General features: G+C 38.0%; 2 protein-coding genes and 1 pseudogene across 7 annotated transcripts in view; 2 read left to right on the top strand and 1 right to left on the bottom strand.

The window, feature by feature from the left end:
* The window catches only part of Or8g51 (olfactory receptor family 8 subfamily G member 51), a 936-nt gene extending 106 nt beyond the window's left edge, over nt 1–830 (bottom strand). Inside the window, exon 1 of the mRNA NM_001000596.1 lies at nt 1–830. This exon is cut by the window's left edge and continues 106 nt beyond it. Coding sequence (NP_001000596.1) covers nt 1–830 — 830 coding nt within the window.
* Nucleotides 831–12,863: 12,033 nt separating this feature from the next.
* Vwa5a (von Willebrand factor A domain containing 5A) lies at nt 12,864–46,316 on the top strand. 6 transcript variants are annotated; one of them, XM_087561615.1, is made up of 20 exons: nt 12,870–12,962; nt 13,863–13,943; nt 16,523–16,580; nt 16,696–16,898; nt 17,172–17,394; nt 17,513–17,688; nt 17,963–18,077; nt 23,193–23,362; nt 24,025–24,113; nt 24,282–24,426; nt 25,019–25,098; nt 28,392–28,506; nt 29,224–29,388; nt 29,670–29,770; nt 30,069–30,328; nt 31,814–31,882; nt 31,958–32,074; nt 32,534–32,664; nt 34,658–34,784; nt 35,252–36,771. In XM_087561615.1, the coding sequence occupies exons 3-20, from the start codon at nt 16,538–16,540 to the stop codon at nt 35,329–35,331; spliced, it is 2,409 nt and encodes an 802-aa protein (XP_087417741.1). In that variant the 5' UTR covers nt 12,870–12,962; nt 13,863–13,943; nt 16,523–16,537; the 3' UTR covers nt 35,332–36,771. The 6 variants fall into 6 exon arrangements, 5 of the variants coding, with proteins under 5 accessions (NP_001380877.1, XP_087417741.1, XP_087417742.1 ...); XM_087561616.1 differs by having other exon boundaries at nt 31,976–32,074; NR_172059.1 differs by lacking the exon at nt 13,863–13,943 and adding an exon at nt 43,933–46,316 and having other exon boundaries at nt 12,884–12,962; nt 31,976–32,074; nt 34,658–35,797; nt 36,663–36,792.
* Or8b53c-ps1 (olfactory receptor family 8 subfamily B member 53C, pseudogene 1) lies at nt 54,204–55,135 on the top strand (annotated as a pseudogene).

A 72,089-nucleotide genomic window follows, 5' to 3' on the forward strand; every position in this document is an offset into this window, starting at 1 on the left:
AACACAGAGGACACTTTGCCTTTGTCTTTGGAGCTGACGGAGAAGGGCTGTAGGTACATGAATGCCAGGGAACCAAAGAAGACAGAAACAGCACAGAAGTGGGAGCTGCATGTGCTGAAGGCTTTGAATCTGCCCTCAGTGGATTTGATACGGAGGATGCTAGCAATGATGAAGACATAAGAACCCAGGATGGTCAGGGTTGGAATAAAGATATTGAAAGCACTGAGACACAGGAGTACTACCTCATTGACGTAAGTGCTGGAGCAAGCAAGCTCCATCAATGGGAAAAGGTCACAGAAGTAATGGTTTATTATATTAGCCTTACAGAAAACCACTCTTAGCATGCAGAGAGTATGAACTGCTGCACCAATGTAGCCCATGGCATAGACCCCACCTACCATCCAGGAACACACTTGGTATGACATAGTGACATTGTAGAGCAAGGGATTGCAAATGGCAACATAGCGGTCATACGCCATTGCAGCCAACATATGACACTCAGAGATAACAAAAGCAAGGAAGAAATAGAGCTGAGTCATACATTCCTGATAGGAGATGATATTCTTCTTTGCCACAAAGTTCACCAGCATCTTGGGGGTAATAACAGTGGAGTAACAGAGGTCAATGAAAGACAGACTGCTGAGGAAGAAGTACATGGGGGTGTGCAGGTGAGAGCTGAGCAGGATCAGGATGATCATGCCCAGGTTCCCCAGTACCGTAAAGAGATAGATCCCAAGGAAGAGGAGAAACAGGGGCAGCTGCAGCTCTGGTTTGTCTGTTAAGCCAGCGAGGATGAACTCAGTCACTGTGGAGCGATTGCTATCTGCCATTGGCATCTGGATGTTTCCTGTAGAAAGTAAGAAAAAATGTTTATCTCTCTGCTCTTGATGTGGAACATTGAATTCAAGTTTTTCTGTTTTTTTTTTCCTGTTTCAACAGCCCTTCATATATGCTAACAGTTCAAGACTTTAACATGTGTCATATCTAACATGTCTAGGTCTATTTGTATTCCCTGAACATTCAACAAACAGATATAATAAATATAGTGGAGTTTTATAACACCCCATGCCTATCTTGTAAATATTGGTTTATATGAAAATAGCAGCATCATCCAGGACCTCCCAAACAATATCTGTGGAAAACTTTCACCATGAATTAATAAATGAAGCAATTTTGACATATTTATTCAATGTTTTAGTGTAGATTCTAGATCAAGAATGTAAATAAGACATTAAAAATAAAGTTCCTTTAATTGTAAAGAAAAAATGACTCTATTTCAGGATCTTAATAATATAATATTCTGTGTAGGACTAGAAAATATCATCCTGAGTGAGGTAACCCAATCATAAAAACACACATGATATGCACTCACTGATAAGTGGATATAAACCCAAAAGCTCAGTTTAACCAATGATACAATACACAGACCACATGAAGCTCAAGAAGGACGACCAAAGTGCAGATGCTTCAGTTTTTTTTTTAGAAGGGGAAACAAAAATATTCATAGAAGGAGATATGGAGACAAAGTTTGGAGCAGAGACTGAAGGAAGGGCCATCAAGAGACTGCCCCACCTGGAAACCCAGCCCCTATACATACAGTCACCAAACCCAGAAAATATTGCTGATGCCAAGAAGTGCATGCTCACAGGAGCCTGATATAGCTATTTCCTGAGAGGCTCTGCCAGAGCATGACAAGTGCAGAGGCGAACGCTGACAGCCAGTCATTGAACAAAGAACGAAGTCCTCATTGGAGGAGTTAGAGAAAGGATTGAAGGAGCTGGAGGGGTTTGCAACCCCATAAGAACAGCAATACCAACCAACCAGAGCTCCCAAGGACCAAACCACCACTCAAAGCATCCACATGAACAGACCCATGGCTCCAACTGCATATGTAGCAGAGGATGGCCTTGTTGGTCACCAATGAGAGGAGCAGCCCTTGGTCCTGCCAAGGCTCTACCCATCAATGTAAGGGAATGTCATGGCAGGGAGGCGGGAAGAGGTGGGTGAATTCATAGCAGAACACCCTCAAGGAAGAAGGGGCAAGGGGAGTGGGATAGAGGGTTTATGGACAGGAAACTTGGAAAGGTGATGATAACATTTGAAATACAAATAAAAAATATTCAGTGAAAATAAATAAATAAAATTTCAATAAAATAGAAATTTTCAATTAAAATATGAAGGAATTTGAAGAAACATTTAAATGCTCTGTAATTTTAGAACAGAAGGTTAAAGTCAAACTCAAAAACTATTAAATTCACTAAAATATAAAATTACAATTTGTTTATATGGACATCAAATAGGGGAAATATTAGACATGGCAGTTAGAATTGTAAATTTCTATGGAAAGGAATTGAAGACATGCAGAAAAAGAAAGGCATCCATCATCATGAGTCAATGAAAATCATTGTGGTAATGGACATACTTTCCTGACCAATCTCAAACTCAGTTATATCGCTATCACCTTCCTGATTTTCTTTTAAATTTGCTTGTGCATGAATTATTATACCCCATCAATTTTTATTCAATGAAAATTATGTGATCCAAGCAAATGAGAACTAACCTGAAAGGGCAGAATGAAGACCTTGTCCACGCTCCTGTCTTGAGTCTCGCTGTGATGCTCCAATAGATTGCATAGTATAGGGCTGTTATATGTATAAATGTGAAAATCAATGTAACACATTTGACATCCCAGAATCAAGCTTACATCTAAAAAGTTTGTGTACAATGGCTTTATAATAAGGCAGTGCAGAATTACTTTAAAATTACATGATATGAGGTAATCGTTGTTAATATATAACTCTCCAGTCATTCATTCAAGCTAATTCAAAATGGTCCATTGGTAGTAAACATAGAAGGTAAAGGTATATTAACATTGAAGGAAGGATGACTAAAATTTTACCAGTTTGAAATTGCTACTCTTTTCTTGATAAGGTGCTAAAATCAGGGGCTGTCATACAAAATTAGTAAAGTGAATATTACATAAAGTCTGAAAACATTGCATACAGCATGGAAAAAAGATTAAGACATGGGAAAAGTTTTTAGGTAGTGCACATTAACCCTAGTGTAGTTTGACAATAAAAAGGTCAAATGATTCAATTTGTAATGTCCAAAAGCTGGGAATAGCTAATCTTCTATTAGAGATGTACACTTAACCAATAAGCACTGGAAACACTATTCTTAATCATTCATTATTAAGAAAATTCAAATAAAATCTACAGTGAAATAATGTTTTACATTGATCAGGATGATTGCAATTAAAGCTGAAAGTATTATAAGGATCTAAACAAATTAGAATCTTCATATGTTTTTGGTGGTATTTTAAAACATTACTGACTGGAAAACAATTTGAAACATTTCAAAATATAAATTTTGGTGTTATATATCCCAGAAATTGCAATCTAGTGAAATACCCACAAGAATTTAAAACACACATTCTTATAAAAATCTGTACACTAATGATTAAGTATAAGTACTCATGATATCATAAATTTGGAAAAAAAACAGATGTTCATCACTGATGAATGTACAGGTAAGGTATACTTTTTCCATAAAATGGAATACTGTTCTGCAATAAAGAGACTTAAAATTCCTGAATAGATCATGTCTTTGAAGAGTTTGAAACATTGTAAGTGAAAGGAACCAAGAATGCAAGGCAATACATTGTCAGGGACCATGTTTTAAAGTATCAAGAGTAGGCCAGTAATACAGACAGAAAGAAGTTTGATGTCTTCAAGGAACTGTAGGATAGAAAGGGAAGTACCAATGTCACTGCTCATAGAGTTTTATTGAGGATGGAGATGAAAACATTCTACAATAGAACATGATGAGGAATGTGTAATTTAATAGATAAATTAAAACACTGAATTACATTAGAGAATGCAAACTTTATAATATGCCACACTATAGGATATGTTTTTAAAAAGCTAACACCTCATTAGAGCAGTCGAATAGCCTGACCACAAGAAAGATTTCAGCACATTCTTGTACCTTTCTACCTGCCTGGAATCCCTTCCCGTCTATGTCAACCTTGTGTGTATCTTGTAATTTATACCAAATATTCAGGTTTCTCAACAACGGGTCTTTTCTCTGTTCTACAGTCCACTGTTGTGTTCAGTCATTAATTCATACTATCACTTGTATTTGTTCCTCTAATGCAAAATTTAAAAAAATTAAAATAACTATTCTCAATGCAGTAGGAGTTAGACAGAAGGTAGACATATAATCTAGAGCCTTTCTTCTGTATCTTTTACTTGAGAAGAGTTATAAAACACAGTCATCAGTTATGCATCAGGCCAAAGGAGGCTACTGTACTTTCACCTTTCCAGCAGCTACAGACTTGAACCAAATTCACTTTTGGTCACTAACCATTGAATATTTAGTATTTTATCATTCGAGTACAAAACAAATCAAGACTCATACTAACACATGTGCTTTCATAGTTTCCACTGTTTTTTCTGGCCAACTGACTAATTTTCTTTGTTCTCAACCGCTGATCAGGATGTGCTAGAAAATAAAGGTTCTTAGAACACAAGCTCCACCAAAACTTATTACGACACTTTAGACATGGCACTAGCCATGGGGGGTGTCTGACCTATCCCAACTGATTAATTGCCCTGAAGTCTAACATGATCTCATAAACTCAGTGCTTTCCTTTTTGTGACTGATTCAATTAAATTTGTATATTGTATTCCAAATTTGTCTGTGTTGATTTCTCCTATAAAATTTCCTTTGGAGAATGAAACAAAATTTTGTTCCTTTAAAAAAAATATTAGTAATGTCACATGAACATAACCATGAAATCACTAAACTTAAAGTGTTTATTGGCTTTTAATAGATTCATCAATAAATTGTTTAAATAGTTCTGTATTACTTTAACAAAATCTTTGCTTAAACTTTATAATCATCTCATGAGTATTTCACAGTTACATTTGCATATGCAAGCAGAGAAACATATCTCATAGTTGTGTGAACAGAGAGAGCAATTAAAATTAGTCTTTGACTTAGAAGCTTGTCTTGAAAAAGTCTATCAATAAGTTAGCTAATAATCATATGTAAATATTACAATAGTTATAAAATAATAACCTATACTTTCTGGAAGATAACTGTACAAAGAAGATATTCTTTGTATATGAATGTGACACTAATAAACATTCAATGGTGACATACTGAAATGATGTTTGAGGTGTTGAGTATAGAGAAAGGCATAGATAAAGCTGCCAGTCATTGGACTATTTCAGTCTTGAAGGGAAAAGGAAGATAGATTGCTTGATTGAATAGCATTCAAATTTAAATATTAAATAAATTGTTCTCATGTTCAATATTATGTATCTATATCAATCATCAAAACATCCCAAGGATATCAATGTTTAATTAAAACAAATAAGATGTCTAAAAGGTGGAAGAGATAGGTAAGGAGTTCCTCTATGACTGGTGCTAAATTGAAGGTGTGACATAAATAGAGTATTACAAAGTAAACTTAGTCAGGAAAATTGAGTATTTATATTAAAGCTATTTATACTCTACCTAAAGATACTGGTCAGTATCTGCCTGACCTGTAATACAGATGGAAAATTAATGCATTATGTTGCCTCAGGGAAAATAGGAAAGTCAATTAGACACAATTTGTGTTAGCGTCACAATCATCTATTAAGCATACATGAAACATATTAGGTTTAAACATAATTATTTTCTTGACTTCTGATACATCTCTTCAAAATATGAATGATCTTTTCAGCTACTTTCCTAAATTGTCTAGAGACTGGATCTCAGACTGTCTCATTCCAACATGGAGTGGCACTAGGTGAAACTGAATCCAGTTGCTCACCTTTTCTTTACTGGGGAACTTCTCTCCCAGTTCTCTGTGAGCTTTAGGGCCAGTGACCTTCTCATGAAGTAGTTCTGTAGTAGGTAATGATAGTTCAAATAAAACCTCCCCAATCTCTTTTACTCAGAGGACCAAGATACAGATCTCAAGTTCCAAGTAGATCACATATTGAGAATCAAGTGCCAGGATTCATGTTTGAATTTCTCAAATCAGTAGAATAAAGTTAAGGCAGTTTTGATGATAAAAAAAGATGTGTCACAAATAAATATATATTCATGTATATGGCATATATATGTATTTATATATTCTCTCAAGACTTTATTATTGGTATAAACTGCATAGAGTGATGGGGAAGCTAAGAGCAATTAAAATTTTATCTTCCATTTCTCATGTGACACTCTTATCCCCCTGGTATATGGTTCTTGCTGTTTTGAAATAGTCGTTATCTTTAGGATAAGTCTAGAAATTAAGCCCTGGTGGACATGTTTGTATGAAGCATTTATGTCACTGACTTTCAAGCTAAAAATAATTAAGAAAATATTTAAAGCCATGTCAATGCATTTCAGCTTATTTAAGGCATTGTGAAATAATGATTTGTAATTGTTAGTAAATGTGGTTGCTTTCATGTCTGTTTACTGTTTTCAATATTTTAAAGGATCTCAATTAATGGTCTGGGGTACATATTGACTTAAGTAAATTTATAAATAAGTGGTGATTCAGAAAAAGTACAAAATGAACTTTTATAAATATTTCATAATAGGTAATAAATTACTCCTGCAGTTGCTTTCCATATAGGTATATAATGGAAATTCTGAATACAGTAAAACGAGAGACTAGAAATGCACCAAGAAAATAAAGCAAAATGGAAGACTGTAAATAGTTTTTTTGAATTGTAGAGTTAAAGATGAGCAATGTGATTTATGAAGTAAATGACAAGGGAGAAACTTAGAACATAAAATATCTGTATTAACCACATTTAGCTTATTATAAACATACATATAAATTATTGATACATGATTGAAAACATGTCTCTATAGAAGGTGAACATGCATACATGCCTCCTGCTCAACATGATTGTATCATGGTAACATGACAATAACCATAAAATTCTGAAACTAAATGTTTGAGTGTGTAACAAGGGAATAGATAAGATCAAACAAGGTTTGCAGTAGCCAAGCTCTAACACTGCACATTAATGAAATAAATATATTAGTATTGTAGTAATGTGGGATGGGGCCACCTACCCTTCTCAAAAATTTAACCCAGAATCATTCCTGTCTAAAGGTGTAATACAGGGACAAAGAGTGGAGCAGAAACTGAAGGAAAGGCCATCCAGAGACTGTCACATCTGGGGATCTATCACATATGCAGCCACGAAACCCAGTCGCTATTGCTCATGCGGAGAAGTGCTTACTGACAGCAAACTGATATGAATGTCTCCTGAGAGTCTCGCCAGAACCTTAACAATACAGATGAGAATGGTTGCAACTAACCATCAGACTGAGCAGGAATATCCCAATGGAGGAGTTAGAGAAAGGACTGAAGGAGCAGAAGGGGTTTGCAATCCCATAGGAAGAACAACAGTATCAACCAACCAGAGCTCCCAGGGACTAAGCCACTAACCAAAGAGCACACATGGAGGGATCTATGGCTCCAGTGTATGGCATTGTTTGGCATTAATAAGAGGAGAAGCCCTTGGTTCTGTTGAAGGATTGATTCCCCAGTGTAGGGAAATGCTAGGGCAGTGAGGTGGGAGGGGGAGCATCCTCATAGAAGTAGGGGAAAGAGGAATGGGAAGAGGGAACCTAGAAGGAGGATAACATTTGAAATGTAAATAAACAAAATATCCAATTAAAATAAGAATAAGATGTGAAAAAAAAGAAAAAAGAGAAAAAGAAAAAATTGTAATACCTATGAATCCAGTGGTTTATGTTAATCAGTGTGGGTAGAAGACAGATATAACACAGAAAGACCTCAGGTCATTTACCTAAATGGTTTTTCTTCCGATAAATGGTAGCAATTAGAATAATGAACTTATCCACCCTCTACATAGTCTGTTGTATCTCTTATTATTTTCCTTTTTGTCGGCTTTCTTATTTATTTGTGATAAGGAAATTCTTTCCCTATAGCACACCATATTCTTAACCATAGGTACGAAGTAATACAACTGACACCAAGACTATATTCATATTCTCATTTATAGCTATATATTCATGGAAGCACTGCATATTTCCTACTCCCTGAGCTTGGAGTCACTCTTTTTTGTTCCTCTATAAGATTTACTATTACAGACATGTCATATGAGAGCACAATGAAGTTATTGTCCTTTAAAGGCAGATTTATTTGATTGAGCATAATATGTCTATCGAGCCTCTCATGTCTATTGAGATCTATCCATGTCATTGCAAATGGCAAGATGTATTACTATGGAACCATGGGACTTCCCTAACAAGACTATGGAGGTTAGTTCAACACTTTAAAAATGGGAAAATAGCATTGGGAAGCACTTTCACAGTATCTTTTAAAGTAAATTATACTTAATGCTTTAATTAGTATTTGTTGACAAAATTTTGTGAAAAGAGTTGCAATAAAATTTTCAATTAACATGCTTTGGGTTATTTTAAATTGTTGGTTGGGGTGATTACTTTGTGAAGACTATTTTTCAAATTGATAAAATCTACCCATTAAATTTTAAAAATAAAATCCATAATAACAGAATGAATTAGGATACATATTTTTCATTAATAAGGACCAAGTCGTGGAATTAGGCATGTGATCCAATACAAGGCTCAGTTTTAAGGCACATTTAACCATGAAAAGCGGCATTATTACTACAGTCCATATGATGACGTAGTGTTGGACCTGACTATAACCATGTGTTGTGGGACATATATAACAACTAAACATTTGCATTCCTTCCTAAAATGCTGGAGTGGGCGGAGTCAAGATGACTTTTCTACCAGGAGCTTCTGGAATAAAGACAGGACTACATAAAGAAGCTCAGAATTGTTAACATTCTAAAGACTTCTCCATCCACCATGATGGAAGCCTTTTCTAGTTATGAAAATATTGTGCATACTATTTTACATTACATACTAATTTGATCACACTTAATGTCATTTGTGTGCATATATGAAATGCTAAATTAAAATATTATATTCTAGATACAATTACAAAATATTTCCTGAAAGGACATACTTTGTTATGCTTTTTAATCATTCCAAAGTTTTGATTACATGTGTTAAAGGGCATTTGATAAGTCATACATATTTCACGTAACATAAAATATTGAATGTTAATAGGTACACAAATATGGATATTGTCAGATGGTAAAAGGAATACAATGAGCAGTTTTTAGTTTGTAGAAATTAGTAGTCTACATTTTAAAGAGGGAGAGTCTGTCTTTCATTACAAGTTCTGATGTTATAGTTAGATGATCCCCTTATGTATTCCAGGGCAAGCTACTGGCAATGCCAACACTGCTTCATGTTATTGGTAATAGCACTGTTGCTATTACAGATGTGGTGCAGCCAGGCTTAGGATTAGGTGCTAATGCTCTGTAGTAAGGAGTATGCAGTCTCATGTTATACTTGTGGACATATGTAACACAACACAGAACACAAGTCATTATTTGGAGAGCTCTGTGTTAGCCCCCTTAGTGCCATTCTTGAAGCCTTTGAATATACAGGAACAGAAAGAATTCAGTCATCACTGATTATATGGCAAGAGTTCTCTAATACATGTGGCCATAAAGCATCAGAGAAGCCTTTCTAGAAAACAAGAGAAAAAAATTCATGCAGTTGCTGTTACCTTCAAGAGGAAAAGTCATAGAATGGAGACAATAGAAGGACATCATTATCTATCTCATCTCACAATTTAAAGGAACAATGATGCTTCAGTAAAACCAAAGTTTTCTCTTTTCTGTTCACAAAGCACTATCTGACAGTCCAGTGGCTGAAAGTTACTACTTGAAAGTTTCTTCCCCACACACCAAAATATTACGTTCCCACTAGAACAGATAGCTAGCCTAGACTATGATAGTTAACTATGATAGTTACTTGTCATTTACTAACAGGAAAACAATATAGAAGAGTTAATTTTTCTATGTGAAAAGCAATCTAAAATGAATATATTTACAAAAAGAAATTTCAGTAATGAGTGACTAAATTACTGGTTTACTATATTATACCATACCATACATTTACTCCTTCTGTTTTGCCAGAGGGGTTAGCCTTCCTAGGGGAAGGCGGATATTTCCCTGAGGAGAGAAGGAGTCCGGGGATGGTCAGGGTAATTTCACACCTCTGACTATCAATAAGACCTCTTCTGTAGCTCTGACTTGCTAGGAACCAGGTGCTTCCTTAGTTATACAAGTTTCTCAGAGCAATGACAGACTAATGATGATCCAAGTGGTTCAGATTATAAGCTTGATTTTGCATTACATGTCCAGTTACAATATCAGACACAATTAGAATTTACAAATAGATCGATTCTAGTTATACACCCTAGAACTCCAATTTAAAGAATCTAAAATTATCTCCTATAAAGCAAGCACAATTATTATATGACAAATTGCTTTTACATTGAAAATGTTTGCTATTTGAAAGCACTCCCTTCAGACAGAAAATATCTCAACTGGTCTTTTATGAACAGCAAATACAAATACCTAACTTCCTTTACTACATGTTTCATTATCTATGCTATGAAGTACAAAAAGTTTATTTTAGTCAAATCTAAAAGTTTACTAAGTCAAGCTAAATTCTTGGATTCCAGGTGTATACCCTGTAGGTCCTCAATCTTTAGACTACATCTTCAAAGAGCTCTTAAGCCTACAATGAAAGGAGACCTTGACCTGTAGCCAAGTCTTCTGGCCAGTAAGAGGTTGTCAGTTGTTCCCCCACCAATTATACTGTGAATTTGCTCAGGGGCAGACCCCTTAAGAAAATGCCAAGAGTAATGACCTCATCTAGCTCAGTGCTTATCTGAGCTTAATGATCTCCAGGGCAAAAGGAAGGCTCCCAAAGAGTGGCCAGATAACGTTAATTGTAGGATTTTTCCTACAAAGACTCAGACATTATTTTCTCAGGAAAAGAGATAAAATGAATCATAGTGCAAAAAGTTCCAAAAAGTGCGACATACAAACTACCAAATCAAATGGTTCGAGATAGAAGGATAGGGATTGCATCAGTCTGGTCCATATTGCTGGGCTGTGTTAAGGAGCTCTGCTGGTAATCAGACTCATGCATTTCCCACTGTATATGACTGTGCCACTGTTTATAAAAAATGAAACTGTCAATGAGCAATGGTACCAATGCTAGCTTTGTTTGCTTTTGTTTCGCTGTCTCCCGGTTGCATCAAGCGCTGTGCTGAGATAATGGATGCAATGCACAGCATCTGAGGCTTTGCACTGTGAAGAAATTGCTCATGCATTTCTTGGAAAATGTCTATGATTAAGAAACACAGTGTATTCTTCTGTTCCATTTAAATTGATTCACGGCCAGGTACATTGCCAAAGAGTGAATATCATGTGTCTCCATAAAATACTTGATTGCTAACTATACTGAATGTGTGATAGGAAATGATTCAACTTTTCTTTCACTTTAAACATAGCACAAATGAGCTTGTAAATAAAATTCATTCATGCTTAAAATTGGTAAAAGTCCATTAATTTCATGTATACTTTTATTTTACATATTTATTTCGTAGATCTCCAGCATCCTGGATGTGCTCCTTCATGCATTAAGTTCCAAGCAAACACTTTCATCTGCTCTGCAGCCAACTTCAAGTCCTAGTCTTTAAATCCACTTGGCTCAGAGAAAGAGCTCTGCTTTAAATCCACTTGGCTCAGAGAAAGGACTTTGCCGCACAGATACTGCAGGCAGTGGAGAACAGTTAGAGTGGAGAGGAGAAACACTGTAGAGGATATGATTCCCAAACAGACTCATTCCCTTTTACAGTCAGTCAGGCATATAAAGATATCCATTAGTCATAGAAGGAAATCTGAGCTCACACTATGCTTTAATGCACACTTGTATATGCTTGTGGTAGCTTCATACCCATTTTGAACTATTATAACTTAAAACAGCCCAAGTAGTTACAGATTTAATCATCATTTTATAGACACAAGTTCATTTTAGCGGGATAAGTTTAGGAGGAAAAATATTTCTTAGCATCATGTGTTCTGTCTCTGGGTACAAAATATAGACTAAAGCCAATGATACGTTATAATACTCAATAATTTTCCTATTAGTTGGATGCAGAACAGAGAGAGGATGCTCTTAGTGAGCAAATTCATTACTGAGCTGTATGATGTTATTTCTCAAACAAAGAAAGGATCCAATTCAAGCCAGTTTAAAAATACATGTAAATGCAGGGTTATTGGGAAACTGTTCTTGAGCAGGCAAATTCCCTGGCTGTAAAGGAGATCAGGAAAGTCACCATGGGGAGGGAGATAGAAGGAAGGATGAAGAGAAAGAGAGAAAACTAGAAAGCATGCAGAAAAAAAGGAAAAGGGTGAGAGGAAGAAGAGAGAGAAGGAGAAGCAGAGAAAAGAGAGGGAGAGATCACAATGTCTGAATTATGTAGCAAAGCGTCTCTGGGGAAGGGGAAGCCCAGGCTGAAATGTTCAGGGTTAAGTGTCAGGTATGCCATGTAGGAACTGAGGGATATTGAGACAACCTGGAGGCCAGGTCTGCTTTGGTATGTTAAATATGTACTTCAAGTGTTTGTTCCAGGTTCGGAAACCCAATAGTTATATAATTTCTAGATAATACATTTTCAGCATTCAACCTTGAAAAACAAATCCTGTACCTTTGACTATCTTCAATTTCTCCAAGTGTCTGAGTAGACCATGCAGAGGGAAAAAAAAATTGAGCAATTGATTTAAATTTTAAACAAAACACTTTTCATCCTATCAAAGCAGAAGCAGAAATTCACTTTTTCGGTAAGAATTTTCAGTCCATCCCTTCGCTCATACAAGTGTAACTTTATAGCTGGTCCCTAAAAGGGGGCGGGTCTTCCTGGAAGTTCTGCTTAAGTTGCTTTCACTTTGGTTTCCGAAGCTGCTGAGACTTCAGGAGGCTGGTGATTGCTGAACTTTGCTCTCTCTGGGAAGAGTCCTGCCCGATCTCTCTAAAGGGTAAAAGCCTTTTTTTTTTCCTAGTTAACAGCATAACGTATTTATTATAAATGGCTTTTAGTGGGAAACCGTGGGGTCTGAGTTGCTGTGGGGCAGAAACTCACACTGGGGTGTGTTTCCAGAAGATTTTACTTGGTTGTTAGTACATAAATTACCTCAATTTCAGATTCATACGCTTGCTCCCTGCCTCCTTCTGGAAATCGATATCGGCTGGAAAACTTTAAAAAATTTTTTTTTTCTCCCTCGCTCCTCCCCCTCCTCCTTACTTCTCTCCACACTCCAGCCCTGTTTCTCTCTGACCTCCCTCTTCAACCTCTTCCTTCAGTTTACAAGAAGAGTTTTTTGTTTATTTGTTTGTTTTCCTTTTTCTTTTTCTTTTTCTTTTTCTTTTCTTCTGGTTTCAGGTTACTTTTTCCTATCGAAGTGCAGCTTTGATTATCCACCCGCCTTGATCCGTTGCAGCCCATAAAACCTTCCCTACAGCTCTTGGGGAAATTGAAGTTGTGCCTTCTGTACATATCTGGAGCTGGGGTCTTAGATGGAGAGGCTAAGGGTTAGATAACTATTTTTATTCAAGGCTCTTCAATCCACACAGTACTTTCCTTGGCTTGAAGCACAGGTTTCACTATCTCCCTGAAGCTGTAAACAGCAGGGGTGTGGCAGGCTGACTCACCTAGCTTTCTGCCTGCAATTAAGCTGCCCACTGGAACTACTGTTAGAACCGCTATAGCTGCATCCAGTTTAAGGCTATAACTTTGGTCCTATCTGTAGCCAGTCTTTAACTCAAGGAGTGTTACCACTTGTCACATCTGATTGACTCTGGAAGCCGGGAGGACTAGGAGGGGGTTGGAATCAGGAAATAAATATTTCATTGTAATTGATACCTCTCTCTTCTCTTAGCCTCCTGCAGTGGCCACTGTCAGCCTGAGATCTCTGCTGCCAGACGCAGTCTAGTCTATTCTTCAGCTGTGCTGCTCCTAGGTGACTCTCCTACTATAAGCTTCTAGCTGGTACCAGAAATTTTTCTGCCATATTCCAGGCTCCTTCATGGGCCCCAGGGAAAGTCCTTTCTTGTGCTACTGTGCTTGCTCTCCTCTTCTTCCTGTCCCTCCTCCCCTCCTTTTCTTCCTCCCCCTCCTCCTCCTCTTCCTTGCTTGCCTACTACCTCTCTGTTGCTGGCCAGATCTGAGCCATTCTAATTCTGTCAGACTTTTCCTAGTGATCAAATTACAGATGTAGAACACAGCTGGTGCATGTGAATTTGCCCTGCAGCAGGGATGTGCCCAGTGCCTGTGACCAGGCAGCAGCCAAGTTCACTGTGGTGTGACCCTACATTAGACTTGAAGATGACACCTGCTCAGGTCTCACTGGCCAAGCTGCTCTGACTGACTGAAAGATGGCTGGGTGATCCCGCAGGCCCAATCTTAGGTGACTCCATGCAGCCACCTGCAAGGAGACCCTGTGTGGATGGAAATGGAGATCCATGGAGCTCAGCCTAGTAAAATGCTGGCCAAATCTTTTCTGGAATTGTGGGTGGTAAATATGAACTTGTTGTTGGGATGTCTTGAACAACTTTGAGGTCCCCTACACAGCCTTCAGAATCTTAGATTGGAATTGCTCTGGGGTGGAAAGCTGATCTTTCAAAAGGGTTTTCCAGCCAGTCTGAAAGACAGGGCTGGACTTCTAGGGAACTTGGAACCATCACTGTGCTTCTGGACAAACATGATAAGGTTCCCAGATGTGCCCTTTCGGCTCCTTATGATGCAGTTCCAACAAAAACCACCCTTGTTGGTATTGGGCACTGAGGTCACATAGAATGACAATGGGGAGAGACAAGCTAGTGCATGGTCAGGTTAAGAAAGTCCTACAAAAGCTCCCAGGGTTATCACAAGCTATCATTAGGATTAGATCAATATCTACACTCTGGATAAAATAATCATGTAAATCATAACCTGGAAAAAATCACTCTATCTCTTTGTCATCATATCATACTTAAGATTTATATATCATAGTCAATTTAGGAAATATAATTGGCAAAGTCTATTTCAAAAGAAAAATATTGTACATATAATCTCTTTATTCTTGAGAATGTCTTTCCAAATATATAGTATTTTTAATTATTTTTTGAAAATTGTATAGATGTGTGAAATGTATTTTGATTATGTCCCCATACCTGCCCCATCCTCACTGTCTAGCTCCTCCTGACCCATAACAGATCATTTCCCAACTGCATATCTTCAATATTTTACTTAATCTATTGAATCCAATAGTGTCTACATATGAATAGGTATGGGGTCATAAATTGGAGTAGGTACAGTGTACCAAGGACAAAATTCCGTGAAGGAAAATTTTCTCCCATCCCATGTAGTTATGAACTGCAAAACTCCTCAGGTAGGGATTGGACTGTATGTCCCCCTCCATGATCTGTGCTAGATATTGATTGATTTGACAGGACCTTCAGGCATGTCTTAGGTAGGTAAGAACCCCTGCTCTAAGGTCATGAGTACAATGGACTGAAAACAGTGATTTCAATAGCCCCTGCCTCTCAGAAGCTTTCTGAGTAAGGTTGCAGGGTGATAGGTATTCCTGTGTGGGAATACAGACAAGACAATATAGATGGCTATTTAGAGCTGTGCATGCTACAGTCTCTTATTTCTTCTCTGCATTGAACCAGGAGTGATCACATGACAATATCTAGAGAATAAATATATAAAGAGCAAAACAGTGGGTAATTTCAATACTAAGTCCTAAGGAAAAGTGATTAAGTAAGAGGAGTGTAATACAGTATGTCATTTGAATCACATGGGTATGCAGGTAAAGATCTGGGAAGAGGTACTGAAGATGTGGCTTGGTCATTACAAGCTCTGCCTTTTCTTCTGAAGGACCACGGTGCAAGTCCCAGGTTCTACATGGCCATTCATAACCATCTATAACTCTAGTTCCAAGGGATTCCACATCCTCTTCTGGCCTCTACTCTGTGTAATGTTATATGTAAGAGTGTCTGCCTGCACGTGATACACAGACATGCCTTTAGTCAAACACTCTTATGCATAACATAGAAACAAGAATATATTAAAAATTGAAAAAACAGATTTTGAAATGAAACGATTCCCAGTAAATAATAATAACAATGTCAAGAAGAACAACACTGGCATCCATCCTCATTGATAAATGCCTCCTTTGGGCCAGACCTTAGCCTTGGAAATAATGTACACAAATATATTGCTTTGATTCTGTGTGGAGAATGCTGGTGTTCAATGAGGTTAAATTATGGCTCCTATCCAGGTCACTTTGGATAGTTCATTCAGTAGGAGTTGAATGGTGTTTGAAGCTACCTCAAGATGTTTACAGATTTCTTGCTTAGTGGACAATTACAGCCTCCACCTGAGCACCGTTAACCAGCAACCTCACCCCTGTCATCCCTTCTCATTTTCACCATCTTATTGGTTATTGCTACGCTAAAAATTTGAAGCTGTTACTGCAAGATCAAAACTCATAACTACTGGTATTGATGGTGTAACCTCTAACCTGGACCTCTTAATCGTGTGCCATTTTCACAGAAACAGGCAGTTACCATGGAGCATCACTGGGGCCTAATCACTGGCAACAAGGAGAAAGGTAAGCCTGGCTTACAACTCTTAGCGATGAGCGCTGTACCCAGAGCAATTCCTCACCTACGGGTATCACTCTAGGAAAAGTTTGTTGATTTCCTAAACCCTCATGTCTTCCCCAGTACCACTGAAGAGCATCTCAGTCACCTTGTCCATCAATGACTTTGTGGCTGCTGTGGCTGCAACCCTACATTATGAGAATGAGGAGAAAGTCCCAATAGAGGCAATGTTTGTGTTTCCTATGGATGAAGACTCTGCTGTCTACAGCTTTGAAGCCTTGGTGGATGGGAAGAAAATCGTGGCAGAGTTGCAGGATAAGACGAAGGTCTGAGGGATGAACACATTATCTTTTCTCTCTTTGAAATTGCATATATGTTTATCTTTTTAAACAATTCATAAGTGCTGATTTTGCCTGTTCCTTTTCTTTGTTCCTTTTTAAATGCTATGTGCCCAAAATCAGTAAGGCAGAAGGAAGGAAGTAGAAGATACCAGATGAATTGTAAAGTTCACAGGATCCATGACACTCCCTTTGAATGGTTCATATGTTTCTGATTACCTTTGATTTCATTTGAATGCACCCTGCTTACCCTTGCTCTAGGCGCACAGCAAGTATGAGGAGGCACTCTCCCAGGGCCACCAAGCATACTTATTGGAAGAGGATGATTATTCCAGGGATGTCTTTTCTTGCAATGTGGGGAACCTGCAGCCTGGAACTAAGGTTGCAGTTACCTTGAGGTATGTGCAGGAACTGCCATTGGAATCAGATGGGGCCCTGCGCTACCTGCTCCCAGCAGTCTTGAATCCAAGATATCAGCTTTCTGGTAAGTAATTTATGCCTTTGACAAACCAGTGGTAGAATGACTTGGAAAAATACACAGAATTTTTGTTGTGCTGGAAAGTGTTGATATGAAAGGGAACATTAATATACTTTCTTTGTAGAACAGTCAGCGAGCAGTTGCTTGAATGTACAGAAGCCCATTGTCCCTTTGGAGGCCCTGCCTTACACACTCAGCATGGTTGCCACCATCACTTCCCAGCATGGTATTGAGAGGGTCCAATCCAACTGCTCCTTGAGCCCTATTCAGTACCTTACAGATGACAAGACTTCTGCTCAGGTGAAGAGAATACCATTGTCAGTCTCCACAAGCTTCCTTGTTGAGCTGGTCCCCGCTCAGCCTTCCCACACCTTGCTTGTTTTTTTGGCAATGCTTGGTGAGGCAAACAATTTAACATCCCTATTCTGCGTAACACATAGCCTCTTTCTCATAATCTTTCCTCTGCTTCTGATTGTGCTTCTGATGGAAGAAACCTGCAACCCGAAGTCTGACTGCAACTCAGTCAGCAATCAGTGGGAATTCTAACATGGTCCTCTGCTGGTTCCCTACTCAGGTTTCCTTGACTGAAGGGCATAAGTTTGACCGGGATGTGGAACTCCTGATTTACTACCGTGAAGTGCACAGCCCCAGTGTAGCTGTGGAGAAGGGAATGCAGGACAAGAAGCGAGGTATTTTTATCTCCCAGTATGGTTCCCCTCTAGGATATAACTTCCAATTGTCCTTGATTTTCTACCCTTTATCCAGGATCAGTATATGGTCAATTGAATGTCGACTTTTTGCTTCCACATAGAAACATGAGTGTGCCTAATAGGTAATAAGGTAATTATGTCCCTTAGGCTAAGTCACATAGATTATTGGATAACTAGAGAAAGAAATATAACCAAATAATTCACAAGGAATTACTCAGCACATTATCAACATGGGACGATGACTCTTCTTTACAAAAAGGACAAATAAAAAAATGATCCCATGACCACTTCTCCTTTGATTTCATCAGTGATGTCCAAGCCTGATAAAGTCTCCTGCTTTACATTGTGTGGTGGCTTTTACACTGTCAGATCATGTAAAAGCAAATTAATTTGTTTCAACTGTTTTGAAAGTATTTGGGCTACAAATAGTAAAGTAAATGCTCAATTTGGCAATTTAATTTCCTTTGAAATAAATTAAAATGTTCATTTGATATAAAGATTATGTTGACTTATACTATTATCCAGAATTATTAAACAACTAAAATGTAAAGGAGTTACATCTGTACTATCCGTTACATGATGAGTTGTGATGTCATTATTAAAATCATGTACATTTAAAAATTAGAAGATTTTTAGATAGAAAATCTCGAAATAATGGGAAGAAAAAGGTAGTTATAATTCTTCTTAAGAGTTTAAAGTAACCATTGGAGTAGGAAAATTGCAATTCTAGAACCTATATGGTATGCAAATATTAATTTCTCTTAATGAATAGTAATGTCACTTTAGGTAAATATGTTTTGTTGATTAATTTATCACTCCTACATGCCATGTTGTTGCTCACTCTTCCTTTCTTTCTTTCTTCCTTTCTTTCTGTCTTTCTTCTTTCTTTCTTTCTTTTTTCCTTCCTTCCTTCCTTCCTTCCTTCCTTCCTTCCTTCCTTCTTTCTCTCTTTCCTTTTTTACCTCTCTTTTAACTAGTAGGAATTGCCAAATTTAACATAGAATTATTTCTAGTTCTTCTTTGTTATGAAGAAATTAAACTTGGAAACTATCACTAAAACTCATTCTTTGTAGCTTATGTGATTGTTTTTTTCTTACACTATGTTTAGCTTTCCAGGGAGTTTTGATTTTTAATCTGCATTTAGTTGTTGTTGGTGTTTTAAATATTTCCTTAGAGGTGCACCATACTTGTAAAAAGGGTGGCACCACACACGTATTGTTTTGCTCTCTTTGGTTTATCTGGCCCATTCTGCACTGGGTTGTAGAGATCATACACAGCACAAAAAGGGCCCTGAAACTTATTCGTTTTCAAGATGGATTCATGAGAGCTCCTTGGGTGTCAATAATTTTTCCCAGAATGACATCTGGGCTTGCCTTTTTATGTTGTGACATTAAGCACTATAAGGAATTTTCTATGAAGCTCAGTTTCTGTAGTCAACCCCTCACCAACCTCGTATTATCAATATTCGGCAAAGGTGATTTCACACTCTACCACAAATTGGGACTTTCTCTTCTTCTTTCACTATTTGGTCACTTATCTCTGAGTTCACTCAGGGAAATTCCAGCTTCCCTGTATTTCTTGCAACTGCCTCATGTCCTCTGTAGCTCTTCTGTCTTTGTCGATCTTGTTGATCTCTTTCTTTACTTTGAAATCTCATGAAATATTCCAGCTCATATTTGGTCATTTCAACCCTCCCTATGGAACCTCATAATCCTGGACCTCAGTATGTAATAACTGAGGTCTCACCTTCCTTCTGGGACCCCTCCTTAGTCCTCTGAAGATCTCCTCATCTCTTTTCTGTGAGCAGATGGTACAGGCTACCGGAAGGTAGAGTTGGTCATATCTCAGCCTTGACAATTTCTTCCATCTATGATTCCGAGTTCTTTGTTTCTGGTTCACATATTTTGCCAGATGTCTGTCTGTTCTCACATCCTTCAGAAGCAAAGGGAAGCTTAACAGGTAGCTTAGCTCCCCCAAACCCTCTAATGTTACATTAGCATGAAGCATAGCACTAATAAACTAAGTGAAGTGTTAAACTTAAACTTAAAACATATAACTGCACAAAGTTAAAAAGCATAATGTATAAAATTACAATTAACTGCTCAGTATGAGTTATGCCCTTAAGCATATTGTATGACTTGATCTTACAGTAACCCTGTAATAGGATACTTCAGAAAAGGAAACTAAGGCTAAAAGGAAGAGATGCTCATTCATAAACAAGGAAGCTCTGACTTATGAAAGCGAAATCACTTGAATTATTTTGAAAGAACTCGGACACCATACATAGAAGGCTGGCTGACTGTATGACCAGCTTCTCACCAGTGTGGACATTTATTTCACCATTCTCCTGAATAATCTTCTGGTTTCTCAAAAAAGTAATAGTGTCATGGTATTCACCTGACACCCAGGATACGAAGAAATCAACTTTACGTATTAAAAACAATGCTTCATTTGCATAACTATGTATCTAAAGATATGGATCCAGTTCATGTTTGTAACATTTTCCCTTAGTTTTCTAGAGCAATATTTCTGAATAGCTTGCCTGTGGCACTTATCATTTTAAATATTATGCAAATGAAGATTTAATCCCAGTGACCCACGTAATCTCTTTCTTATGAATAAAATTTGATGAGATTTCTCTGTTTAGAATCTTTTTTTTTTCTTTTTTTTTTTTTATTAACTTGAGTATTTCTTATATACATTTCGAGTGTTATTCCCTTTCCCGGTTTCCGGGCAAACATCCCCCTCCCCCCTCCCCTTCCTTATGGGTGTTCCCCTCCCAACCCTCCCCCCATTGCCGCCCTCCCCCCATAGACTAGTTCACTGGGGGTTCAGTCTTAGCAGGACCCAGAGCTTCCCCTTCCACTGGTGCTCTTACTAGGATATTCATTGCTACCTATGGGGTCAGAGTCCAGGGTCAGTCCATGTATAGTCTTTAGGTAGTGGCTTAGTCCCTGGAAGCTCTGGTTGCTTGGCATTGTTGTACTTTTGGGGTCTCGAGTCCCTTCAAGCTCTTCCAGTTCTTTCTCTGATTCCTTCAATAGGGGACCTATTCTCAGTTCAGTGGTTTGCTGCTGGCATTCGCCTCTATATTTGCTGTATTCTGGCTGTGTCTCTCAGGAGCGATCTACATCCGGCTCCTGTTGGTCTGCACTTCTTTGCTTCATCCATCTTGTCTAATTGGGTGGCTGTATATGTATGGGCCACATGTGGGGCAGGCTCTGAATGGGTGTTCCTTCAGTCTCTGTTTTAATCTTTGCCTCTCCCTTCCCTGCCAAGGGTATTCTTTTTCCTCATTTAAAGAAGGAGTGAAGCATTCACATTTTGATCATCCGTCTTGAGTTTCGTTTGTTCTAGGGATCTAGGGTAATTCAAGCATTTGGGCTAATAGCCACTTATCAATGAGTGCATACCATGTATGTCTTTCTGTGATTGGGTTAGCTCACTCAGGATGATATTTTCCAGTTCCAACCATTTGCCTACGAATTTCATAAACTCGTTGTTTTTGATAGCTGAGTAATATTCCATTGTGTAGATGTACCACATTTTCTGTATCCATTCCTCTGTTGAAGGGCATCTGGGTTCTTTCCATTTTCTGGCTATTATAAATAAGGCTGCGATGAACATAGTGGAGCACGTGTCTCTTTTATATGTTGAGGCATCTTTTGGGTATATGCCCAAGAGAGGTATAGCTGGATCCTCAGGCAGTTCAATGTCCAATTTTCTGAGGAACCTCCAGACTGATTTCCAGAATGGTTTTACCAGTCTGCAATCCCACCAACAATGGAGGAGTGTTCCTCTTTCTCCACATCCTCGCCAGCATCTGCTGTCACCTGAGTTTTTGATCTTAGCCAATCGCACTGGTGTGAGGTGAAATCTCAGGGTTGTTTTGATTTGCATTTCCCTTATGACTAAAGATGTTGAACATTTCTTTAGGTGTTTCTCCGCCATTCGGCATTCCTCAGCTGTGAATTCTTTGTTTAGCTCTGAACCCCATTTTTTAATAGGGTTATTTGTTTCCCTGCGGTCTAACTTCTTGAGTTCTTTGTATATTTTGGATATAAGGCCTCTATCTGTTGTAGGATTGGTAAAGATCTTTTCCCAATCTGTTGGTTGCCGTTTTGTCCTAACCACAGTGTCCTTTGCCTTACAGAAGCTTTGCAGTTTTATGAGATCCCATTTGTCGATTCTTGATCTTAGAGCATAAGCCATTGGTGTTTTGTTCAGGAAATTTTTTCCAGTGCCCATGTGTTCCAGATGCTTCCCTAGTTTTTCTTCTATTAGTTTGAGTGTGTCTGGTTTGATGTGGAGGTCCTTGATCCACTTGGACTTAAGCTTTGTACAGGGTGATAAGCATGGATCGATCTGCATTCTTCTACATGTTGCCCTCCAGTTGAACCAGCACCATTTGCTGAAAATGCTATCTTTTTTCCATTGGATGGTTTTGGCTCCTTTGTCAAAAATCAAGTGACCATAGGTGTGTGGGTTCATTTCTGGGTCTTCAATTCTATTCCATTGGTCTATCTGTCTGTCTCTGTACCAATACCATGCAGTTTTTATCACTATTGCTCTGTAATACTGCTTGAGTTCAGGGATAGTGATTCCCCCTGAAGTCCTTTTATTGTTGAGGATAGCTGTAGCTATCCTGGGTTTTTTGTTATTCCAGATGAATTTGCAAATTGTTCTGTCTAACTCTTTGAAGAATTGGATTGGTATTTTGATGGGGATTGCATTGAATCTGTAGATTGCTTTTGGTAAAATGGATCTTGATTGATGGTATCTTTGAGCTCATGCTGGAAGCTGGTAAGCTATGTTGTCCTACAGGAGTGTTTTGATGTCCAGATTTTGCACACACTGATACTGCTGTGCTATTGTCTGTTAATACCTACCTGTTTTCCTTCCTCTCCCCTGTTGTGCTCCTTTCATTCTCATGCTGGCAGCTTAAATTGAATCCTGTGTGAAAAGCACACAGAGAGAACACAGTGTTCTATTGGAGCTTTCTGAGTTCTCTATTGAATTGGCAATTGATTCTTGGGGAACTTTAGGACAGCCAGCTTCCTTGTACCTTACAGGCTTCTTCTCCTTTCTATACAGATAGTTTGATGGGAGCTCCTTGTGCAATGGTGAGCTTCTACCCAGACATCCCAGAAGTGAACGCCTCAAAGGTCTGTGGAGAATTTGTGTTTCTAATGGACCGCTCAGGAAGTATGCAAACCCCCATGAGAACAGAGGAAAATTCTCAGCTACGCATAGAGGCTGCCAAGGTAAGCCAGAACCTTCACTATTATGCAGTGACATGTGAGGAGGATTTGAAAGGGTAGGAGTAGGGCCATTTGTAGCTGTGGGTTGGTCCTATATCTGAGCCACAACAGGTATAGCCACTATGTTCTCAGCCTTGAAATACAAAGTAACCTAAGATAGTGACATTCCTTACCTTTAGGAACTAGACTTGGGTCTCTGTGTTTGGTAGTGATATGCTTTGTAAAATGAAGTATGAAGTAGCAGGAGGGGATGACAAAGTGGGCTCATGCTAAGGCATCCCCTACTCAAGTACCAACCGCATGTTAGGTCTAGTATAAAATGAAGTTTATTTGGGGGCATGAGAAGGGGATCGAGAAGGGGGCAGAGGCAGAGACATAAAGGAGACAGAAAAGAACAGGAATAGGACACAGAGAGAGGAGAGATAAAGAGAAGAGGACAGCCTAGAAGAGATGAAGAGAGCAGGGAAGGGAGAGTGGCCAGAGAGAAGTGAGAGAGAAACAGAGAGAGGGATCAGAGAGCTCCAGAGAGAAAATAGTCCTTTTAAAACAAGCTAGGCTCCTTCCTATTTGGCTATTGCTAGGTACCTGTTGGGCAGGGCTTAGAAGAAATGCTAACAGGTAGAGCCTTCTTTCTCTCTAGCTCACTCTCTCTTTCTCATCTTCAGGAAACTCTGCTGTTGTTGCTGAAGAGTTTGCCTATGGGTTGTTATTTTAACATCTATGGATTTGGATCTTCCTATGAACAATTCTTCCCGTAAGTTTTTTGGAAGACAGAGGAGTGTGAAACAATGTGCTTTAAAGGGGGGATCTGGACTTTTTAAAAGACTAATGCAGAGTTGACCTGAACGTTGGGGCTGTCAGGAGTGTAACAATGTGCAATGTGGGCTACTGCCATGTGACTAGACATGATTATTTCTCCAAGGGAGAGTGTGAAGTACACTCAGGAAACAATTGAGGAAGCAGTGGAACGAGTGAAGCGTTTAGATGCCGATTTAGGGGGTACTGAAATCTTGACACCCCTCCGCAACATTTACAAGACATCCTCCATTCCTGGACATCCCCTACAGGTGAGCACTGGAAATACGGGGAGAGAGAGAGAGAGAGAGAGAGAGAGAGAGAGAGAGAGAGAGAGAGAGAGAGAGAGAGAGAGAGAGACAGACAGAGACAGAGAGAGACAGAGAGAGAGACAGAGAGAGACAGAGAGAGAGACAGAGAGAAACAGAGAGAGAGAGAGAGAGAGAGAGAGAGAGAGAGAAGCTCTGCATAGTTTTAAAAAGGAAAGAGAAAAACAAACTGGATAACCTCAGAATGATAAAGAGGGAAATTTTTGATAACCCAGTTCTTAGTAGTCTTTTTTATAGACTTGAGTAATGCTGGGTAAAGTTATCTACTATACAATAAAGAGAAAATAAGATCAAAGGCAGCATTTTTCCTTTATTCCAAGTGCTTAGGCAGTTGGTACCACAAAGCTGCAGATGAAGTAGCAAGAGTCTGAAGAGTCTGTGTGACAACGTGGAGCAAGTGACAGTGGAGCATTAGCGTCCCTGCCCCTGTGTGAAGAAGCTTCAAAACCTGGAAACAGTTTTGTCCATGATAACCAATGTCTTGACTTCTAATGTACTCGGCAGAGTCTCTATGAATCTATTCTTTCTTTTCCAGCTCTTTGTCTTCACAGACGGAGAAGTGAGTGACACATATAGTGTCATCAGAGAAGTTAAGTTAAACAGCAAGAAACACAGGTATGAGGAGAGTGTGGTTCCTTCTGTGCTGACTGTAGCCCAAGCAATGCCGCATGTGACTTGTTCCACATGCTGTCAGGGGGACATAGTGAATAGAGGATTTTTCAGTTAACTACTTGAAGTTCTCTGTAAGAATTTAGAATACTTTTCTACTTAATGTTTATACCAAAATGTTATTGTTCTTTATTTTTTTCTAAAGCTCTGAAAGATATGTTGAATCATGTTTTCATTATGAACGGATTGACAAGTTAAAATTGAAAGTTAATCAAATATTTATTCTTCTGGATTTTGAGAATTTCTCATTATTTTTCTATCATACCGAGTTTCTCAGTGTGTGTCTCTTTATGTACACATACATCATATTTACTTTTTAATCTCACCAGATTGTTGCATGTAGACATAGTCAAGTAGTGCATGTTGGGTTTCCCAGGAAGTAGCTCACTATATTTTATGATGATGTTCATAATGCCTGTGTCCGAGCATTGTAGTAATTGTATTACGTGTCACAAGCAATCCACTGGTAATTCACTTACATTCGAGGGTCTGTGTAAGATGAAGGCAAATGTTATTATGTATTTACCAGGATGGACTGGAGCCCAACTCTACGGAAAGCAAAGCACCATTGTAGAAACATAATTACTCGTGCATACCATTCTTTAAGTAGAAGGAGTTATTATCCAATTTCGGTGGATGGAAAACAGTTTTACAAGCTCTATTAATTTAACTCACGTCAACTTTAAAAATGATTTCCAAAGCTCCATTTCATCACAGAATTATCATTTATGTACTTTAGCCTTACCCAATTTTGTGCAGGAAACAATACTGTTCCATCCTTTAAAGTTGTATGTTCTTAGTATCTCTACCTTATACAATTTCTAATAGCTATTAGAGTGGCCACTTTTGGCGTTCCTTCAAATCTCTTTGCAAGGGTTATTGTTTTCTCTAATGGATTTTCCGTTTTTACTGAGTTACATTTCATTTTAGGTTTTCAATATGAATATATCAATAAGTACATACTCGGTATATAAATGGTAGCTTACTTGGTAGCTTACATTGCACAATCAAAATTGTTTTCCTTGCATTTGTGTTTTAAGATAGTCTTCCCTTTGGAAATCATGACTGGTCTGGAAATCCCTGAGTAGACCTGGGTGGCCTCAGTGTGTCAGTCTGCCTATTTCTACCGCTAGAGTTCTGGGATTGCAATTATGTGCTGCATCCCTGACTCAGGCACCTGGCATTTCAGTTTCTATTCTCTCAAGATTCTCTTTGAGATTGCTCCCTTTTTTTGGACCTGTTGAAGTTGTTCTTGTCCCTTTCCACCTTTTATGTCCTTTTATTATATAGTATGAGCCAATTTGTTTAATTAGCGACACCTCTAAGAACATTGTATTGGGACTATCCTTTGAACAATGTTGGCCTAACTTGTGGGTACACAACTGAAGGCAATAAATCTCCCGTTCTAGTTCTATGGATCTGGCGTCATAGTTATGCATTGCTTCAGTGAGCATATCCTACGGAACAAATGATATCACAGTTGCAGGGCTCACAGCTGGTTAAGATCATTGATACCTTTTATTTTTCAATCAGCAGCCTTTATAGCATCTCTTGATTTCTGTATATCATATGAGCAAACTGGGTAGTGGCATGAGCCTTAGAATCATATTATCTCCCCTTTGTAGGAAACCATAGCGAAGGCAAGACCAGTAGCTTTTCCTTTCAACTGAAATGTTCTGAACAATGCACCATAAGCCCTTATACCATTTCTGGCACTGAGTTTTTGTTTAGTAACAAGTAGAAGCCTTTTATAGACATTAGACTATTTAACTTCCAATTTTAAATTAGGAAATGCAGCACAACCAATTTTATATCACTTCTCCAACCCCCCACTACTGAGATCTAGCCCAGGCTTCTATTCAGGTTTTATTTTGAGATAGCATCTAATTGAGTCTGTCATCTTGGCTAACCTTGAACAATCTATATCCCAAATATATGAATTTTCAAATTTCCTGGTTTAGGGTCCTAAGAATCTGGGGTTACCTGGCAACAGGCACAATTTCTTTTAGAATCTCTAAAATATACTTCAAGTTCATTTTTCCCACAGATATTTGTTAGATCCTGTACTGTTAATTTCCTCACTAAAATCAGTGTTGATTGTCACCCTGATCATATGCACATGTGCAGATTCTTTCTGAGCCTTCCGTTCTATCCCCCTGGCCCCTTGATACAAATGTGTCTAGGACTGTGCCTCACACATTGCTCATCTGTGGTAATTCTTCCTTTCCAGTGCACTAGGGCATCTACTCAGCTCAGTTTAGAGATCTTTTTCATCCTTAGTTCCCTCCTTCCTCCCTTTCTTCCTCCCTCCCTCCCTCCCTCCCGCCCTCCCTCCCTTTCTTCCTTCCTTCCTCCTTCAGTCCATATACCAGGCTCTCTGTGCAGCAGTTTTACTGTGCAGCCAGGACTGGCATTGGAGTTAAATTCATCTCTACACATAACACCCCGCCCCCGCAACACACACACACACACACACACACACACACACACACACACACACACACAGCGTTAATTCCTCCGATGCTCCCATAGTCCAGATGCTGTTCTGCATTAGGCCTGGGTTTCTTTACTTCTCTACAGGCCTAGGGCCACGATCATTTGGGCCTCTTATCAGAGATCCTCAAATCCCAGATTATAGGTGTGTGCCATCATGCTTCCTTATTTTTAATTTTTTAAAATAATTTATCTCATTTCCTTTCATCCATCTTTCAAGTTCTTATACTTTCCTATCTCTTCTTTCCTCAATTGCCTGGAAGACGAAGACAGAGAAAGTAGCAGACTAGACTTTTTGATCATATTAGTAATCACTATTTATGTAATACCTCACCATTAAAAATTATGCTATTGAGTTTAATGAGTAATGTAAGGATATTTTGGGTTTTTTTTTTTTTTTTTTTTTTGCTGTTATTGTTTTATACGCAACCTTGCTAGTTAACTGGTACCCTATCTGCCCTGTAGTAACAATAGCCTTAGGACAGATACTTCAAATTCTCTGGGCCCTAGATATTTATTAGCAAAATGAAATTATGTCTTTCCTCATAGAAGACTCATGATATTAAATTGTATCAGTTAGGCATTTATTATAGCCCATAAAAATAAAATACAATTTCTAAATGAGAGCATTGCACTGGTTTTGAGGTAAGTACCTTATCTCTTCATGTGTTTTTGACCAGACCATGTAAGTTGATAATTCTGCTATAGAGAATCCATTTCTATTGTTCATCATTTTGTCATTGCAGATGTTTCTCATTTGGTATTGGACAAGGAGCCTCCACCAGCTTAATCAAAAACATCGCCCGGGTATCAGGGGGCACTGCAGAGTTTATCACAGGCAAGGACAGGATGCAGGCTAAGGTGAGAACAGACCGAGTTTACAGAGCTATATAATCCAGAGTGGGCATGAGATAGGGCAAAAAGACAGCTGCAAAGGCAGATGATTCATTCTCCTGAAGGACACATTCTCATGCATCTCAAGCTATACACCTAAAGGCTACACTTCTTAGTTGTGTTCTGTTCTCCCATTGGAAGTCTGACATCTGACTGTGGCTGCTGGTAATCCAGAGAGGAGATAATTAAGGCCGTTTTGACTTTTGTTTTGAAGACCAGAGAGGAAAAAAGTTAAAGGTTTGGCTGCTCTATCTGGAACCATAGACTGTACTGTGAATTAATTCAATAGAAATCCATTCTCATGCAAATGACACAAACGAAAAGACAAGCAACTGTGTATGTCTCATAGACTCAAAAACATAAGTCTCCTTCCTTTATTAGAATACAAAAAATGGAATATATCACTAAGTATATTTCACAACTCTCTTTCCATGTTGTTAGTGTCTCTTTTCTATCTCTTTCGCACGGTTCTCCTTTCTTATATCTTGCCTTCATACACATCTTCACCTTTATATCTCTCAAGTGTAACATCCCCATGCACATAAGTAGAGGAAAAAAAATAGCATTTCTCATTGTGTACTGGTTATTAGACCTGATATGTCCTAGGTCCTGGTAAATGCTCCATGGATGCCAGTAATTATTATCATTCTTATGTATAATTCTGCCTCCTCTCTCTTCCAACAGGCTCTTGGGTCTCTCAAGCTTGCGCTACAGTGTGCATTGGATGATATCTCCCTGAGTTGGGAATTGCCTCCTGGTCTGTCTGTTAACATGCTCTCTCCAGAGCAGCCTACCATCTTTAGGGGTCAGAGGTTAATCATCTATGCCCAACTGACTGGGCCTATGCCTGTGAGTCCCTATTCTTATTCCTTTTTGTTTTAATCAGGGGAGACTGTATCACTGCTTTTATTAACACTGGTGATCACTTGGGATTTCTGCAAGATATGGGACTGTCCCGGCTGCCAGCCACTCATCCACTCCTGTACGCCATGGCTAAAAGCTCCTGCACTGCCTGACGCTTTGCCTGAAGCTTAGCCTGACATCCTGTTGATCTGAGGAGCTTCCCTAGTTCTCACCATTTTCCAGGTCATGTGTCTGTTTTGTCAGCCCTGCTTTTCTCTCATTTGTAGCAAGCGGAGAGCAGAGGAGCAGTGTGCCTCAAGCACACCCTCCAGGGCAAGAGTCTGGAAAACAAGGTGGCATTTTCCCTACAACCCAAGGAAAATGCCAAGTAAGCGTTCAGCTTTGCTTCTTATTCTCCACACTTTCTTTCCTCCCCTCCCTCCTCTCCCTTCCCTCCCTACCCCTTCCCTTCCCTTTCTTCCTCTTCCTTTATTGTGCTACCTTTGACGGTTAGGTCCTTCCCAGACTTGACCTCTGCTGTATCTTCAAGCTCTTCTCTTTCTGATTCATCCATTTAAACTCTTTTTCTCCGCATTTCCTTCTGACTGCAATCACTAGCTTTTAAGAGTCATGGGGACTTGATTTGCAGTTATTTTTTTTTAATTTTCTAAAGTATCTTCTTTCAGTTTTACCATTCATCGGTTGGCGGCAAAGTTCTTGATTCAGACCAAGGATTTGGGATCCCATGAAGTCTCAAAAGAAGAGAAAAAGGATGTGATGAACATCAGCCTTCAGTCTGGAGTTCTCAGCTCCTTCACAGCCTTTGTTGCCATAAACAAAGAGCTTAACAAGCCAGTGCAGGGCCCTCTGGCCCACAGAGTCATTCCTAGGCCAATGATAGCTACATCTACATCTATGTTTATGAGGTCATGCAGTCGTCTCACAGGTATGTTTTATCCCAATCTAAGCTTGTATTTACTGTATCTCAGATATTTAAGTACATCATTTAAGCCATGGTAAGTTTCTGAATCTCATAAATTTAAATTGAAATACATTTCTTAGATTTCCTGGGCTTCCCTCATCTTTCTACACTCAAGGTATATGGCTTGCTGTAAATTTTCTAGAAAAGCATATTATGTCCAACTGGGAGAGGTGATTTTTTGTAGAAGTACAAAAGAGCACAAGACTTATTACAATGCAGAAATATCTGTAAACACTGGATTAAAAAGACAAGTAATTTGAATCTGTGGCCACACGGCAGGTAGATGTCTCGAATCTTTTAATGTTAGTGGTAGAATAAGGAATTTATGAAATCAGAAGAGATCAGAAAGGGACACAGTGGCTTATTAGGAATAAAAAAATATTTTTGGGGGAATGGCAGGAGGTCCAGTTAAATTGATGCTATTTTTTAAAAAATATCCGTAGACTTTAGTAAAAGTTCTGTGCTGTGTGAATAATTTGTAGCAGGGGTCAGGAGCTTTAATTGAAGACTGAAGTGGGCCCGGGACTGAACTGATTTCTAACATATGGTTTTACCATTTAGTCCTGAATTAGAAATTATGGCAATGGATTGGATATACTGATAAGGGTGGGGATACGTGTAATTTCAGTTTTGCTTGAATGAAAAATAAACTTTGAAGGAAGTTGACATATTTGGAAAAATTAGAGACATTGGGTCCTAAGCACAGGTCAGGTCAAAGCCATGTTTTAAATTAGGAAACAATAAGTTAAAACACTAGGGATATTAGTTTTGTATTTTAAAACTAATATTAAAGTATTTCTGACAAATCAAAGAATTCTGCATGATAGCAATGACTTGAGGGCATGAGGTAGCCTTCAAGCCAAAGTCATTGTATCTGAAGAAGGCAAGGTCAAATGTTGCATAGGTGACACTGGAAGCCTGTGGTGTGACTTTTTTCTACTTTGGGTACTGGTCAGAGGTAAATGAAGTAGTTGAGAGTTGACATATGTGAGGACACATGGAAGATAACCCAGGTGAGAGAGAAAGCTGAAGAATATCTTCTCGAGCTGAGAAAATTGCCTACCTTACCTTCTGAACCGGGATGCTCAGGGGACAATAGAGCTCCTTTTGAAGGGGACAGATAAAATAGCTTTGTAGGACAGGAAGTAAAAGTATCTTAATTTAAAATGTTACCTGGAAGAGTTCTCTTGTGTTGAAGGTAAGATGCTGCACACGTGTTGTTAGCACATGGGAAAGGTTTTCAAATCTCAATAGGAAGGAGAATGAAGGCTCAGTGGGGAGTATCTGTATGGAGGCAGCGACACAGACGGGAGAATAGTACATCATAGTAATGGAGGCTGATACAGGCAGTAGAGCTGATGTCTTCTATGCTTCTACTCTTTACATCTTTGCTTGTGCAAGGGAGCACCGAGGCTACTGCAGCATTCACTGTGCTTTTGTGTTTTTCAGGTCCCTTTAAAAACTCACGCCTAAAACGTAGATTATGTGCAGCAGACTATGTTCCATATGGACATGAAAGTTAGTATCCCAAGGCGTCTGTGGAGACAGATTTCTACAATCTGAGGGAGTTTCTGTCTCTAAAACGATTCTCAGCAATGTTTGTTCTCGCAGGCACTGTGTATTCTAGCATGCCAAGTCCAGCACCCATAGAAAATCAGGGAGTGGCAGATTCTTCGAACGAGAAAAGCAACTCGCAAAATGAACACAAAGGTGAAATGGTCATCGGTTTATTGTCTCTGATTGGTGATATCCATTAACTAACCTTCAGTGCTCTTACTTTTGAGCTTTTACTACCTAGGGGTAACCTAATTGAGGTATCAGAGGGGAGGTGATATTTGACATCCCCATGTATTTGCCAGAATGGGTCTAGCTTTATTAATCTACAATATAGCATTTGATATCTTCCAACATACTGTAGTTGAGTGTCCTCTAGTTTTTTAAGCCCATTGGCTATTTCTGCCTACATATGTCTTTAGGGACTGGCTCCATCAGACTCTACTGCTGTGTTTGGAACCCAGACCATCTGGACATCCATCATATACTGAAAATAGTTTAGATGTTTCTGCAGAATCCTCACTTCAGCCTCTTATTTCCTCAGGTAGGCTTTGATGCCAGTGACTCTATAATTTCTCATGGCACTCCTCTTTTTTCATTTTTTTTTAAATAAAGCATTTGGGGAGAATGTTGTGTTGCAGCTGATTTTTCTGCAAAATGCAAATGGCTCCTGGAAGCTGGATGAAAATCTGACCAAGATCCTGGGCACTACATTGGAAGACACCAAGGCTGCCAACCCTTCTCAGGTGAGATGCAAAAAGAAACAAGGGGAAGGGTGTGTGCTTCATGAAGTCAGGAATATAATGAAAATTGGAGTGAACCAGGGCCCAGGTAAGAAATAAGAACATAGGTAATGCAAAGGTGACATTAACTTCTAATAGGCAGAAGATTAAATCACTTCTACTTATCTGGAACATATAGAACACAGAATTAAGAGCCTATCTGCTGTAAGCCATGGCTAGAATGATGGATGTCAAAGGGAAAGCTAAATACTATACTGTGTTAATCTTATTCACCGAGACTATACTGCAAAAGGTAAAATTTTGGTCTTCACCAAATGTGAAGGCAGTTTTAATCACTTAATACCCTTATATTTATTTCATTCTCATTTCCGTTAATTAAGGCAGATTCTGTTTATGCAGCTACATATAGATGAAGAAATTGTCCATTAAGAAAACTGGAGAGATGGCTCAGTGGTTAAGTGTACTAACTGCTCTTCCAGAGGTCCTGAGATCAATCCCCAGCATCCACATGCTGGCTCACCACCGTCTTTAATGGTTTCTGATGCACTCTGCTGGTGTGTGTCTGAGGATAGCTAAAGTTTACTCATATAAATAAAAATAAATAAATCTTTAAAAAAGAAGACAAACACTGTGTAAGCCAGACAATGCAGAGCTAAATTCAATTATAGGATGGGCCTCCAATAATTCCCTTATGATTGCTGTTTTTATGTCCCCAAATAGGATGACTCCAGTAAACTTTATTTCAAATTTTGAGATTACCTTCTGAATGGTCTAAATATACTTGAAAAATATCTTTTCAATAACAGACGTACATCAAATACTGAAGAAAAAATACAATTTTGACTAATTAAAATGTGAAACACAGTTACATAAACTTGAGATGTTCTATGATTATACTACTTCTATCATATCTCCTCGTCAGGCCTGTTTACTGAGCCTATGGAATGCGGTGAATGCCAATGCTAGGGAAATTTTTAATCAGTAGAGGTATCTATACTGTAGCCTATAAACTGACGTAATTATGTGGAGTAAAGCCATGGGAATATTTCATTAAAATTATTTCATGTTGATACTTGTCAAAATGATAATTCCTTTTTAACATTTCAAAAGTGAGATCTGCTGCTAGTTGGAGAAGTAGATCACCAAGAGAACTCAACACCAGTATATAGGAGGCCATGTATTCTATTCAGTAAAAGCATAGAGTGTAGTAGAATAGAGATAGAGATAGAGATCAGAGATAGATCATGATTTGTAATTAGTACTAACACCAGTAATAAAAACTATGCAGCAGGAATAAAACTCAAGAATTGCAACTGATTTTTAATCATCAGATGTAAGAGTAGAGAAAGAAAACTTACAGAGAACAGGGCAACGTGGGCTACAGAGGTGTCAGGAAGCCACAGGCAGTGTGAACAATAGGTCAGAACAAAGTTCCTCAGGATGAGCCTCATTTGTGGGCTCTGATTACAGATTTCCATATGCCATTTTCCCTATGCTGTGACCACATCAATAGCTGGCAAGAATCAATTATCCATCGTTATTAGACTATAGTAATCCATAGACTAACTTTAGATAAACACTTTTACTTTTGTACTTTTTTTGTATTATGCTTTTGTATATTTATGTTTGGAAATGTCCTACTGATTATTCTTAGGGATTTTTTTTTCAGCAATTGAGGACAAAATTTGATGAGTATAATACCATAAAAGAAGTCAAATTTACATTTTCTTCTCTTTCCACCATCCAATTATTTGAGCACTCGGTGTTTGGAAGTGTTTTGAGGACTGTGATGATGGTTACACTAGATGATTATACTTAAATCATTTTCTTAGTAGTAATGGAAAGCTATCTTGAGCTATCTTTCCAATAAGAACAGTGAAAGAAATGTCAAGTAGCAGCAGAATGTTGAGGAAGGTGATAGTAAATCTATTTGTTTCCTCTTGAGTGACTTCCTGCCCTGCCTGGAGAATCATAGGAATTTCCTTCTGTTTTGCAGCATGGGGACCCCTCAGCCTGGGCCACAATCCTGGCTGTGCTCTGGCTCCATGCCAATGGCCAGGACTTAAAGTGTGAGTGGGAGCTTCTGGAACGGAAGGCTGTGGCCTGGCTTCATGATCATGCAGGTAGGGGCACAACCCCTCCGCCCTTTCCTTCTTTCCATTTGCATCCCAGGGAGCCATGCCTCTATGTGTTGCAGCGCACTCAAGAGTCCCTATGGCTGTCCCAACTATGCTGTCTCAGAACATTGTCCCTCCAGCTAATCCTTCATTTTCAGGATTAGGCAAAGAATGTGCTTGGTAGTTGGGACAAGCTGAGCAAAGGGAAGGAGCACAAGTGGGGATACTTAGCTGACTAAGAGTGTCCCCAGACATGTAGGAAGGGTCGTGGATATTTAGTGTGTCCTCATTGCTGTGTTCCTGTGGACAGAAGTGACTAAAGAAGAATGAGAAGAAGAAAGTGGAAGATCCAGGGATACTGCAGGAAACTAAATCAAGGTTGAAGGGGGATGCTAGGAATGATTAAGGAAGGCTGAGGAAAGAGTCTCCCTCCCCTCTGCCACAGCTCTGACTCTTATTTCCTCTCCTCACAGGCTCTTCTATCCCCATGCTCGTTCAAGCTGCCAATAGTCTCCTGAAATTATCTGTGAATCCTGCTGTCTTTGATGTCTAAAGGTGTCACCCATGAAAGGAGAGCCTTTCCTGGCTACCCCTGTGTCCCTCACTTCTCCTCAGCTGAGATAGCTTTGGGGTTCTATCCTTCCCTTTTCTTTCTTGTCATAACAAGGACATACTGACAGCCTTGGTGATCATTCCTAGTACCTTTGTATCTGATTTTCTACCCCTATCATTTCTTCTGTGAGAAGTTAGCATGGTCTCCCAACATGTTTTCTTCCTTGAGACTTTTATTCATGTGCAGAATGACACATGAAGTTTTCCAAGCCAATTATGATATAACGGTTGGCATAAGATCTAGAGTAAGCATGCAGTGTTGACCATGGGTAATGCTTGAGTTAATAACCTGCATTACTGTTATTGCCTCTCTATGCAGAGCCATGTAGTATGGTCAACAAATGGCTTTAAACTCGTGGGATCGGCCTACCAGTTAGCACAGCCACGATGGATGCTCCTCAGTTGAGGTAGGACCTGTAGGATTACATGTTCTGAGGACCTCATGCTGTGAATGGATTTTTTTGCTCTGCCTGTTGCCTTCACATTCTTCATAAACTAAGGATTGTTTGAAAAGTCTAAGCAGGATTCCAGCACCACCCTGGGCAGTGTCATTGGCACTAAACGATAATAATGTTTGATATCTTTCAAGTACTGGTGGTGGAGCAGATTAATGATTCAATTACTACCCTAGGAAACAACTTAGAGATGAAGATTTTCAGCAGTGACCACTACCCTTAGAATCTTTATTTGGAAAAATAAAGTTTTGTGAACCTATGTTAAGTTTTTTTTTTTCCTATTGACACGGTTTTAAAAAATCCTAGCGAACAGTTCGAAGTTCTGAGAGGCACATTTAAGCTAGGGATGGTTTATGGTCAGAGGACAAGAACAATGGCAACAAGGGCTAACATGAGGATCACTGAGGCTGGACTGGTGATGATTGATTTTTTATGTCTATTTTTGCCTTCTGTTTCCTGATACGATTCAATAAGAATTGCTGATGAGTAGATATGCATTCTTAGGATTTTAATTGATATGACCGACTTTTATATAAAAGTTTAGATTTCAGATTCATTAAAGATCTGTCTGAGCTTACTCTTCAAGATAAATGAAATAATCAGTCCTTCCTTTGTAAGTGGAAATTTCAGCCTGCCAGTAAGAAGAGCTGGGCGAAAAAAAATTATCTTGTTTACTTACACATTTTAAATCTATAACAAGTTGCTTAATTATGAATGTACATGGGTTCTTGGTAATAATTTTTCTTCTTTACCTATATTACATAATGTTATTTCTTCTAAAGATATTGTATAACATCCTGTTTTTTTTTTTTCGTAGTCATTCGCTAGAAGGAAAAGAGAATGTAATCCAATTGTAATTTTATACTGCTTAAAAGATTTTGCTGGAATATATAAGAGATGGGAAAAAATAAAATCATTGAACCTCTGCTTCTTCCATCTCCAAATATGTATGTATATATGGATACATGTGCATGTATGTATGTATAGGTGTAAAGTTTGTGGGAGGGTGCATTGGAACTTTGTTCCACCCATCAAATTTGTTTGTATGTTTATGTGTAAAGCTTGTATGGGTGTGTGCTGGAGCTTGCTCCTTCCACCAACTATATATATACACAAAAAACTTGGAGCCTGCTTATTTGAACCTTGTTAGTAACTCACCAGGTATATGCGTGTGTGTGTTTGTGTGTGTGTGTGTGTGTGTGTGTGTGTGTGTGTGTGTGTATGTATGTATGTATGTATGTATGTATATGTAACATGCTTGGAGACTGCTTGCTGTAACTTTTCTCCATTCAGTTAATGTGTAACTATGTACATGTCTGTCCATCTGTCTGTCGGTCAACATGTAATATATTTGTATATATGAGTTGTTATAGTCTGGCTTTTGCTTCATTTACTCAGTGTGTGCGGGTGTGTGTGTGTGTGTGTGTGTGTGTGTGTGTGTGTGTGTGTGTGTGAATTTTCTCTCTTTACTTTTGTTTCTCACTTTGTTCAAGGAGTTAAAAGAGTTAAGAGTTCTTCCCTGGCTACAGGGATAGTCAGCCCTAGTGCATTAAGCTTAGTTCCCTCAGAGAAAAGTCTGCTGAGTAATTTCTGAAACCACTGGCTGCCATAGGCCTCCATTTGCCCCCTGCCTGTCAGAACTGTTAGGTGGCAACTCACTTTTGTTTTTGAGTGATTATCAGGACCATAGTAGTAAGCTTTATGTTCATAAGTATTGGATGAAAGGTGAAAATCACGATGAATAGAACAGAGAGACAGAGGCATTGCTCATACATTTTCCATTTCAAACTACTATGGATATCTTGAATAGATTTAGTTTTATTTTTAATCCCAGGTCTCTGTTTCTATTTCCTGAGTATACTGGTCTAACTAATACAAGGAGGTAAGTGTTCCTCCTGAATCTGTATACACCTTGAGAGATGACTGGGAGTTCTCAGCTGAAGCCTGTGCTATGAATGAGGCTGCTAGACAGGCTCAACTCAAGAGATAGAGAAGAACAGCTAGGATTGAGGATGCTTGTGGCAATCAGTGTTCTTTCTCCTTTTCTTTTCTGAGACTGTGACAAAATACTTGAGAAAATTAGCTTAATAGGGAACAGATTTTGATTGGGAGACGACCTAATGTATAAACTGCATGTGTGGAAGTCTGAGGACCTGAGTTTGGATCCTCCAAGACTATATAATAAAATTGATATGGTAGAGCTGTTTTTAATCCCAATGCTTGCAGACAGAGACAGAATATCCCAAAGAACTCACAGGTCAGGTCAACTAGATGGTTTAATCTCCGAGTTTAGTGATAAATACTATCTCCGAAGCAAGATGGAGAGTGACCCAGGAAGACTCCTGTTTTTTCCAGAGCAAATATCTATGACCGCTGCACTTTAAATTTCGAATGAGTGAGTTTATTAAGCCTGCAATAGGTGAAACTAAAAGGACATAAGCGAACAGCAGGTAGACATCAAGATGCTATCAAATCTGGAACTTTCAACATCCTTCAGTAATGACTAGGCGAGCCTTGTTGAAGGAACAAGCTCAAGTTCCTGATTTAGCCTAGGCAAAGCACAGCACCCACTTGGGTATGGCTGTTAAGTAAAAGGCTAGAGATCAAAGACAGCAAACAACATCAACTTGGGTTTTCACCATATCTGGAAGAAATGACTGGGGAAGCCTCACTGAAAGTTATGTAAAGTAATGCTTGAATCTGGATCAAGAGTTCCACAGCAGAATATTTTTGTGAAAGTTAAAAATAGTTTAACTGTCCAAGGTAGACTGGAAGTTAGTCAACTCCCCTGAAGACAGCAGAGGCTGAAGGCATCCCAGGAGGTCTGCTGCACACAGGGCAACTGGCAGAATCCCTGCCCAAGAGTGACAGCTGCCCATGGAGACCAATGGACTAGGGAAACTTAACCCCATAAAACCCCAGCCACCCAAATTCCACTCCCCTTCCAGCCTGTGCATTTTGCCTGGGGCAGTCTGCTAGCTAGTCTGCTTCCCCGATAACACCACAGCCTAAAGGAATTTCAAGAGTTCTGCTGCTCACAAAGTAACTGGGCAACTGACACCACAGTCTGAAGACTTTCCAGGGGCTCCATACCATGCATGGCAACTGAACCAACACTCTGAAAGCTTCCCTGGAGTTCTGCTGCACACAGGGAAACAGAAACTATAGTCCATAGGCCTCCTGGGAGAACAGTTACATACAGACCAACAGCTTGACTGCTCCTCTGAAGATAGAACAGCCTGAAGGCCTTTTTTTTTTTATTTTTATTTTTTTTTATTAACTTGAGTATTTCTTATATACATTTCGAGTGTTATTCCCTTTCCCGGTTTCCGGGCCTTTTAAAAGATCTGCTGTAGCCAGGACAAAAGATCAGAAGCTCTTCTGCCCCTCTGAAGACCCCACAGTCACAGGGCTCCACAGGAGGTCTGCTACAGCAAGGGCCACAGGCCTACCAGGAGACCTGATGCAACCCAGGGACAAAAGAGGCAGACTGCAGACAGAATCACCCAGGCTAGCAAACACCAGGGATAACCAGATAATGAAAGGCAAGCACAACTCTGTAAGCAACAGAAGCCAAAATACATGAGCATCATCAGAACCCAGTTCTCCCACCACAGAAGTGAATAAAATAACACACCTGAAAATCAGGAAGTTGACCTAAAATCCTGTCTCATGAAGAACTCACTGAAAGAAATACAGAAAAACACAGGTAAACAAGTAGAAGCATTTAAAAAGGAGACAAATAAATTTCTTAAAGAAATACAGAAAAACAAATAGGTGTATGAGTTGAACAAGACCTAAAAGAATCAGAACAATAAAGAAAACACAAATGGAGGCAACCCTGGAAATGGAAAATCTAGAAAAGAAGTCAGAAATTACAGATGTAAGTATCACCAACAGAATACAAGAGAAGAGAATCTCAGGTGTAGAAGATACCTTAGGAGAGATTGACACAACTGTCAAAAAAATTCAAAACATAAAAACTCCTAACCCAAAATATGCATAAAATTCGGGGCACAATGAAAAGACCAAATTTAAGAATAATTGAAATATAGGAGAGTGAAGATTCCCACCTCAAATGTCCTGAAAACATCTTCAACAAAATCATTTAAGAAAACTTCTGCAACCTAAAGAAAAAATGGCCATAAATATACAAGAAGCCTATAGAACAACAAATAAATAGGAACAGAAAAGAAGATCCTCTCCTCAAATGGCAATCAAAACACTATATGCTCAGAACAAAGAATACTAAAAGCTGCAAGGGAACAGGGCTAAATAACATATAAAGGCAAATGTATCAGAATTGCACCAGACTTCACAGAAGAGAGATTAAGGCCAGAAAGCCTGATCAGAGGTCATGCAGACTCTAAGAGAACACAAATGCCAGCCCAGGATATAATACCCAGCAAAGCTCTGTTATTCTAGAACAAACATATCAATCCAACCATACAGAGGATTCTAAAAATAAACAAAACAAAATGAACTCCAACACAAGGAGGTATCTCATCAAAGAAAAGACAAGATATTAATCATCTCAAAACAAAGCCAGATAGAGAGGACCACAGGACATAATGTCCCCTATAAAAACAAATGTAACAGGAATCAACAGTCATCTGTTTTAATATCTCAATATTAATGGACTCAACTCACCTACAAAAAGACGTAAGCTAACAGACAGGATACTCAAACAGTATCCAGCATTTTGCTGCATATAGTAAATATACCTAAATAACAAAGACAGACAGTACCTCAGAGTTAAAGGCTGGAAATAGTTCTTCCAAGCAAATAGCCCCAATAAACAAGCTCGAGTTCCCATTCTAATATCCAATAAAATACAATTTCAACCAAAAGTTATTAGTGAGATGAAAAATGACCTTCATATTCATCAAAGAAAAGAATCCACCAAGAGAAAGTCTCAATTCTGACCACATATGCCCCAAATGCAAGGGCACACAAATTCATAAAATAAAATTTACTAAAGCTCAAAACACATATTAAAAGCGAGGAAATATTAGTGGGAGACCTCAACACTTCATTGTCATTAATGGACACGTCGTTGAAACAGAAACTAAACAGAGACACAATGAACCTAATAGAGGTTATGACCAAATTGTTTTAACAAATATCTACAGAATATTTTACCCTAAAACAAAAGAATATACCTTCTTCCAAACACCTCATGATGCTTTCTACAAAATTGAACATTAAATCAGTCAGAAAACAAGTCTGAATTTTTACAAGAAGATTGAAATAATCCCATGCATCTTGTCACATCACCATGGCCTAAGACTGGTCTTCACTAAGAAAACAAACATACAGCAGAAACCACACATACATGTGGAAATTGAACAACTCCCTACTCAATGATAACTTAGTCAAAGAAGAAATAAAGTAATTAAAGACTTCTTGGAATTCAATGTAAATGATGAAACAACATACACAAACTTATTGGAAACAAGGAAAACAGTGCTAAGTGGAAAATTCATAGCACTAAGTGCCCTGGTAAAGAAATTGGAAAGATTACACACTAGCAAATTAACAATATACCTGAGAGCTCTAGAGCAAAAAAAAGCAAACACACCCAAGAGGAGTAGAAGGCAGGACATAGTCAAACTTAGTGCAGAAATCAACCAAATAGAAACAAAGAGAATGAGACAAAGAATCAACAAAACCAAAAGCTGGTTCTTTGAAAGAATCAACAAGGTAGATAAACTCCTAGCCACACTAACTAAAGGACCCATAAGTGTATCCAAATTAAAAAAAAATCAGAAATGAAAACAGAGATATAACAACAGAAATGGAGGAAATTTAAAACAAAAATCATGGGATCCTACTACAAAAACCTATACAACAAAACTGGAAAATCAAGATGAAACGGGTGACATTTTTAGACCGATAGATACCACATACAAAGTTAAATCAAGAGCAGGTAAGCTCTCTGGACAGGCCAGTAAGTACCCCCTGAGGAAATAGAAGTCATTAAAAACCTCCTAACCAAAAAAAAAAAAAAAAAAAGCTCACAACCAGATGATTTTAATGTAAATTCTACCAGACATTCAAAGAAGACCTAATACTAATATTCCCCAAACTATTTCATAAAATAGAAGTAGAGGAACATTACCTAATTCATTCAATGAAACAATAATTACTGTGATGCCTAAACCACAGAAGAATGCAAGAAAAAAAAGAGAGAACTTCAGACCAATTTCATTTATGAATGTCAATGGAAAAATACTCAATAAAATTATTGCAAGCTGAATTCTAGAACACATCAAAACCATTATTCACCACAATGAAGTAGCTTCATCCCAGGGGTACAAGATTTGTTCAATATATGAAAATCAATTAATGTAATACACTATAGAAGCAAATTCAAAGGAAAAAAAGTCACATAATCATCTCCTTAGATGCTGTGAAAGAATTTTACAAAATACAACAACCCTTTATATTAAAAATATTGAAGAGATCCTGAATTCAAGGCCTATACCTAAACAAAATACAAGCAGTTTCCTGTAAACCAACAGCCAATAACAACTTAAATATAGAGATACATGAAGCAATCCCACTAAAATCAGAGACAAGAAAAGGATGAGCATTCTCCCCACATCTATTCAATATAGTACTTGAAATTCTAGCTAGAACAATAAAACAATGAAAAGAGATCAAGGGGATAAAAATTAGCAAAAATAAAAGTATTAGCACTTGATGTTATTGTATACATAAGGGACTGCAAAAAATTGGAGGAGAGGAACTGCAGTAGCAACCGTGAGGTAAGGATAGTCCATCTTGTGCTTAGAGTCTGCTCTCAGCAAGTTTAAACAGTGCATGCCAAATTATCATTATAATTCATCCCAAAATAAACACCCAATGTCCAGCTCTGGCTTGTACACAAATGTCCCCGCTTCATCCCCCCAACCAGGTTCATGCACATAGATAAGTAAGTTTGTGAGCTGATTCACAGGTTTGAGGTGGTTAGGTCTTAGATCAGAATCTTGGGGTACCAGCTGAGATTATTAGGTTCTTCTGTCTAGAAAAGATATAGGATCAGACATCTGTGGATTTTAATAAAAAGGAAGAACTTTTGTTGAAATAAATACATAAAGAAACAAAGAATAAAGGGATGAAAGAAGGAAAAAAGAAAGAGATTGGAGACAGAGAGAGGGAGAGAGGAGAGAGGGGAGAAGAGAGAGAGGAGAAGAGAAGAGAAGAGAAGAGAAGAGAAGAGAAGAGAAGAGAAGAGAAGAGAAGAGAAGACAAAGGGAGGAGGAGAAGGAAGGAAAGAAGGAAGAAGGAAGGAAGGAAGGAAGGAAGGAAGGAAGGAAGGAAGGAAGGAAGGAAGGAAGGAAAAGTAAGCAAAGGATTCCTCAGGGATAAAAACAGGTTAGTGAACTGGAAAAAAAATTACAGTTGCTCATCTCCCCTAGGCCACAAGTTATCTATGAGGTGACTATGAGATGAGGCTTTGTAAGATATTTACCTAGCATCAGCATATTCTGTGCCTGTTGTGTTTTTTACACATAGCTTTGGTAGGAATTAATTTCTAGTCATTCTGTTAACTGATAGATATACTGTGTGAATCTGCCTACCATTCTCTCTACACCATCCTTTGTTTCAAATCTCCCCTGAGAGCTGTAGTATGAGAAAACTTTTGGGAGAATTGAAAGTTGTTACCAGTCTTCCTTTACTTATATTTAATAAACCATGTTTTCCCCTCCTTACAATGTGTGACAAAACTCTTTCTCCAGTTCATGTATTAGTGGAAGAGGGGGGCTTTAGATTTTTCGGAGAGGTATGGTTGTGCATTCTACCTTGCAGCTGGGGTGTCAAGAGGGAATTTATCCTTATATTACAGTTGGCTTGGCTATGGTTATCTTTTCTGAATGATAATAGCCCATATTAAGAGTTTCATGGGCTGGTCTATAAGCACTGATTCCTTGTGACATTCTACAGTCTTGTCTAGTTTTTGGTATTGCAGTCCTTTACGTTCAGTATTACTGAAGATCATTATGTTGTTTGGCTTTGCTTTCCGGCTAGAGTGTGAAGCCGGCCTGATGCTGATATTTTAACTACTCCCCTTTACTCCTAAGGTCAACTGTTGCTGGTCTTGTCTGCATTGTGGCTTCCCTGCAAGCACTGAAGATATTTTCTTCTGTATTGATCCCCACCACTTTGAGGAATGTACAATGGGTGAAGTCCAATTTCCAAAGTCTGTATGGCCTCTTTGAAGACAAGGATTAGTGATTTCTGAGTTTCAGGCTAGTTTGAAGGTATCTGATCATTCTCTGTAATTTAGCTACCATATTGGAAATTTCCAAAATATTGGTTGTGATAGTGGTCACATTGGCTTTGGCCTCCATGTGTGATTACTGAAATATAGAATGTCAAGTACACCAGACTTGAAGAATAAACAGTATAAAATAACACTTAGATGAAGGTCAGTCAGTAAGGACTGAGTTTTAAATAATCCTTGAGTCTGTCAAAACTTAATTTCCTAATTGGAAACTCGATGGAAAGAATACACAATTATTTTGATTAAATATAAAATCTTTGCTCTTTAGGCAGGTTTTTAAAAACATAAATCATTTCTAAGTTTTAACTTCCATAAACATCTCATGATATTTTTTAACTTTTGGTTGTGTCTCAATCTCCATTTTGGAACAATATTTTGCATCAGAAAAAAATCTGTGTAAAATCCTTTTAAAATATAAAGTAATGACCTTTCGTCTTTAAATGTATATTTAGATCATTTTGAAATGATGAAATGAATGATGTAATTGAGTCTTAACAATACAAAAGACAACAAGTGGAGGGACACTTTAATATAAGAATTAAAGTGTTCCCTGCTCTACAAATAGTCTTGCAGGAATATATTCCCCACTTTGTAACATCTCTTTGCAACGAAACCATAACCATAATTCTACAATTTAAAGATGAATAGAGGTGACAAACTAATAGCTCTCTCAAAGCTATCTCTGAACTCTAGGCTGTGCCTAAGAGAACTTTAAGAATGCTTTAAGTTCCTCATCCAGGACGAGAGTGTTCTGGTCTTGATTGCATATGCCCCACAAGATATGATTCTTCATAAGTAAACAAGGAAAGTCTTTTTACCTTTAGCACACCGCTCTAGTAATAAAAGGAAACATGAGTTCCAATTATTCCACTAGGATAAACAAAACCGTTTCCAGGACTACAGATTTGAGTATTTAAACTTCTGCCAGGGTCTCACTGTCAACCCCTGCCCCTTACATACTAACATGTAACACACTTGGAACTCTCTGATCCTTAAGGAATGAATTTTCCTGAAATCAATTGAGCAACCTAATGAGCCTATGGAATCACAGAACACCATGGTATCTGATAATAAATGAAACACAGCAACTTTGATGGTCTCTGCTTATCAAAGGAAGGGTATGGAGGGCTCACTTGAATTGGAGGTGTTCAGATATGAGTAGTATTTGTTAAAACCAACATCTCTCAGACATCTCTGTGCAAAACAACTCTTTCTGCATATAAACGATCAAGGATTATGTTAATAGATTTAGGAAAATCTAATAATACCTTAATGATTGGATATAATATTGACCTTTTAAATGATGGATACAGACTTTTGCTTGTTTTCTCTGATTTATACTCAGGCATCCCTGTTTATTTGCATGTATAAAGAATGTTGGTGCCTCTGTAATTGAAGTTGTCTTTATGATATGTGGAAGAATCCAATTAGTTCTTTTTATAAAATGAATACATTTGGGTTTTGGATATTTGTTATTAATTTTGCCCAACTAATTTTCCCAAGAACTTTGCTAATCCTTATTAATCATCCGTAATGACGTAGTTTCAGTATTTGTAAGGGGTACTACAATTTCAGCTGCATATATTCCTGACAGTTAACACAAGATTGTGAGGGGAGTTCAGAAGTCTCATAATATTTAATGTTTAGTTCATGTCCAACCATTGTTAATACTCTCCGGCCCACATTTTCACTGCTCCAGGGCATAGCCTGTAGCTGTTCAGACAGTCACAAAAATTTTTAAAGTATGGTGCCTTGCTTCTTTTATAAAGAGCTCAGACAGATAGCATTTAATGAGTGACTGTGTGCTTAACATGAGAATGAAAAAATGAAGAACTCTGGGTGATAACAATGGGAACCTACTGGGAAAACTAAGAAGTACCGAGAATAGAGTAGGTCAGCATTCATGCAGTAGCCAAGGATGAAAGGAAACAAACAGTATATCATAGATTTTTCTAAGTCCAAGAGTGGATTTCACACAGGAGGGATTGACTATAATATTCTGAGTTTATTTGTTAACTTATTTTAAGTGAAAAATGGCTAAGGAGTATGTTCTAGGGAGACGCACATATTTCTGCATCTTGGACACGTAGCAGGGCAATGTTTGAGACTCATATTGTTTAAGTGCATGCCATTCGGAAGGTAATGTATTTGCAGGAAAATAAAATTAGTTATACCTTCTCATTGCAAGGTTCATATGCATCCCGTTCATTGTTCTTGGACTAGAGGAATGGACTGTTCATAGTGACTCTTGTCTATTTCAGCAAATTAACTCGATCAGCTCATATGAGCTAGCTTGAAGGAAACTGAACTGTTTATTTATTTTGTTTTCAGATAGAGTCTAGTTCTCTTTTTATCAAATCAGGAACCCAGAAGGCCAGGCTGAGCTGGGGAATATGGTGACCTTTAAGTTCAGTTTAATAGTGAGATGAGTATTTATGGAGTCTTTTATTATGTGGGAGAAAAGGAAATATATATATATATATATATATATATATATATATATATATATATATGTCTTTTAAAAAATGTTTTACAGTCATTCTAGGCACAATAAGGCCATTGCTTTGTCCAAGGTCTAATATCAAAATAAAACTTACCTTCATTGACAAGATAACAAGCATAGAATTTAATATTAATACAGAGATTACGAGGTCATTGTTGATTAAGATGGGGATGCAGGAAAAAAAATTTCCTGAGACACTGGCTCCCAGCCTTGTCCAAACTGCTGACCACATGAACATTGTAGATTCCTTAAAAACTATCTGTCAAGTGAAGCAATTTCTGCAGTATGCCTCAGCACTCTGCAGTCATTCTTCCACACCCTGTCATAAACATGTTAGAAAAATCACTAACTTGTTTGGAATTGGACCTGTGTGCTTTGTTTTAATTAGAGTCCACAAAAAACAAAGCTAGAGTATGAACAAACTTAATACCAATGCATACTTATTATGGCCAAATCCCTATGAAGAAAATGCATCTTTAAAGGGAAAGAATTAAGTGATATTAACCCCAGCAATGACTGCCCTCCCACTCTACCCCAATCAAAAGGCTGACAAAGCATATTGTTTATTTCTGGAAAATACTTCTCAGAAAACTTAAATCTATACCATGAAAACAAATCAACAATATAGGAAATATATCACAAGCTTAGACACGTTTTTTCTCGGTGCCAAACAGCCAAAGCAACCATGGTTGAAAATGAGCTATAAATGTCACTTTTTCTGATTTTCCTTTTCATATTGCTCAAACTTACTTAAACATAGAAACATAAGCGCACCCGTATATACACACTCAAAATAGATTATACTATTCTAGAGCCTCACTATTAATTCAATGATAGTATACACTTACACTTTGAATGTTTAAATGGTATCCATTCATCCACTAAGTCATTTCCTCAAGAAACCTATGTAGGAAGGTTATTGAGTAATTGGACTATGGTCTTTAATATAATGAATAAGATAGCTTGACCAATTTTATCATAAATTATTTCCACTGCTAGAAAAGATAATTTTAACCCAAGTATTAATTTCAAGTACAAACATTCTTCAACCTCTAACAGATATTATGATATATGGAGTCCGACACCAGTGTCTAGCACTTACAGAAAAAGAAACTATTAGAATTCTGAGGATCCAGATTATCTGGAAAAGATGTCAGTAAAGGATGACTAACTTTCTCCATGTTCTTGGATTTCTGCCTGCCTGGATAAGAGGAACCAGACTATCCTCTCCTCCAAGTTATCTCTGCTTAATTTCTTATTACTTTTTCTTCCCATATTATTTATGTTCAAGATTTTATTAATTATTATTTTACTTATTTCTACCCCAGATGTTACCTATCACTCTCCCCACCTTGCAAAGTTCTTTCAACCATCCTCCCTCCTCTTTGCTTCTGAGAAGGTACACTCATTATTCCCCAACTTTGGGGCATCAAGGCTCTACAGGATTAGGCACATCATCTTCCAGTAAGGCCAGAAAACAATCAACAAATGGGATCTCATAAAATGGAAAAGCTTCTGTAAGGCAGGGCACACTGTCAATAGGATAAAATGGCAACCCATAGATTGGGAAAAGATCTTTACCAATCATCAATCTGATAGAGGGCTAGTATCCAAAATATACAAGGATTCAAGAAGTTAAACTCCAGAGAACCCAGCTTTTGGGTTTTTTGAAAAAAAAAAAAGCAATATAATGACTCCTAATGACATTCTATTATACTCATAGATTAATGGTTTTCTCAGGCTTCATTTGAGAACCTTCCTCTCACAGCAGATTTGAACAAATACAGAAACTGACAATCAGACAAAATGTGGAGATTGAGAGACCTTGGCACACTCAGGTGTAAAGGGGATGTATTCATCAAATCTATTGCCTCAGGGTTCACAGTGCCCTTCAGAACAGGAGACCATACTAATCCTACAACTGATAGATGGCTAATATCTCCTAATATCCAAAATATACAGAGCACTCATGAAGATAGACTCCAGAGAGCCAAATAACCCTATTAAAATTGGGGTACAGAGCTAAACAAAGAATTCACAGCTGAGGAATATCGAATGGCTGAGAAGCACCTAAAGAGATGTTCAACATCATTAGTCATCAGGGAAATGCAAATCAAAACTGCCCTGAGATTCTACCCCACACCAGTCAGAACGGCTAAGAACAAAAACTCAGGCAACAGCAGATGCTGGCGAGGATGTGGGGAAAGAGGAACACTCCTCCATTGTTGAGTGGATGGCAAACTGGTACAACCTCTCTGGAAATCAGTCTGGAGGTTCCTCAGAAAATTTGACATTGCACTGCCTGAGGACCCAGCTATACTTCTCCTGAGAATATACCCAAAAGATGCTCCAAAATACAACAAAAACACGTGCTCCACTATGTTCATAGCAGCCTTATTTATAATAGCCAGAAGCTGAAAAGATGCCGGATGCCACTCAACGGAGAAATGGATACAGAAAATGTGGTACATCTACACAATGGAGTACTACTCAGCTATCAAAAACAATGACTTCATGAAATTCATAGACAAATGGATGGATCTAGAAAATATCCTGAGTGAGGTAACTCAATCACAGAAAAGCATACATGGTATGGACTCATTGATAAGTAGATATTAGTCCAAATGCTCAAATTACCCAAGATGCACAGGCCGCTTGAAACTTAAGAAGAATGACCAAAATGTGGATGCTTCATTCCTTCTTTAAAAGGGAAACAAGAATTTCCATAGATGGGGATAGGGAGGCAAAGTTTAGAACAGAGACTGAAAAAATGGCCATTCAGAGCCCGACCCACATGTGGGGCATACATACACAGTCACCAAAACTTGATAAGATGGCTGAAACTAAGAAGTACATGCTGACAGGAACTGGATATAGATCTCTCTTAGACACACAGCCAGAATATGTCAAATACAGAGGCGAATGCCAGCAGCAAAGCACTGAACTGAGAATGGGATCCCTGTTGGAGGAATCAGAGAAAGGACTGAAAAGACTGAAGGCGCTTAGGACCCCATAAGAACAATAATGGCACCAAGGAGAGCTTCCAGGGGCTAAACCACTACTGAAAGATGATACATGGACTGAGCCTGGGCTCCAACTCTTAGGTAGCGGTGAATAGCCTTGTTGGGGCACCAATAGAAGGGGAAGCCCTTGTTCCTGCTAAGTCTGGACCCTCAGAGTAGGGCATTGGTGGGAGGGGAGGAAATGGGGGTGAATGGTGAGGGGAACACCTATATAGAAGGGGAGGGGGATGGGTTGGGGGCTGATGAACAGGGAAATAACATTTGAGATGTAAATAAGAAATACCCAATTTAATAAAAATGGAAGAAAAGAAAAGAAAAAAGAACAGGAGACAGAAAAAGTGTCAGTGCCAGAAATGGTGGATGATATCAAGGAATCAAGACCTTCTAGAAGAAAGAGGAGTGGTATACATATAAACCTACAGAGATGCCACAGCAAACACAAGGTCTGACCCAGACGGGGTCCTAGAGCTCAGAAGAGTCGGGACTCACACCCGATCCGTAACATAGAAGGTCTTTCCAATTTAAAGCCACTTGCAATTGAAAGAATAGTTTTCTCCAAAGAAGTCTCATTGAGAAATAAAGTGTTTCTCAAAGCCAGGATCCATGCCTAGCATGGCTAACACAAAATGAGCCCAGTGGCATCATTGGAGGTTATTTCTTAATGCTAAATCTCAGAAAATCTCTCTCTCTCTCTCTCTCTCTCTCTCTCTCTCTCTCTCTCTCTCTCTCTCTCTCTCCCTCCCTCCCTCCCTCCCTCCCTCCTCTCTCTCTCTCTCTCTCTCTCTCTCTCTCTCTCTCTCTCTCTCTCTCTCCTTCTCCTCTATATTATGGCTTCTAGATTGGGACACTTATGGCTTTCCTAAAATATGAACATGTGTGTCTCTTTGCTTGTATGCCTTTCTTATACTTTGTGCTTGGCTATTTTTCCTGTGTAGCTGGGTTTTTTATTTTTTTTATTTACCTTACCATACCTTCTCATTTTATTTTATTATTTTTCCTTTGATACTTGTTTCTTTTCTAAAGAGAACCAAAATGGTAAGGATCCAGATTAAATAGGCAGTTGGGAGGAACTGGTAGGGGGAGGGGAAAGTACAATCAGAACATATAGCACAAAAGGTCTACTTTCTTTCTTTCTTTCTTCCTTTCTTTCTTTCTTCCTTCCTTCTTCCCTTTCTTTCTTCCTTTCTTTCTTCCTTTCTTTCTTTCTTTCTTTCTTTCTTTCTTTCTTTCTTTCTTTCTTCACTTTACAACCCAAGATTATCCTCCCATTCCTCCCCATTCCGCCTCACTCAGCTTCTCCTGCTATTTCCCCCTCTCCTGCTTTAAGAATGAGGAGGAGTATCATCCCACTTTGGCACATTAAGTCATTGCAGGAGTAGGCACATACTCTCCTACTAAGGCCAGACAAGTCAGCCCAGTTCGGACAAAGGGATCCATAAGTAGGCAACTGATTCAGGCACAATCCACACTCAAGTTGTTGTGGGACTCACATGAAAACAAAACTGCACATCTGCTACATATATGCAGGGACCTAGGTCCAGCTCATAATCACTCTGGCTGGTGGGTCAGTCTCTAAGAGCCCCCAAGTGTCCAGGTTATTTGACAATGTTGAGTTTCCTGTAGTGCCAAGGACCAGCCTCAGCATGAAAAGAGGTTCTGAGAGAAGGGTTGTCTAGGGGTAGTGAAAAGAATGACTGCGTATTGAGGAATATGTGTGTATATACTTATATATTTCTTCATATAACAACAATCAATGAAAAAGAAGACCATAAATTTGAGAGAAAGAGCAAGAAGAGACAATATTATGGTCCAATATTGATTTTTTTCCTGTTTTTTTCTGCATTCTTGTTATATGGTTCTCCCCATAAGGATCTTGTCATTGAAGAACAACCTGCTTGTTTATGGCAGTAACATAGTTGGGTTCTACTGCCAATGTTCAGAAATTTTATTATTAATTAAGTTGAACACTGCTGAAAGGTATGTTTGGTAGAACAGTGGTTGAGCATGACAAACTGATCTTGAACTCATAATCCTCAGGCCTTAGCCTCCTGAGTGCTAGAATTATGAGAACTGTAATTGACTTGACATAATTTTTAACAAGTTTTACTCAATAAACTGAACATTGACAGAGTGTGAATGTCTTTATGTAAACCATATGCAATATTAATATAATATAAGGTTCTGACTTCTGCAACAGGCTTGTGGATAATAAATAAATGTAACAAATTAGGTGATTTTTTTGCCAGAAATATTCCTTCTACAAATTATTAGATATTGTGAGCATATTTCAAAATGAGTATCACTGAATAACTAATTCCAGTGAAAAGTCTTTCTCTGATGTTTAATAGATATATAGAGTTAATAAAGTTAATGTGAGCACATTTCAAAACCTCCTCCTCAAGCAGTTGTCTGTGGGGTGTTAATAATCCCCTTTTTGCATTACATTTTAAAAGTCCTTTAATTTAAGACATTATCAAATAATAATGAATTAATATGCACAGAGCCTTTTCATAAGTCCAAGAGCATACCACATGTGAGATGATATTTCACTATTTCCCATGGTCAGGGGCATTATTTGATCACCTTCCACTTATTTTCCTAAATCACCATGATGACCCAGTCAAGGATGGATATGAATTTGCAATTCCTGTTTTACAAAGTCAAACCTGAGGCATGGAGATGTTCAGGAACCTCTACAAACTATCGTAGTAAGGAAGTGTATGAGAGAGATAATCAAATACAGATCATTTAAGTCTGTAGTCCACACTCTGTTCTACAACAGGCTTAGAAATTGCCAACTCCATCACTAATGTGCATGTCTAAGGAGAGCAAGGATAATCAAGCAGGAATTTATAGAAAGTGCAAAATTGTAGAAATTATGCAAAATGTAACATGGATTTTGAGAGCTGAGAAAATTAGTTTGGTAATAGACTACTTTCTTATCATATCTGAAGTGCTTAGATCTATTCCAAGAAGACCAAACTTAAAAACATGAATTGAAAATATGTCAAGAAAGATAACTCCTGAATTGTGATACTATATTTATTGATATATTTTTCATCAAATAGTTAGGGGCTGGTATGTACAATTATCAGGTGAGATACATGAACGATGAAGGAAAGAATCAAAACACTAGCTATCCCTGAGGAGATGGAAGTGGTTGGAAGATACTCATTCAGAGTTGGCTCAAGCACAGAATATGCACAATCCCCATAGAGAAATCTGTGCACAACTTAAATCCCCAAGATATGAATTACCACTCACGGAATACTATGAAACTGCTATCATCTCATTCTCATTTGATATCTACTTTCTGGTCCTGGAAAAATACTGAGTAAGCTTCTACTTTGCATATAGCCCTGTGTAGTATGTCATTAAACTCATTTGAAGTGTCTGGTTTCTCAGTGGCTAGTGTGGTTGTAGACCGGATCTTCATTTTCCACTAGTTTTTTTAGTGGATTAAGGTTTATTTTTTTAAGTATGAGAAAGTTTGTAGAATTAGAGAATGTGTTGTGCTGTATCTTTTAGAAGAAAATGGACCAATACTGTGGTTCAAAAAACTGTTTATCAAGGAAGACAGCGGGAAATGACAAAGCAAGCTTTGAAAACAGTCACATTAGTTTCCTAATCTTTAAAACAACTTGAATGAAATGGTTTAAAAGATTATGTATGTATATATACATTTCATTGCAATTCTTGTAAAGTTACTTTTCAATGAAGCTAATTGGCGCATGCTCCCTTCTATTAGAAAGGTTTGATGTGTTGATGTGTGTGTATGTATGCAATGATAATCTTATTTTACTATATCATGTTAGGAAATCTGAATATGCTATGTAACATGGTATATCCACACTAAGCAGTCTAGAAATTAATTATATTAGATAATAGAACGTTATTTTATTTTTATCATAATCATCTAATTTTTCCTTCTGCAGTTTCAGTAGACATCATCATACTCTCAATTTTTGTGAATATAACAGATTTTACATGTGGAGTTCATTTCATGTAATATGTCTCCGAATGTGCTTTGTTTTAGTGCCTTCATACGTGTACAGTCCAAGAACCGGAGTTGTGTCACTTTCTTCTCATTTTGTAAAGTCCTAAGATTTGAAAGAAATTTCCAGATGAATAGCCAAGACAAGAAAACGAAGTATTTTTTCTAAGTCAGTAGATACTTGTGCTGTAAAGTTTAAATTAGTAAGTTCACTGTGCATGTAACAGTTCTCATGCTATGGAACCTCATGCTCATGATTCTGGTTCTTTTTCTTTTTTTAAATTAGAAACAGTGTTCATGATTCTAATTAACCCAGAGTTCAGTCTGGATGGATTGTAAAATTCAGAGGCTAGAGTTTCTATTTGTGTCACGGAGACCAAAAAACCAAAAGAAATAGATAAGGGTGATGCTGCTGTGTGCATCATACTTCTTGCTTTCCCCTTGATTTTGTCAGCCCTGCTCTCAGTTCTGTAACACAATGGTGGTAAGTCCTGCACGATCTTCTAATCCACCATTTATTTATATTTCCAAAGATATCTTATAAAAGGATGGCTTTGGTAAATGGCTCTGTGGTAACTGAATTCATTCTCTTGGGATTAACAGGTCTGCCTGACCTCCAAATACCCTTGTTTCTGGTCTTTCTGGTAATGTACATGATAACTGCATTGGGAAATTTGGCTTTAATTATTCTTATTGTGTTGAATTCTCACTTACATACCCCTATGTATTTTTTCCTTTTTAACTTATCTTTTATAGACCTTTGTTACTCTTCTGTAATTACACCGAAAATGCTGATGACCTTTGTTGTCACAAAAAATCTTATCTCTTATGTGGGATGTATGACCCAGTTCTATTTATTCTGTTTCTGTGTCATTTCTGAGTGTTACATTCTCACATCAATGGCCTACGATCGTTATGTGGCAATCTGCAATCCACTCTTGTATAACATAGTCATGTCTCCCAAGGTGTGTTCCTATCTTATGCTTGCTTCATATTTAATGGGGTTTTCTGGTGCCCTGATCCACACTGGATGTGTCCTGAGACTTACTTTCTGTGATGGAAACACAATCAACCATTATTTCTGTGATCTCCTCCCTTTGCTGCAGCTCTCCTGTACCAGCACCTATGTCAATGAAATAGAGGTGTTAATTGTAGTAGGAAAGGACATCATTCTGCCCACTGTGATCATCTTTATCTCTTATGGCTTCATCATTTTCAATATATTCCAAATGAAATCCACTGAGAGCATGTCAAAAGCCTTCAGCACCTGCAGTTCCCACATAATTGCTGTCTCTCTGTTCTTTGGATCTGGTGCATTTATGTATCTCAAACCCAACTTAGCTGGAAAAATGAATAATGGAAATACATCTTCAATTATCTATACCACTTTAATTCAATGATAAATCCATTAATTTATAGCTTGAGGAACAAAGATGTTAAAGTTGCATTAAGAAAAACTCTGAGAAGGAAATTTTTTTAATCGGAAATTTAATTTAATTGGGAATAGGTGTTTTTTTTTGTTTTGTTTTGTTTTGGTGTGTTATGTTTCTTGGTTTTTGTCAGTTTAGTGAAAATGTATTCCAGGTCATACGAATCTGGCAAAAAAAAAAGTAATAATAAAAGAACCAAAATGACACACATGTTGTGACCCTCACAGGCACCAGCAGTGAGGTTTCCCTCATGTTGTTTTGCTGAATAGACAAAATATCAACCTGACATATAAGTTCCAAACTCTTTATGGTCAGATTAGGCAGTTCTCAGGCTTCATCTGAGATGTTTGCCAGTGCCGCAGGAGGGGGTGATCACAGAACCTCACACATGTTTAACGTGCAGAGAATCTGTGTCTGTGCAATGATCAGATGGAACATGTACATCGCAATCCTCCCCCCCACCCCCCAGTGCTGAGGGATCATCATGAAAGAGGCGGAAAAACATTTTTAAGACACAGACACCAGGGAAGAATGGGGCACATAGTCTTTCTCGGCATGACAAGACAGCTGCAGAAAGGGCTAAGGGCTGGAGGGAATGGTGAACGGCAAAAGCCCCCACACACACGGCAGGACTGAAGCATGAATGAACTGAGAGGGATGGTGGTGGCAGCATGCACCTGGCTGCATAATTAAAGCTAGACAGGATCCCAGCTCTGAAAGCAGAAGGAGATGACAAAGTCTCCCACACTGAAGCAAGAAACCATCTCCAATGGACAACTGCTGGAAAAGGAATACCAGCTTTCTCCATGGACTCTCACTGGGTGTGTAAACTTCACTTAAGGTAGCACATGTTACACAGGAGATGAGTGACACAAACTGAGCTCAGAGGGAACTTTGTAGATTTGTGTTTTGCCTCATAGTCTTTGTAAGCATCTTTTAAATCTTAACCTTCCTGTCTTTTATTTAATACTAAAAATATAAAACTGTATGATTTTATGGTCTTCATTTTTGGGGTGGTGTGTGTGTGTGTGTGTGTGTGTGTGTGTGTGTGTGTGTGTGTGTTTGGGTTACTTCACACCAGATGAAATTTTCTAGTTTCATCTATTTGCCCATGAGTTTCAAGTAGTTCATTGCTTTTAATAGCTAAGTAATACTCCATTGTGTAAATGTATCCATTCCTATCTTGAGGGAAATCTGGGTTCTTTCCCTCTTCTGACTATTATAAGTAAAGCTGTTATGAACAGAGTGGAGGACGTATCCTTGTTATATGTTGGAGCATCTTTTGTGTATATTCCCAGGAGTCATATAACTGCATCCTCAGGTAATTCTATATCAAATATTCTGAGGAACTACTAGACAGTTTTCCACAGTAGTTATACCAGCTTACAATCCCAGCAACAATGGAGGAGTATTCCTAATTCTCCACATCCTCACCAGCATCTGATGTCACCTGAGATTTTTATGTTAGCCATTCTGACCTTTGTGAGGTAGAATCTCAGGGTTGTTTTGACTTGCATTTCACTGATGACTAAGGATATTGAATATTTCTTTAGGTGCTTTGTAGCCATTTGATATTCCTCAGTTCAGAATTTTTAGCCTGTACCCCATTTTTAATAGGGTTATTTGAGTCTCTGGAGTCTATCTTTTTAAGTTATATATATATATATATATATATATATATATATATATATATATATATATATATATATATATATATATATATATATATTGGGTACAATGCACAAACCACATGAAGCTCAAGAAGAATGACCAAAGTAAGGATGCTCCAGTCCTTCTTAGAAGGGGGAACAAAAATATTTACAGGAAGAGATATGGAGACAAAATTTGGGACAGAGTTTGAAGCAAAGGCCATCCACAGACTGCCCCACCTATGGATCCAGTTCAAATACAGCCACAAAACCCAGACAAAATTTCTGATACCAAGAAGTGCATGCTAACATGAGCCTGATATAGTTGGCTCCTGAGAGGCTCTGCCAGACTCTGACAAATACAGAGGTGTGTGCTCATAGCCAACTATTAAACTGAGAATGGAATCCCCAATGGAGAAGTTAGAGAAAGAATTGAACCCCTTAAGAACAACAACACCAACCTACCAGAGCTCCTAGGGACTAAACAACCATCTAAACTGTATACATGGACAGACCCATAGCTCCAGCTGCATATGTAGCAGAGGATGGCCCTTTTGGGCATTGAGGAGAAGCTCTTGGTCCTGTGGTATAGGGGAAAGTCAAGGCAGGGAGGTGGAAAGGGGTGAGTGGGTATGGGAACACCCTCATAGAATCAGGGAGGGGGCACTGGATAGGTAGTTTATGGATGGGAAACAGGGATAAGGGATAACATTTGAAATGTAAATAAAAAATCCAATAAAATAGTAATGTACATTTACAAATCAGAAGATTTTTAGATAGAAGATCTCCAAATAATAGGAAGATAAAGGGAGTTGTAATTCCTCTTAACAGTATAATTAGTACATTAGGAAAATAATTATATTATAATTATTTTTAGATGCATAATAATGTCACATTAGGTAAATATGATTGGTGATTAATTTATCACATCTGCATGCCATCTTGCTGCCATTTTGCTCATTTGTTCTTTTCTTTTCCTTTCTTTTCTTATGAGTAGTAATTTTGCCAAATTTAACATAGAATTCTTATAGATCTCCTGTGTCATGAAGAAATTAAGTGTTAAAACCATCCCTCAAACCCTTTCTTTGTAGCTTAATGATTTTATTCTTACACTAAGCTTAGCTTCTCAGTGAGTTTTGGTTATTATCTAAATATAGTAGTTGCCATTTTAATCATTTGCTTAAAGATACACTTAACTTTTATGAAAGCTAGCATAATGTATATTGGTGCTTTGCTCTCTTTTGTTTATCTGGCCCATTCTGCGCTGGTTAGCAGGGATCATACATACCCAAGAAGGGTATTAAAACTTATTCATTTTCAAGTTGTATTCATGGGTTCTCCTTGGAGGTCAATGATTTTAATAATGTGACATCTGGAGTTGGCTTTTTCTGCAGTGACAATAAACACTATGAAGACGTTTCTAAAAGCTGTGTTTCCATACCCAACGTCATATTATAAATATTTGGCAAAGGTGATTTCATACTGTACCAAAATGGGGGCTTTCTGTTCTTCCCGCATCATTTGGTACCTTGTATCTGAGGTCACTCAGGGGAATTACAGCTTCTCTGTATTTCTGATAACTACATCTCCCCTGTCGATCTATGCTCTGTTTTGGTTGAGATTATTGATTTCTTGATATCTTTTTTGGATTCATATGAAATATTTAAACTCATATTTGGTCTTCAGTCAGGATCATTAAAATTCACCCTACAGAACCTCTTGATTCTGGATCTCAATATGAATAATTGAGGTCTCAGACTCCTTCTGTGACATGTCCTCGATCCCATGAATATTTCCTCATGTCTTTTCTGTGACCAGCTTTGCAGGCTATTGGAGGATATAGTTGGTCATATCTCAGTCTTGATAATACATTCCAGTTTTGATTCCTACCTTTTGCTTTCCAGTACACATATTTGCCAAATGTCTGCCTGTTCTCTAATATTTCAGAAGCAAAAGTGCCGCAGAAGAGGTAGCCTACCTCACAAAAACCATTTAATGTTATTCCAACATGAAGCATAGCTCTAATGAACTAAGTAAAATGTTAAACTTCGAACAAATAATTGCCAAAAGTTAAAAAGGATAATGTATAAAATTATAATTAACAGTAAGGTGTGAGGTAAGTCCTAACTTGAATTCCTTAAACATTTTGTTATCACTTGACATTACAATATTCTTGCAATAAGAATTACTATCTAGATACTGTGGAAAAGGGCTGTGAGGCTAAGAAGTAGAGACGCTCATTTGTAAACAAGGAAGCTCTGACTTATGAAAGTGAGATCATTTGAGTTAATTAGAAAGAACAGGTAGACACCATATGTGGAAGGCTGACTACCTAACTGTATGACCTTCTTTAGGCAGTGTGGACATCCATTTCATCGTTCTTGTGGGCAACATTCTTGCTTCTCAAAATCATTCTAGTGTCAGATAATCACATGTCTCCCAGGATAGGGAGAAATATACTTTACAAATTAAAACAGTGCATAAGGTACATATCTAAAGATATGGATCCTGTTCATGTTTATAACATTCTCACCTAGTGTTCTAGATCAATTTTTCTGAGTACTTTGCTCTTGGAATTTGGTATTTTAGGCAGTAGGCATAGGAGGATTATATTGGCCCCCAAAATTTGAATGAAGACTTAATCAATGATCCATGCCATTAGTTTCCAATGAATAAAATTTAGTAGAGATTTACTTCTGTTAGGGATCTTGACTATATCTTTAAACTCATGTTAGGAACATGCTATATATCCTATTTAAATGTTAAGATGCCTAGAATTTGCACACACTACTTCTTCTGTTTTACTGACTTTAACAGTCAGTCACCTTCTCCTTTCTTGTGCCCCCTCTATTCTGCTCCTTTCAGTTTTAAACTGAAAGTTCACATTTAGTCCTGTGCAAAATCAGAAAAGGAAAAAAAATCAGGGTTCTATATTTGAGATCTCTGAGATCACTATTGAATTGGTAACTGATTCTTAGGACTAGAACATCTGAGTTTCCTTGTACTTCATAGAGTTCCTCTCCTTCCTATACAGATGTTTTTTTTTTGGGGGGGGAGCTTCTTGAGCAATGGTAAACTTCTACCCAGATATCGCATAAATTGAGGCCTCAAAGGTCTGTGGAAAATTCGTGTTCTTCATGGACCTCTCAGCAAGTATAGAATCTGCCACGAGCACAGGGAAGAATCCTCACATATGCATAGACCCTGCCTAGGTAAGCCAGAACTTCACTATCCATGTGAAGAGGATTTGGGAGGGTAGGAGTAGGTTCATTTGTATCTATAGGTCGGATCCATATCTGAGCCACAGCAAATATAGACACTATGTTCTCAGCCATGAAATACAAGGTAACATAAGATGGTGACAGTCCTTACCTTTAGAGATTAGACTTGTGTCTGTCTGTTTAGTAGAGTCCTCTCTCACTCCACATTCTTATCTTTTCTCATCTTCAGGAACTTTGTGCCTGTTGCTGAAGAGTTCACCTATGGCTTGTTACTTTAACATCTGTGGATTTGGATCTTCCAATGAAAATCTCTTTCACTAAGTTTCTTGGAAGACAGTGGACTCTGAAAGAATGTGCTTTTAAAGGAGGATCTGGACTTTAGAAAAGACTAATGCAGAGTTGACCTGAATATTGGGGTTGTCAGGAGTAATTTTTCTGGTAGTATATTTGTGATAGGAGTTGCAATATGTGCTACTGTTGTGGGACTGACATGCTTTTTTCTCTAAGGGAGAGTGTGAGGTACACCGAGGAAACAATGGAGGATTCAATGGAAAGAGTGAAAGTTTAGAAGCCAATTTATTGGGCACTGAAATCCTGACACCCTTCTGGAATATTTACAATGCACGCTCCATTCCTGCACATCCCTTTCAGGTGAGCTTTGGTAGCACAGACAGAGCAAAAAGCTCTGCATAGCTTAGAACAGAAAAAAGATTTAGTAGGCTAAGCTAACAGGGATAAAAAATAACATTCTTCAGTAACCCAATTCAGAGTAGTTCTTCCTTGTAGCATTGATTAAGTACTCTGTATATTTATCTTCTATATAGGAAAGAGAAAGACAACCAGCATTCTTCCTTTAATCCATGTGTTAGGCAGTTGGTACTACCGAGCTTCAGAGGAAGGAAAAAGGGAGAGTGTGAAACTTCTCAGGGATCTTAAGGGTCTCTGTGACATCATTGAACAAGTGATAGTGAAGTCCCAGTGTCCCCACCCCTATGTGAAGAGGCTTCAAAGACTGGAAGCAGTTGCCGTCCATGATGACCAATGCTGCTATCTTCTAGTGAACTCAACAGAAACTCAATAGATATATTCTATCTTTTCCAGTTCATTGTCTTCATAGACGAGAAGTGAGTGACACATTTAGTGTCATTAGACAAGTTAAGTTAAACAGCAAGAAGTACAAGTATGAGGAAGGAGTATGGTTCTTTCTGTGATGGCTGGATCCAGAGCAGCACCACATACAACTTTTTCCACATGCTATCAGGGGAATACAGTGCCTAAAACATTTTTTTCAGTTAACTACCTGAAATTCTCTATAAAATTTAAAAATAATTTTCCCCTTAAAGTTCATGTCACAATACTATTGGTCCTTATTTTCTAAAGCTGCATATAGCCCAAATAGATATAATTCTATATTATGCTTTCATTAAAAAACAGAAAGTTAATCAAATGTATAGTATATGGGCAGATAAGCTGTCATGGTGTATATCCTGTTTGTCTACCACAGGGAGTGCTAGACAGTTTCTATCACTCCCTATTTTAAAGCTAGCTCAATTTTAATCCTTCTGAATTATGAGAATTTATTCTTGTTTCTATATCACACTGAGCTTCTCGGTATGTGTCTTTTCCCACATATGTAGATTATTTTATCTGTTACTGGTTTGCTTAAATGTAGACCTAATTTGCATATAGCCAGAGAGAAGTGGTGGTTTTTCCAGGAAGTAGCTCACTGTATCCCATATTGATGCTCATAATGACCACTTTCTTTGAGCATTGTAGTAATTTACTATATGTCACAAGCAATCCACTGGAGATTTAATTTATCTGAGATGGAGTGAGTAAGCTAAAGGCAAATGTTACTATGTATTTACAAGAAAAGCTGGGACTCAAGCTCTATAGATAGCAAAGCAGAGTATCATAATTATGCTTACCCACATGGACCAGTTTTTTCCAGTTTCAGTGGGATGGCAGTTTCAGAACAACTTTATGAGTGTTTTTCCAAAGCTTCACTTCTTAATAAAATTAGCCATTCATGTTCTTTGTCCTATTCAGTTTTGTGCATGGGAACATAGTGTTTCATGGTTTAAAGATTTATTTTCCTGACATCTTTACCTTAAGTCCTTTTTAATGTTAAATAGTTATTAGAGTGGCCTCTTTGGTATACCCTCAAATCTCTTTACCAGTGTTTGTTTTCTCCAGTAGATTTGTTTTCTGAAGCGCATTTCATTTCAGGTTTTATATATAAATATATTGATATATATTATCTCATTCTATAGCTTACATTATAGTATAAAATTTGTTTTCCTTGCTTTAAGATAGGCTTTGCTATGTAGCCCTGACTGCTCTAAAAAGCTACTGAACCCCCAGTGAACTAGACTGTTGGGGGGAGGGGGACAATGGGGGGAGGGTGGGGAGGGGAACACCGATAAGAAAGGGGAGGGGGGAGGGGGATGTTTGCCCGGAAACTGGGAAAGGGAATAACACTCGAAATGTATATAAGAAATACTCAAGTTAATAATAATAATAAAAAAAAGCTAATACTAGACCAGGCTGTCATCAATGTGTATCAGCATGCCTATTTCTAGAGCCTCTAGAGTGCTCAGATTGGAGCCATATCCTTGACTCAAGTACCTGACATTTCAGTCTCCATTCCCAGAGGTTTTCTCTTTGAGATTACTCCTTTTGTATTTGAGCAGTGAATGGTAACTGAATTTCATCAGATGAATTTAATTCACTTGTTGATGTAGGTAATAGTTGTATCCTTTATTATTTTGTGTTAAAATGATTACTATCAATACATAACTGAAAATCAGCTTTCTGTTAAAGTTCTTCTCTATTCAAACTATGTAGAGCACATTTGTTATCTTTCTCTATTGATTCTGTGACAAAGTCATATATGTACAAAACAGATTCTGCTTGCTATCTTCTCTCACCTTTTCCTTTCACTCTCCCATCTCCATCAGTTTTCTCTTCACTACTTATTCCTTTCCACATTTTATGTTCTTTTATTTTATAGTGTACCCCAATTTGTTTAATCGGTGACACGTCTATGACCATTGTTTTGGTATTTTCTATTGAATCCTGGTGGACTAGCATTGGGTATACAACTGAAGGCTATAAATCTCAAGCTCTATAAGCCTTAAGATGTTACCACAATAGTCATGCAACTATTACTTCATTGAGAATATCCTACCCAACAGATAATATAGTTTGTAGGGCTAAGATCCTTGATACTTTTTCTACATCAGCAGCCTTTATTGCATTTCTTGATTTCTCTATATCATAAAACCAAAGTGGGTGGTTGCAATAGGTTTAGAGTCTTATCATCTCTCTTTTGTAGGCAATCAAAAGCGACAGCAAGACCAATGGCTTCTTTTTTTTTTTTTTTTTTTCATCATCAAACTCCCTGTGGCTCATAAGCAGTTATCCCATCTCTATCACTGACTTTTGGTTAGTAACACATGGCTTCAAGTAGAAGCCTTTCCCAGACATTAAAATATCTACCTTCTAATTTTAAATTAGGTAAGACAGCAGTATCAATTTTTGTATCACCCCCAGGATTGAGATCTATCTCGAGAGTCTATTTGAGTTTCATTTTGAGATAGTATCGAATTGAGTCACCTTGGCTAAAGCAGAATCAAAAGAAGAAATGAGGAAGAGTCAAGGGTACTGCAGAAGCTCAATCAAAGTTGAAGGGGGACGCTAGGAATGACTGAAGAGGGCTGTGGAAAGAGGCTCCTTCTCCTCTCACACAGCTCTGATTCTTGTTTCCTCTCCTCACAGGCTCCTCCATCCCATGCTTGTGCAAGCTGCCAACGGTCTTCTGAAATTAGCCGTGTATTCTGCTGTCTTAGGTGTCTAACGATGTTACCCATAAAAGGAGAGTCTATCCTGGTTACCACTGTGTCCCTCATTTCTCTTTGGCTGACATAGCTTTTGGATTCTACACTTACCTTTTCTTTCTTGTCACAAGAAAAGCATGACACATTTATCATGGGCAATGCTTGAATTAATAACCTGCATTACTGTTATAGGTTCACTATGCAGACGCATGCATTCGGTCTATTAATGACTTTAGAACTCATACTCTAGGTACCTAGAAGCCCTGAGCATTCAACCAATAAACTTTCATCTGGGGCATCCTTCAGGTTTTAGCAGAGCGGCTTTTGCATGTGTGATAGGAGTTCAAGAGAGTCATGTAGGTGATAATCATCAATTTCAGCTAACACTCATATTTTAGTTTAGGTAAAATGTTCTTTCAAACATGATTTCATAAGGGATTAAACTTAATGTATAGGGTAACCCCTATAAAGGGAAAATGGATGAACCACTCAGTCCCTGTAGTGTCCATTTTTCATGTAGTAAAGGTCCTTTTTAAAGTTCTATTCATCTTTTCTACCTTCCCTAAGCTTTGGGGACTGTCAATACTATGTAGACTCCAATCTGCCTCAGTGACTTTTCCTGTCCCCTGTGTTACCTGAGCACCCAAGGCAGGTCCTATGTCAGTTAGAACATAGGAGGACTGGAATTCCACACCTAGGAAATACCTCTCCTATTGATATCTCTTTTTGCTGTTTCAGGCCTCGGTCCACCCTGAAAAGGTATCTAAAAGCACTAGTAGGGATCTGAAACCATGTTTGCCTGGCCATTCCTCAGTTAAGTGCATTTAATAGTAGGCACCAGTTTTGGCGCAGCACAACTAGGATCCTTTATCTTTTGGTTGATTTGCATTTGTGAAATTACAGCTCAAGCACTTGGGGGATATCTGTCCATCTAGGACTTGAGGTTTTTGATCTCTAGGTCTTCTTTTCTTTTCTTTCTTTTGATTTTATGATTTTTTTCTTTACATATCAAATGTTATCCTCTTTTCAGGTTTCCCATTCATAAACCCCCTATCCAATCCCATCCCCCCATTCTATGAGGGTGTTCCCCCTCTCTAACTGCCCACCCCTTCCCACGTCCCTGACCTGATATTCCCCTACACTGTGGGATCCAGACTTGACAGGACCAAGGGCTTCTCCTCCCATTGGTGCCAAACAAAGCCATCCTCTGCTATATAAGCAGCTGGAGCTATGGGTCTGTCCATGTATACTCTTTGGGTAGCGGTTTAGTCCCTGGGAGCTTTAGTTAGTTGATATTATTGCTCTTATAGGGTTGTAAGCCCCTTAATGTTCTTGAATTCTTTCTCTAACTCCTCTAATGGGGACCTAGTTTATAGGTCAATGGTTAGCTGCTGACGTTCACCTCTGTATTTGTAATGTTCTGGCAGAGCTTCTCAGGAGACAGATAGATCAGTCTCCTGTCAGCAAGCACTGCTTGGCATCAGCAATAGTATCTGGGTTTGGTGGCTGTATATGGCCAGGATCCCCAGGTGGGGCAGGCTCTGAATGGGCATTCCTTCAGTCGCTGCTAAAAACTTTGTCTCCATAATTCCTCCTGTGAATATTTCTGTTCCCCCTTTTAAGAAGGACTGATGCATCCATAGTTTGGTTGTCCTTGAGCTTCATGTGGTCGGTGGATTTTATCTTGGGTAATGCAAGCTCTTGGGCTAATATCCACTTATCAGTGAGTGCATACCATGTGGGTTTTTTTTTTTTTTTTGTGATAGGGTTACCTCACTCAGGGAGATATTTTCTAGTTCTACCAATTTGCATATGAATTTCATGAAGTCATTTCTTTTGAAAGCTGAATAGTACTCCATAGTGTAGATGTACCATATTTTCTGTATCCATTCCTTTATTGAAGAGCATCTGGGCTCTTTCCATCTTCTGGCTATTATAAATAAAGCTGCTATGAACATAGTGGAGCATGTGTCTTTGTTGTATGTTGGAGCATCTTTTGGGTATATGCCCAGGAGAGGTATAGCTGAGTCCTCAGGTAGGACAATGTTCAATTTTCTGAGGAACCTCCAGACTGATTTCCAGAGTGTTTGTATCACCTTGCAATCCAACCAAGAATGGAGGAGTGTTCCTCTTGCTCCATATCTTTACCAGCATCTGTTCTCACCTGAGCATTTGATCTTAGTCATTCTGACAGATATGAGGTAGAATATCAGGGTTGTTTTGATTTTCATTTGCCTGATGAATAAGGATATTGAACATTTCTTTAGGTACTTCTTAGCATTTCAATATTCCTCAGCTGAGAATTCTCTGTTTTGCTCTGTACCATAACTTTTTTTCTTTTCTTTTCTTTCGGAGCTGGGGACCGAACCCAGGGCCTTGCACTTGCTAGACAAGCGCTCTACCACTGAGCTAAATCCCCAACCAGTACCATAACTTTTAATAGGGTTATTTGAGTTTCTGGAGTCTAACTTCTTGAGTTCTTTGTATATATTGGATATTAGCCCTCTATCAGACATAGAATTGGTAAAGGTCTTTTCCCAATACATTGGTTGCTGTTTTGTCCTAATGACAGTGTCCTTTGCCTTACAGAAGCTTTGCAATTTTAATAGTTCCCAAATGTCGATTCTTGATCTTAGAGCATAAGCCATTGGTGTTCTGTTCAAGAAATTTTCCATTAGTGCCCATGTGTTTGAGAATCTTCACCACTTTTTCTTCTATTAGTTTGAATTTCTCTGGTTTTATATGGAGGTCCTTGATCCACTTGAACTTGTGCTTTGTACAGGGTGATAAGAGTGGATCAATTTGCATTATTCTACATGCTGACTGCCAGTTGAACCAGTACCAATTTTTTTTTTTTTGGTTCTTTTTTTTTCGGAGCTGGGGATCGAACCCAGGGCCTTGCGCTTCCTAGGTAAGCGCTCTACCACTGAGCTAAATCCCCAGCCCCACCAGTACCAATTTTTAAAAGTGCTGTCTTTTTTCCACTGTATGGTGTTAGCTCCTTTCTCAAACATCAAGTGACCATAGTTGTGAGGGTTCATTTCTGGATCTTCAATTCTATTCCATTGATTTAGCTGCCTGTCTTTTTGCCAATACCATACAGTTTTTTAAAATGGATATTGCTCTGTAATACTGGTGAGTCCCTCAGAATTTCTTTTATTGTTGAGGATAGTTTTTGCTATCCTGAGGTTTTTTTTTTTTTTTGCTATTCCAAATGAATTTTTAAATTGCTCTTTCTAACTCTATGAAGTATTGAGTTGGAATTTTCATGCGGATTGCATTGAATCTGTAGATTGCTTTAAGCAAATGCCCATTTTTACTAAATTAATGCTGCTAATCCATGAGCATGGGAGATCTTTCCATCTTCTGAGATCTTCAGTTTCTTTCTTCAGACACTTGAAACTCTTGTCATACAGATCTTTCACTTGCTTAGTTACCGACACTAGGAGGTATTTTATGTTACTTGTGACTATTGTGAAGGGTGTCATTTCCACAATTTCTGCTCTGTAGGCTTCTTATATGTTTATGGGCATCTCTTTCCTTAGGTTAGGGAAGTTTTCTTTTATAATTTTGTTGAAGATATTTACTGGCCCTTTAAGTTGGGAGTCTGTGCTGTCTTCTATTCCATGTCCATAGGCTATTCAGATAGCTAAGGCATATCTGCTATATATATTGAGTCTTTTGTCTTTTCTCAATTTAAGGTCTTTTGATAGGACTATGAATTTGGTCTGTTGTGCATAAGTGCCAGTTAGCAGGGCAGATACCCATATAGTTTCTGAGTCTGAGACCATTGCGACACCTTCACACCATTGTCCATCACACACAAAGCTGCTAAGATACTTAAATCAAATGGTTTCTTCATTCAGCCTTGGGCAGTTCATTAATTCTTTCCTGAGTCCAGGTACCTGCCTTAGTATGCCTGCACAAATATGTAATGAGGTCATCAAATTCAGGTCTGGTAGAAGAAAGGTTGTGTTCAGAGAAGCACTTTGTAAAACAACCTTAAATTCATAAACTCCTATCAATACATAATAATTCAAACAAAGCAAGCTTAATTTCCTATTATATAAAATAATCCAAAAAATACTTAAATTTATATCACTTTATTTATTTATATCACTTTATTTATCACTTAAATTTATATCAATTTATAATAATTATGCAAAACAGCCCACCATCCTATATGATAACAACCGCAATACATCAAACAACGAAAAACCTCCAACCCCAACTTAAGGGAACAAGATGATGGTCTTCCTTTTAATCGCTTCATGCTTAATTGTGGTGAAAATTTCCTACTTGTGGCACAAGGAACAAAATGGCTTTCCTGAAAAGAGCGATCTGTGAACGTTGTTCTATAGGCTCTATGTTGTCTGCACATTTTTATAGTATATCGAATGGCCTGGTTCCTCAGTTTTTTCAATAACCCTGTATCTCTCAGCTGCTGTTGTTCCTTCTTCTTACCGATATTAAGGAAAGTTAGAGTTAATGAGGCATTGTTTAGTCTGTCCTAGGGTATTTTTCCCTCCATTTTTCTTTAATAAATCTCTTTCTATAACTGCTTTCTTGGGATTGTGTGGTATACCAGTGGCATGTTTTATATTGTAATAAGTGAAGAATTGTTTCATCTTATTGAGTATATATGCAGGACCATTATCAGTTTTATTTTGTGCAACTATCCCAAATAATTGCCATTATTTCTATTGTGTATAATTACACAATTAGCCCTTTCAGAACTTAAAGCAGTTGCCCATTGGAATCATGAGTTTGTGTCAATGGTATGGTATATGTACATATGCATATGTATATATGTATATGTATATATACACATACATGTATATATAGCAGGTAACTGAATTTGGCTGTATAAAGAATATATAGGGCACTTTTAAAATTATTACTTTTGATTGTAGCCAAGTGATGGAAATTTTTTCTTAAACCTTTCCCATTAATATGATGTTTCTCATGGTGTTTGAGGCTTCTAACACATTTCCTATTGGCGGTTTGTCAATTTTATCATTTCTTTGAGGTAATGGATCTTGCAAGCCTGTGTGAGACTGAATATGAGTAATATATGCTGGATGGATTTCTACTTCTCAAGGCTTATGGCAATTGCATTAATAACACGCTAATTCTGAGTTATAAGGTATCAATTTACCTGCCTCTATATAAACAAGAACTCTTTCTGCATATAAAAAGTTATTGACTGTGCTAAGGGATTTAGGAGAATCTAATACTGCCATAATGGTTGCATTTAATTCTGACTTTTGAACTAATGGATATGGACTTTTGAGCACTCTGCTCATTTTGTTTGATTTATAAGCAGCCATCCCTATATTGTTTGTATTCATATAGAATGTTGCTGCATCTAGAATTGGTGTTCTGTTTAAGATCCATGGAAGAATTCAAATAGTTCTTTTTATATACTGTGTATGTTTGCTATTCAGATATTTGTTACTAATTTTGCCCAAATAATCATCACAGGCACTTTGCAAATCTTCATTGACCATCCAGAGTGATATATTCTCAGCATTTTTTTATTTTATTATTTTTGTTTTTATATTTATTTGTTTGTTTTATATAAGTACATTGTAACTGTCTTCAGAAATAGCAGAAGAGGATATTCCATTAGAGGTGGTTGTGAGGCACTAAGTTGTTGCTGAGAAATGAACTCAGACCACTGGAAGAGCAGTCATCTCTCCAGCCCCTACTCTCAGCATTTGTAAGTGATACTACAATTTTGGCTGGATTGATTTCTGGCAATTGTGCAATCTTATTCTACTTTTTTATGATTAACTCAGAAATAATTTCTATATTATATGTCTTCCATTTTTTATTTTGTTTATGATCTAAGAAAATCCAATACATTATTCTATCATCTTTTTGCTTAATAAGCCAGTAGAAACATAAATTGAAAGCAAAGTGACCAAAACACAAACAAATATGCTATGAATTTGATCCATATCTACATCTTGCATGTTTGTGCTGCAATAATAAACTTGTTTTGCTTCAAGTATTCAGCATCTTGAACTACTTAAATTTGGTTCTCTTCGCAATGTTTGAAACAAATTATGTAATTCATATGTACTTAATCCAATTTTAGGCCTTAGCTAATTATTATCTCCTATCACTTTTTGAAAATTGTTGTTTTCCCAATTGGTCCCTATGGATATAAATCTTTTGGGGTCAATTTTGTGTTGATTGATTTTTTATTACAAATAACTAAATACATCTTCTCTTTACAATTTTTGTTTGCTTGTTTGGGACAATCGGTACCCTCTAACATGGCAGAAATTTTTGTGTTTCTTTAAATATGTTTTCTGAGACATCTTGGATCAATCAACAGAATGTCATTTATATAATGACAAATTATGGATTGAGAAAATTGCTTTCAAATTATTTCTAATTGGTGTTGCACAAAATATTGACATATAGTTTGACTATTTTATATTCCCTGTGGAAAATACCTTCCTGTGTTATTTCTTAGTGAATGATTATTAATCAAAGTAGGCACTAAGAAAGCAAAAGTTTTCCTATCCTGCACATACAAGGCTATTTGGAAAACACAATCTTTCAAGATTGTGCAATTATTATTATAGAGCATGATTTCAATAATAAAGATTGGAAAGGAAGTCCAGGCTGTAAAGGACACATTGGTTGACTACCTTGCTGACTGTACATAAATCTATTATCATCCTCCATTTTCCTGATAACTTTTTTTTCTTTTAACCACAAACACTGGAAGATTGCTTGAATTGGTAGATTCTATATTTTGAGCCTCCTGCTGCTCCTTATCAGTTAGTAAGTGACAGCAACTATTCTTGTGTTATAGGTCACTGCTCATACCATCCAGGTTTGTTCAATAATCATTTTAGGGAAAAGTCTGTTAGTATGTCAGCAGTGGCCTCTTTTATAAATTTGGAAATTGGAGCCCTGCAATGTCCTGTTTTGGGATCACAAAGACAGTTTGTGATTTTTCTCACTTACCCTATAAATATATTCCCAGCAAGCATATCACATTTAATTTCCTCATTTGCTATCCCAGGAATTGAAAATATCTTAATTTGTGTACTCCATTATCCTAAAAGATCTCTACCCTACATTTCTGGGTATGTTAGGCACATAAAGTTTCAACTTCACGGTTAGCACTTCTAGTCCTACACAATTTTTCCGTCAGACACTTTGACTTATTCTTGGTAATTTACCAATTCCTATAAACTGGGTAAACCTTCTGAAGTGGCCAATATTGTTTCTAAGACTTTTTACTAACATCAGGTCTTGTATCTCTCAAACCTTCTTTATCAACACCGTTTGCAACATTAATTTGAGCCTCTGATCATTTATCACTGTTTGCCAGAACACACTTTTTTCCAGTACACTCAAAGTCTTCTGTCCTTTCTACTGGATTGGATTTGCCTTTGGTAAAAGGCAACAACCACAATTGAGCAATTTTATGCCATACATTAATTTTCATCCCCTTTCCCACATAAGCTATGATACTAAATTCTTATATCCGCATCTTCATAATTTACAATAAATCCTTGAGGTGTTAACCCACATCTTCCCAAGATTATTTCCACTCTTCCTGAGGGCAAAGTACAGTAAACATCAGTAGTTAATTTGTAAGATTCAACTTTTGAAGATAGGGTAAGGGGAAAATCTGTGGCCACATACAAAGCTGCACTGTACAAATAATATATTTTGATTTTCTGGCTTGCTTGGTACCTTCTTGCCGATGAATAGATGACAACTTGTATTGTTTCTTGTCATCAAGATGACAACTTGATGCATTGAACTAATGGGCCCCTCTGTTCATTTCCAGACTGCAAGAGGTTACCTCATATGTCTGTTATAGGCCTGCAATAACAATGTTTTTTCTGAAGAAGGCCACAATACCCTGGAAGCCTTTATGGTTCATAGCTGCCAGTAGCTGCTTATTTTCTTTTATAAAGATTCTGTTCTCTAGAATACATATACTTTCTATTTTGAGCTTGGAATCTTCTAGCCCCACAATTTCTTTGAAAATGGCTCAATTCACAAAACTTAAAGCATCAGGCATTCTGATTTCTAAGACTTTTAGCTATGGCTTGGACTTTGCTATCACCATGATGCTACTGAGAAACAATAACATTTTTCTCTCTTATCCCTTTGTTTATTGGGGCTTTCAGTGTTCTGGTTGCTGCCTTACATTCTGTATTCATGCTTTCAAATTCTATCAATTGCTGGTTTCTGGGGTCAGATATAGATTTGCATATAGATGAACTCAATATCAGTAAGATTATAGAGGCAAATAGT

Source organism: Rattus norvegicus, chromosome 8, assembly GCF_021556685.1.
Source record: "Rattus norvegicus strain SHRSP/BbbUtx chromosome 8, alternate assembly SHRSP_T2T, whole genome shotgun sequence".
Classification (NCBI taxonomy): Eukaryota; Metazoa; Chordata; class Mammalia; order Rodentia; family Muridae; genus Rattus; species Rattus norvegicus.

Bases quoted from the DNA above. Each gene is read 5' to 3' on its own strand.
- Vwa5a (XM_087561613.1), top strand. From the start codon at position 16,538: ATGGAGCATCACTGGGGCCTAATCACTGGCAACAAGGAGAAAG. The intron at 18,078-23,192 runs GTATTTTTATCT...CTTTCTATACAG, and splicing joins AATGCAGGACAAGAAGCGAG to ATAGTTTGATGGGAGCTCCT. The intron at 32,075-32,533 runs GTGAAATGGTCA...TTTTAAATAAAG, and splicing joins CTCGCAAAATGAACACAAAG to CATTTGGGGAGAATGTTGTG.